Here is a 54,193-nt window from a genome sequence, read left to right on the forward strand (position 1 = left end):
TTGAGGACGAGCATGAACTAAGCTTGGGGATGCTGATACGTCTCCAACATATCTATAATTTTATTATTATTCCATGTTGTTATGTTATCATTCTTGCATGTTTTATAATCATTTTATAGCAATTTTATATTACTTTTTGGGACTAACCTAATGACATAGTGCCTATGCCAGTTGCTGTTTTTTCCTTCATAGAAAATCCTTATCAACTGAGGTCCAATTGCCACGAAACTTTACGTAGATTTTTTTGGACCAGAAGGAAACTTGGGGGCCAAGAATGAGCAGCAGCCAAGGCCCACGGGGGCCACTAGACACCATGGCGCGCCAGAGGCCCCTCGCACGGCCTCGTGTCAAGTGGGGCCCTCGGGAACCTTCTCCACCGCCTCTGAGCTCTATAAATACTCCAATATTTAGAAAACCCTAGTGGAGTCAACGAAAAATCATTTCAGCCGCTCCAAGTTCTAGAGCCGCGAAATCCAATCTAGAGCCCGTTCCACAGAGGAACACAATCACAAAGGGGTTCACCATCCTCATTAGTGCTCCTCTAATGATGTGTGATTAGTTCATACAAGACCTACGGGTCTGTAGGCAGTAGCTAGATGGCTTTATCTCTCGTTTTGTTTCTCAATACAATGGTCTCTTGGAGATCCATATGATGTAACTCTTTCTTTTGTTGTGTGTTTGTTTCGATCCAATGAATTTTGAGTTTATGATCAGATCTATGAAAACATATTCGTGCTAGATTATTATAGCCTCGTATTTCTTCTGTGATATTTGGTTTTTGTCTGGCCAACTTGATCTTTTATCTTGCAATGGGAAGAGGTGCTTTGTGATGGGTTCGATCTTGCGGTGCTCAATCTCAGTGACAGAAATAGACATGACACGCATGTATCATTGCTATCAAGGATAAAACGATGGGGTCTATTCTTACATGAATAGATCTTGTCTACATCATGTCATCGTTCTTAAGGCATTACTCCGTTTCTCCATGAACTCAATACACTAGATGCATGTTGGTTAGCGGTCGATGTGTGGAGCAATAGACGTAGATGCAGGTAGAAGTGCTCTACTTATCTTGGACGTGATTTCTATATACATGATCATTGTCTTGAATATCGTCATAATTATTTGCTTTTCTATCAACTGCCCAACAGTAATTTGTCTACCCACCGCTTGCTATTTTCTCAAGAGAATCCACTAGTGAAACCTACAACCCCCGGGTCTACTTCACATCATCTATTTGCAATATCTACTTTGCTATTTGCATTTCTATTTTATTTGCTCTTTTGTTTTCAGATCTATATTGTCAAAAAACCCAAAAATACCTTGTTGTGTTCTACTTGCTATCACTCTTATTTGCATCTATCAATCTATCCTTACTTTACCCACGAGGGATTGACAACCCCTCTACGCGTTGGGTTGCGAGGAGTTGCTATATGTGTGCAGGTGATGCTTACATAGTCTTGTGGATCTTCCTACTGGATTGATACCTTGGTTTCTTAACTAAGGGAAATACTTGTTTTCGCTATGCTACATCACCATTTAAGCTTGGAGGGAGACCAACGCACCTACGAGGAGTCACTCACCATGCCATCGTGCTGCCGAAGGACTCGGGCTACTACTTCGCCATCACTCGATGGATCGAGGATGTGAAGGTGTCATCAAGACGTACGCGTGTTGAACGTGAAGGTGTCGTCCGTTTGGCACTTGATCGGGAGTTCACGGGACGGATCATGATTGGATCGCGCAGATGTTCGACTACATCATCCCCATTTATTAACGCTTCCGCTTAGCGATCTACAAGGGTATGTAGATGCAATCTCTCCTCTCGTAGATGTTCATCTCCTAGATTGATCTTGGTAAGCGTAGGAATTTTTTTGTTTCCCATGCAACATTTCCCAATAGTGGCATCATGAGCTAGGTCTTTGCGTACATGACATCACGAGTAGAACACAAAGGAGTTTGTGGGCGTTGATATTCAGATTGCTTTCTTTCTTAGTCTTTTCTTGATTCGGCGGTATTGTGGGATAAATCAGCCCGGACCAACCTTACATGTCCATGTACATGAGACCGGTTCCATCGATTGGCATGTGACTTTGTTGCAAAAGATGGCTAATCGTGTCTCTCCCACCTTAGTTGAATCGGATTCAACGAAGGCGGTCCTTGTAGAAGGTTAAACAACAACTTGTATATCACCATAGTGGTTTTGCGTAGGTAAGAATCGTTCTTGCTAGATACCCATAGCAGTCACGTAAAACATGCAACGACAAATTAGAGGACGTCTAACTTGTTTTTGCAGGGTATGTTGTGATATGATATGGCCAAATACATGATGAAACATATTTGATATATGAGATGATCATATTTTGTAATAGTTTTATTGACTTGCATGTCAATGCATACGAAAACCGGCAGGAGCCGTAGTTGTCTTTAATTATCGTATGACATGCGTGTCAATCATTAAGCACTATGTAATGCTTTACTTTATCGCTAAATGGTAGCAATAGTAGTAGAAGCATGGTTGGTGCGACAACCCTGACAGCAACACGGTGATGGATATCATGATGACAAAGATCATGGTGTCATGCCGGTGACGATGGAGATCATGTCGGTGCTTTGGAGATGGAGATAAAGAGAACAAGTTCATGGTCATATCATGTTACTTTATGATTTGCATGTGATGTTAATCCTTTTATGCATCTTATTTTGCTTAGGATGGCGGTAGCATTATAAGGTGATCCATCAGTAAACTTTTAAGATAAAATGGTGTTCTGCCCGAGTGTGCACCGTTTCGGAAGTTCGTCGTTTCGAAGCACCACGTGATGATTGGGTGTGATAGACTCTACGTTCGCATACAACACGTGCAAGCCAGCTTTGCACATGCGGAACACTTGGGTTTAACTTGACGAGCCTAGCATGTATAGACATGGCCTCGGAAAACAGGAGACCGAAAGGTCGAACATGAGTCATATAGTAGATATGATCAACATGGAGATGTTCACTATTGAAACCACCTCATCTCACGTGATGATTGGACTTGGGTTGGTGAATTTGGATCGTGTAGCACTCGGATGACCGGAGGGATGTCAATTTGAGTGGGAGTTTTAAACAATATGATTAACTAAACCCATTATCTTGAACAATAGTCTAAGTAATCTTTGCAAAATTATGTTGTGGATCAATGGCTCGTGCACTAACACCCCTGAATTTCAACGCGTTCCTAGAGAAAGCCAAGCTGAAAGATGATGGAAGTAACTTTGTAGACTGGGCGTGTAATATGAGGATTGTCCTCACGGTTTCCCAAAAGGCTTATGTCCTTGATGCACCTCACGGTGTGGCACCCCCTCCAGAATCGTTTGCAGGCGTTATGAACGCCTGGTAGGCGTGTTCTGATGACTACTCAATAGTTCAGTGTTTTGTGTTGTATGGCTTAGAATCGGGACTTCAAAGACGTTTTGAATGTCATGGAGCATATGAGATGTTCCAGGAGTTGAATTTTATTTTTGAAAAGAATGGCCGGATCGATAGGTATGAGACCTTCAATAAGTTATATGCTTGCAAGATGGAGGAGAACGGGTCTATGAGTGAGCACATACTCGGATGACTGGGTTGGGAATTTCTCTCCCGCTAGAGGCGATCACTGACAGAGTTTTTCAATCACTGCCACATAGCTACAAAAGCTTCGTGGTGAACTATAACATGCAAGGGTGAACAAATCAGTCGCCGAGCTGCTTGTGATGCTTAAGTCACTAAGTCAGAAACCCGTAAGGACCATCAAGTGTTGATGTGCAATAAAACCACTAGTTTCAAGAAGAATGGTAAGGGCAAGAAGGGTAAATCCAAGCAGAGTGGCAAAACAGTTGCTCCTCCCATGAAGAAACCCAAGGCTGGACCCAAGCCAGAAACTGAGTGCTTTTATTGCAAGGGAACTGGCCACTGGAAGCGGAACCGCCCTAAGTATCTGGCCGACAAGAAGGCGGCTAACACCAAACAAGGTATATATGATATACATGTTATTGATGTGTACCTTACTAACTCTCGTTGTAGTGCCTCGGTATTTGATACCGATTTGGTTGCTCACATTTTAAACTCAAAGCAGGAACTACAGATTAGACGGATGATGCCGAATAATTGGGATTAGTGATGAACCTAAATAATTGTTATTTAGTGCCTACGTTGAGCATGAACACTATATCTGGATCTTGTTTGATGCGAGATGGTTACTCATTTAAATCAGAGAATAATGATTGTTCTATTTATATGGGTATATATTTTATGGTCACGCACCCAATGTGAGGGATTTATTCTTATTGAATCTCTATAGTGATGATACACATGTTCATAACATTGATGCCAAAAGATGTAGAGTTGATAATGATAGTACTACTTTCTGGTGGCACTGCCGCTTAGGTCACATCGGTGTAAAGCGCATGAAGAAACTTCATGCTGATGGACTTTTGGAGTCACTTGATTTTAAATCACTTGACACATGTGAACCATGCCTCATCGACAAGATGGCTAAGACCCCGTTATCCGTAACAATGGAACGGTCAAGTGTGTGAGATTGATAGAAGAGGTGTCTAGACGGGGGAGTGAATAGACTACTTGCATACATTAAAATCCTAGCCCTTTCCCAATTTAATGTTTGGCAGATTTTAGCGATTCTAACAAGTCTAGTGCACCCTACCCATGCTAGTCAACAAGTATGGCAGCGAAAATTAAAGACTTTGCACATGTACTAAGGAGTAGAGTTTAGGAAGATCAAACGCGAAGAAATTGACACGGTAATTTTTGGCATGGTTCCGATAGGTGGTGCTATCATACGTCCATGTTAGTGGAGACTTCAACCCACGAAGGGTAACGGCTGCGAGATTCCACGAAGGGCTCCACCCATAAGGGGTCCACGAAGAAGCGACATTGTCTATTCCACCACGACTTCCGTCCACACAGGACTAACCTCACTCACGGTAGATCTTCACGAAGTAGGCGATCTCCTTGCCCTTACAAACATCTTGGTTCAACTCCACAACACAATGTAGGAGGCTCCCAAGAGACACCTAACCAATCTAGGAGGCACCACCCTCCAAAATGTAATAGATGTGGTAGAATGATGAACTCTTTGCTCTTGTGCGTCAAACGATAGTCTCCTCAACACTCAATCACCATCTCTCCGATTTGGCAGGGGTAGGAGAGATTGATCTTGTGGAAAGCAACTTGGGGAGGCTAGAAATCAAGGTTCACATGGTTGGAGTGGAATCTCTTGATCTCAACACATGAGTAGGTGGCTCTCTCTCAGAAAAATGGATTTGGCAAGTGTAAGTGTGTTCCGAGTGCTTCCTCTACAAAAGAGAGGTAGGTAGAGGGGCATATATAGGCATCCCCCAAAATCCAACCGCTACAACATTATTGCCCAACTCGATGACACTGAAATGAATCTCGATGGTATCGAGTTGCACTAAATGTGGCAACTTTTGAATTCCCGGTGAGACCGATATAGGAATCTCGGTGGTACCGATACGATGACCTAGACTAGTTTCCAAATCTCGGTGAGACCGATTTCAAACTCAGAAATTCCGACTTGTGAAATCTTGTCAACAGAAAGTTGGTAACACAATCTCGGTGGCACCGATAGGAATGTTGGTTGTACCGAGATAGTAGGGTTTGGCATAGGTTGTGTCAAGTGTAAAATAGGTAGGGCCGAATGGAAATTGTTGGTGGCACCGATTTTGCTGGTTTGGGTTTGGACCCAGATATTTTGTGGGAGAATGGCTGAGTATTTGTGGTAGCTATCTCTAAGAACTTGAGCAACCAATTCATCATAATACCTCATCCCCATTTAGTAGTATTGGCTTTCCTATGGACTTAAAGTGATTTCTACAAAGTATGAAATGAAGAGTCTTCTTGCATGAAGCTTGAGCCAATCATATTCCTTCCTTGCATCAAGGGGCATCTCCTCATAATCCTATATCCAAAGCATCTTTGAACTTTTCTGAAATATACTTGACTGAACTCATTAGTCCAATGATGCATATGTTGTGATTAATTACCAAAACTACCTTAGGGAGCAATTGTTCTTTCAAAGCGACTTATTGGAAATCATACATACTCATGTGTGTGGTCCGATGAGCATTGAGGCTTGCGGTTGAAAGGATCGAGATGGACCTAGAGGGGGGGGTGAATAGGTACAATTACAAATTTTTATTGTTACTTAGCAATTTTAGGCAATATTGCGGAATATGAAAGTGGGCCTAACAATTGCAAAGATGGTAGTCGTGCTATGTGTGCTGAGCAAGACAACAAATAAGTAGAGAGTTAAGCACATGTAATACAAGTAATATAAGAAATACCACAAAGACAAATAACCACAAGTAGATAGTTAGGGTTAGGGATAACCACAACTCCGAGAGACGAGGATGTATGCCGATGTTCACTTCCTTGGAGGGAAACTACAACACCGTTTAGAGAGGTGGATGTTACCACGAAGGCACAACAACGACACGAAGGCTCACCCTATTCTCTCCTTGAGACAACACCACGAAGGCGATTCTCAACCACTAGTGGTAGACCTTGGGGTGGTCTCCAAACCCTCACAAACTTTCTGGGGGGTAATAAAAATGAACGATTCCTCGCCGGAGTACTCCTACCGCCCAGGAGTCTCCAACCTCCAAGAATAACAAGATGCACCGCGAAAACAAGGGGGAATCAACTTTTGCTTTGGTGGATGTGTAGATCAGGCACTTCTCCTTCACTCCTCAAAAGATCAAGAGCTTTGGTTGAATAAGGAGGGAGAACTCCAAGAAATAGAGGTCTGAAAATGGTGGAGAGAGAAATGGAGTCGTCGCCTTCTTCGTGGGGAATAAGAAGACTATTTATAGGTGGGGATGAAATTCAGCCATTGGGGCAAGATTCCTGCCAAGCCCGGAAGTTCCAGGGAAGCCCGGATGTTCCGCACCCCGAAAGTTCCGGGCTACACACAGTGTTTGCATCCTCTCTGGAGTACCCCGGAAGCTGCCAGAAGCGGGACGGAAGTTCTGACCATTTCAGCCTACATAGAGATATGCACGAAAGGGCAGTTTCTGTGGGTGGCCCGGAAGCCGTCCGTTCGGCACTTGATTGGGAGTTCGCGGGACGGTTCATGATTGGACCGGGAAGACGTACCACTAGATCAACCGCGTTCTTGAACGCTTTCTCTTAGCGATCTACAAGGGTATGTAGATTCAATCTCTCCTCTCGTAGATGTGCATCTCCTAGATTGATCTTGGTGAGCGTAGGAAGTTTTTTTTGTTTCCCATGCAACATTCTCCGACAGCAACACGGAAAGCAGATCGGCTTCTAGGATCAATACCATGTCCTCAGCATGCTCGAGAGGTGCCCATAACATCAACGTGCGGAACAAGGAGTCGATTTGCTTCAGCAGCATGATCCTCAACTCCCGTGTGAACTGTGCTAGCTTCAGCAAGACGCGACGTCGGCTGAAGGTATCCCATTGTGTTGGGTTAAGGTATTCCTTCCATGGAGAGGCGATGTCATAGCCGCCATTGTTTATCTTGCCTTCGACGATGTCATAGAGACTCTTCGATAAGTGGCTAATGAGAGGAATCAACGGGTGAAGCCAGTGGTGATAGTCCGGATCCCACGACGGCATCCACTCTCACGCATCCGCGGACATCATCGACATGATCACCTTCTCGATGATGTACCGCAAGGTGGAGGATGGCAGTGTGGCCTTCCACACTCCTAGCGTGTGGTTCCCCCCGATCACCTTCTTGGACTCAACGATCGCCGCCGATGTGTCCGCCGTCTCCATGCTATCGGCCCCTTGAAGCGTCATGTCACGTAGCAGGGTGAGGATCTTCTCATAGCACTCTACTTCAAGGCACAGGGCGCGTGAAAGATCCTTCCACTTATGCCACTCCTCTTTCATATGTGACAACGACAACACGTATAGGCTGTTGTCGCATGGTTTCTTACAGTGATTGATGCCACCTTTTGGATACCGCAAGGTGATTTGTATAGGCGCGATGATCCCTTGCCCATGTGCACGAAGACCCCCGAGCCTTCTCGATAGTTCCAACACCGCGTCATCTTCTCCACCGCCAGACGAGGTTGCCTGAGGTATCATGTTCCAGTAGCGCCACACCGAGTGGGCAAATGGACGACTTGCCAAATATGAGGGTTTCTTATTGTGAGACAAGGCTTTAAATTTGGAGTGATATTTCACACTTTGTTCTTTTGTGTTAATTAATTACAAGAGTGTTTTGTCTCAAAAACACACAAGAACTTTGCGCATTATTTCAATAAGAGAACTAGAGTTTTGTTACAACATCACATCGACACCGGCCAAACAGAACCATGCGCTACCCCGCTCCCAAAAACTAGACAAGTGTTGATAGTGTTGATTCCTTAAGAGTAGGAATGAATTTATCTATTTATGCCTTTTGCAAGGACTGGTCCAACAATTGTATGTGAATTGCTTATTTAAATCATTTATAACTTTTTAGTCTTGCATATGCTAAATGTAAAGAAAATCGAAGGAAGGGTGAATCATTACCAAACCCATACCCTTTATATTATCGAAGTATAGTAACAAAGATATTATCTGATTGATCAATTGAGGAAAACAACGTGAGTACACTAGACACGGGACATCTGTCCCACACGCATATAAACCTGAGAATGGTTATTAAAAAACCGGGTGTAACGGTTCGGTTTTTACTTTGGGTTTGACTGGTTCAGATTTTATTGGGTTGAGTTTTTTTTTAGTTTGGTTTTGGTTTGGGTATGTGAAGAAACCAGTTTGAGTATAGTTGGTTATGGGTTTAAACAATTTGATTATTAACGGTTATAAACTATGGGTCCAAACCGATTTCTAGGCGTTGGTTATGTGCAATAACCAACGACGACCGAGAACGAGTATTTTTGATCCGCGTGCATGATGTAATGCACTATGTAATTATGTAGGAAGCCACTACATAGCAGCGTCGCATGGGCGCCTTCCCGTGCGGCGGTTTACCTTATGCATGCAAGTTAATCCATCAACGTGATATTAACATAGATTTTTTAATGTTTAATTTTCAAAAAGTTTTATCTCTTGAATTATAAATCCAATTGACAATCCGTTTTCACCGTTAGCTTCCTCGCAACGAGATCTTCAAAACTAGATCCCATGTCGACATGTTTCGATAACTTTTTTTTTCATCGATAGTTGCCAGATTATTATTATTTAGTTGTTAGATTATGAGACACTTAGTAGCCACATTTAATTAACTTAGTTGTCAACTTGGTAATTGTGTGTATAGATTTTTGTCAACTACGGTTGCTTAAACCCGACGACCGTGTTTGACAAATGATTGTTGTCTTGTAGCAATTTTCATTATACATGATATAAACGCATGTCATAGGTTTGGTTTGCCAATTTAAATATGTCAATTTGTCATATTTACATACAACTTTGCCAGATTTTTTTTCGTGTGTTTGCTAGTTTAATTATGTCGACTTGTCATATTTACTAACAATTACCAAAAAAAGATTTTTCTGGTCGTCGATTTTAAATATGCTGAGTTGTCATATTTTTACAAGTTATTGTCCTAAAAATGTTGTTTGTGCTTGCTCGTTTGATTATGTCGAGATGTCATATTTATACGCAATTTCCAAATAATATGACGATTAAGTTATTTTTATCAGACAAGTAAGTACTTACTAATATGACAAGTACGTACAACAAATGTGGTAAGTACGAGAAACAAAAAAGTTGTCGAAACATGTCGACATGGGATCTAGTTTTAAAGATTTCGTCGAAACAAAGTCAACGGCGAAAACGGATCATCGATCGAATTAACGGTTTTAAAGATAAAACTTTTTAAATTTTGGTCATTCAAAACAAATCTGCATGCATGCATGCATGACGAAGAGTGTGCAAGCCGCCGCACGCTAATAACAATATGCAGCGCAGTTAGTTAGATTTTCCCAATTATGTATTATGGAGAAACATCAAATGAAAATCGAAAGTGTTTGCTTATGCTTTGACTAAGCAATTTGGTTTTAATACACTTGTCAGTGAGCTTTTCAACCGTGGACATTTTCTTTTTGCCTCTTGTTGTGTGCTGACTGTATCTCAAGGATAACTTTGTTTTCAAACTGTTCTAGATGCACTTATGCCTTTTCTATCTCATTTGCTTCTTAACATGTCAATTTGTGCAATCATATGTACATTGAAAACAAACTCATAGTTATGTACTGCATTTAAACCCATGGTTATGTATTGGGTTTAAATTGGTTTGGGTGAAAAAAATAGTGGGTTCAGTTTTGGTTAGACTAAAAATTGATATTAAATGGGTATGGTTCAAGTATGGTTTTGAGAGATAAAAGTACGGGTATGGTTCAAATATGAAACCATTCTCAGGTTTGCACGCATAAGCGGAAAGCGGGAAAAAAAATATCTTTAAGAACTAAAAATCTGAGAATCTGAATTCACGGCAGCACGTCTCCTGGACTCTCCTAAGTGCTTAGTTAGAGTTGTCTACTTCTCTGTACCAAAATGTAAGTTGAACTGCAAAAACGCCTTACATTTAGACGTTTTTTGTAGTTCAAATTGAACTGCAAAAACGTCATCTTACATTTTGGTAGAGCTAGTACCTGGGAGTTTCTTACAGGAAAAACATTTTCCAAATCACCGCATCCACAAATTCATATATCCATCAGCAGTGTGTCGCCTGACAAGCCTACGCATGGCATCATCTGATGCTCCAAATTGGAACAACAGAGGGAGTTTACAGCAGCTGGTATAAACAAATTACCGAAGACCCTGGTAAATCCATGCTAACTTGAGTATTATTACTGTCACTTGCCAGCACAAGCAGAGGGCAAACCCACACGCCCACCTGTACTGGAGCACCCTACTTGGCGCCCATTTGACGACGACACAGCGAGACGAGATGTTCTCAAATGGTTTCAACATGAGGTCAGGGCCTTTGGGCGCAGACACAACTCTCTCTGTAAATAACAGGGCAGGCGTGGAAACAACCTGCCGCCGCTCTGTGTTCTTCCTGTGCAGTTTCCCCGATCTCCGAGAGCAGGCGCGAGAAGCGATCAGCCCCAATGATCATTCCATCTGGGAGAGGTTAATTTTTCAATCTTCGACTACTGGATCTGTGGCGGTGTTTGTGTGTATTCTTCTTTCTAGCTGCTCAGCTGCTCAGGCTCGATGATCGTATCATTACTCTTCCGACTCGCTGTCCATGTCGTGCATCGCTTTCAATCCCCTGGGGCGCTGCGAAATCGAGCAAGAAGAACGTCGGTCAGGCGGTTGGTTTCTACCTAGTGCGTGAGCAATGCAGGAGTTACAGGGCTGGAGATGATAGCATGTTATGCTAGTCTTTGCTCACCTTCTTAGAAACCTTCTTCTCTCGTACTTCGTATCTTTCCAGAGTCAGGTCGCATAGCCATGTTCCAGGGCATACAAACTGCCAAAGATGAACAAACAAACCTCAGGTGAGAACTGAAGAAACCATGAGAGCGTGACACGGGTTCAACAAAAAACATATGAACAAAGCTGTAGACATTAACAATATCCTAAAGAATTGGCACCAACTGCTTTCTTAAGCTTAACTCCCAGTATCTTTCCTTCTACAAAAACCCCAAGTATCTAAAAAGAGCCTTAACTCCAAAGCATGCTTCAACCACAAGCACAAGGACTAATTATTGCTCCACTATAGAATTCAGAATTGGAGTTCAACAGAGATGGACACATAACACTACCACTCTGTAATGCTGTCCTGAGATAAGATAAAATGGTAGTTACTTTGGCTGTTCCAAAGAAAGAAGGTGATTAAGGATAAACAGTAGGATGCCCGCAAAAAAAAAAGGATAAACAGTAGGAACAACACGCCACATGGAGCACTGAATGCTTCCAAACAGTCTTATATTTGCTTCAGACAGAAGCATGCTGTGGTATTATGGACGCCTCTTGGTAATCAAGTTAATTCTCAGGTATAATAAAGGAAGCGCAGACGGAATCTTGCTATTTTATTTGCACGTCTCCTTTGGCCAAGGGACAAGGTAGGCATCGTGCCCAGAGATGGCCATATGGCCCATGTGATCTCATGTCCTGTCTCTATTAAAACAGCATATTCAAATGTATTAACTCTGGTAAGCTCTTGGTTTTCTGATCTATAGCATTTAAGTTTGTGATCCAGATTTACTGTCTATTAGTATCGTTGTGCCATTTTTTAGACTAGATTCTCTGTGCAACAAGGAAACTAATTTATTTACTGTCTGCAAGAAGAAGATAAGAATCCTATGCTGCGTGAAAGGAAGACGAGAGAAGAATCCTATGTGAAATGATAAGGGAGCCAAGGAGAAAGTTTCATACATTGACAGTCCTCTGGATGGCTTTCACTCGCTTCTTGGGCCTTTGAGGCAACTTGGATCCCTTGAACACCAAGAAATCTTCTTCCTTCTCTTTGTTTGTCAGGGAGACTGCAAAGTTGGGCCAAATTGACCCTTCACTTCCGGACGACGAGCCCTTCTTGTCATCTCCAGAGGTCGGAGGCACCCCGTTGTTGTCGTTGTTTCCCTTTGCAGAGCGCTCCCTGACTGGGGATGTAACCGTGCGGATCGTGTTGTTCTGCTGCTGCTGTGATGGCGGCCTCATTATTCCAGACTCCTCAGGATTCCTGCCAATTCATTAGCAGCAAGAATTAATAAAAATAATAAAGAAAATTGCAATGTTATAATGACAACAAAAAGAGGAAAAGAAATTGTAATGTCTAGACTGGTGGGTTCTTTAGATGTTCTTTTCGTGAATTTGGAAAGGTCTTGTCTACAACAATTTGAATATAATATATTCCTTTTAACTGCACTATAATTAGGCCCTGAAAAGAGGGGGAATCCATTGAACAAAATTGTTAGCTCGTTTTTCCTGATGGGAAAAGTGTGTACACCTAACAACATGGACAAGGTATACTTTCTGAAAATTATAGCTACTCGCTGAGCAAGTTGTAATCATATATAAAATATCATGTTTCAAGCCTTATAACTCAGCGATGTAAGTAGGCAAAAGGTATTGTGATTATCTACTGACAGAAACAAATATATTCAATGGTGGTGTCTGATTTCATGATGAAAATTGGGTACATAAACATATACTTAAATATATAACTTACGACTGAAAATCATGCATAAATGCTGAAATACGGGGAGAACGAGGGCAGCAAAATTTCATGATTCACACACATTTAGGGAAATGGATAGCAAGCGAACAATAACTTCGACTTCAATCCAGCAATTACAAGAAAAAAATTGAAAAGAGAAGAACAATGAATGAACAAGATGTCACCATCACCATCCACTATACGTGTGGTGGTGACTGATTTGAGATAAATATGGTGTTTTCTTCTCAGGCTAAAATTAGTCGGCAGTAAAATAGCGGATGGTCAGATACAAAGTATGTGGCCATCCAAACACATACGCTGACAAGCTATTGCCATCAACAACTTATAAATGAGAACCTCATCTCTCACAGCTTTCACATACAATCCCAATAAAACAGGTCAAATCGAAGATTCAAGAACCAGGTCCATTTGAGAAGACAACTAGCAGAGCTTGAATTGAGCCAAGCCAGCTCACTTGACACCTGGAGCTGGATTGACCAAACAAGTACCAGTCTGCTGGCACTCCTAATATTAGCCTGGCAAAAATCGTTTTAGCCTAGCAAAACTCTAATTCTCCTGTAGTTTATAGCATTTCAAGGGGCTAAGTTGAGCCACAAGAATCCACTGCAAATACACAAAATTAGTAATACTAGTCCAAGGATATCAATCGAGGTTCAAATGGACAAAACCTCAAGAACAAGCAGAGCTTCACATCCTCTTGGACAATCCAGCAGTACTTGACCAGGATAATTCGAAAAAGAAAAACAGGATCACTCCATCTTTTGGAAGAAGAGAAGGTTGGCCCAATGATAACAACATCAGCCAACCACCATCAATCATGTTGCCCCAAAACCAAAACCAAAAACCAATCACCAATCACCACATTGCCTACCATGACTGATTCCATTCCGAATCACCGACTCGGAATCACTGATATCGGATACTCGGGTAAAGAACAAACCCAACACTTGAATGGATTTAAAAGTAGTAAATCAGATCAAACGCGACCAAAACGTTCTGACGCTCCATGTCACGTGCCCCAGAGACGGACATCACGTGATGGCCAGCTGCTCTTGCAACCCCATGGGGATTCTGAATGTCATCGCTAACCAACACGCGCGGTTCAGAAAGTACAGTCAGAGAGGGAGAGGGAGAAAATGCTGAAGAAGAGCAGCAGCAGGGGAGAGACGGACCTGAGGGCGCGGTGGTGGGCATGGCCGGGCGGGTGGTGCTGAGCGGCCGCCGTGGCTGCAGCGGCGGCGGCGGCGGCGGCGGCGCGGCGCTGTCCTACGGCGGCCTTCTCGGCGGCCGCCGTGGCTGCTGCCTCGACGTCGCGGCGCTGCACCTTGACGCAGCGCAGGCGCTTCCGGTTTCCCCACTGCAGCAGCAGGTCGCGCTCCGCCGCCGTACCGCCAGCGGCCCCACCGCCGCCGCCGCCGCGCGCCGAGCCTCGCGTCTGGTAGTTCTTCCTCGACTCCCTCTCCATCGCCGTGCTGCACGAAAGAAGAAACGAAGAAAATTTCGGTCAAATTGAGGGTGAGCTGGGGAATTTGTCTGCTGGAAGACCCAAAAACATCATACAAGATGGGATGAACATCTAAAGATTCAGCTCAATTATTTTGTGATGGCCGAACAAACCAACAAAATAAAGTTGAAGGACACTAAATGCAGAGGGTAAAAAAATGAAGAATTCATCCCGGGGCAGGAGTTAAAAGTAAATTCAGTCGAATCGAAATGAACACGAGGAGTTGGGGAATTTCGTCTACTTGATCCAACCAGAAGACCAAAAAAAAAAAAAAACCGAGAGGACAGTTCGATTCAACTCAATTCACTGGATTTTAGTGGCCGATTGAATTAACCAAACACGGCTACAGATTTTTCGAGTTCTGGTGAGGGAGGGAAGGGGGAAGCTGGTTGCTTTCAGATCGAACAGGCGTAAAACCAGGGAAGTTACCAGATCAAATCCTATAAAGCTCAATTTAACTCACTTAACAGCACCAAATCGAATTACTCAAAGCAGAGAAGAACAAAACCAATCGAATGGGCGGTTCTAAAGTGAAAATCGAGGTCCTGCAAATTCTAGATATGTTGAAATGCAAAAGAAAATCGAACACAAGACACCATCCGGAAGCGGAGGAAAAATTTAAGGCTAAAAAAATGTGCCGGCTTGATGATAGTACAGTATAGGCAAGAAAGAGGGGGAACTGAAGGAGATGATCCAAATTCCAAGCCACCACCAGCACGCTACCTAAAGGACGCTCGATTTGAGCTCGCTCTCCCCGATCGAACTGCTGCGAGGAGCAGGCAGTGGGAAATTTGCTGGCGAAATCGCCCGATCCTAATCACCGACTACCTCCCCACCAATCGCGCGAATCCAAGTCAAGGAAGTCGGATTGTGCTCAATCGCAGGCGCGCGACTCGACGCAGCCCATGCCGTAATGCGGCTCCGCGGATTCGATCCAGACAAACCGATTGCTACTTCACCCGGGACCGGCGAACTCGATTCAAACCATCCAGTGCAGATTACCCCTCACTTCATCCGGAACAGGAAGCGCAAGGGGAACCGGACGAATCACAGCACAGAGGACAGGACACCCAACGAAAGTAGAATTTAGGAAATCCCGGGAGAAGAGAGAGAGAGAGAGAGAGAGCTGGATCTTCCAGATCAACCCACCGAACCAGAGAAACCGGGAATCCAACCAAAATCACGAGCTGGAACAACCCAGAAAGAACAGCCACAGAAGGAAAATCCAACCGGAAACTTGGCCGGAGCGCAAGCCTTCCATTCCAAGTCCACTTTCCCCGCCAAAACCGGCACGGGGGACGCGAATGAGCGAGGAGCGAACCGCGGACGATCATACGGGGTAGAACAGTACCTGGCACAGGTTGCCGCCGCGCTCCAATCCAATCCGCAGCCGAATTCCGTGGCTCCCCTTCTCCCCCTCGATCGAGACGCCGAACCGGAAGTGCGGATTTCTCGCCGGCCGGCCGGGACGAGGAGCGGAGCAGGATCGGTGGGAATTGGGAGCAGCTCTCGTGTGCCTCCGGGCCGGTTCTTCCCCTCGGCAAGGCAGAGGCAGAGGGCAGAGGGCAGAGGCAAAGCGAGAGGAGGAAGAAGAAGGCTCCCTCTGTTTTATATGCGCTCCCTCTACCCCACCCACTCCTGGATCCCTCGGGCACACCAAAACCGGATCCGGGACGCCCTCCGCCGTCGGTGCCTGGATGGAGGGTGGGGATCGGCCCGGCTCGTCGCCGTCCCGCTCCCCCGCACCGCTGGCTGGTCTGCAGTGTTTTTTGCTCCGCTCCACCACACACGCGCTTGATGCCGCGAACCAGCCGTGGGCCTCGTTGGGCTGCGGTTTGGGCCTGGGTCTGCCAAAAGGCTGCATGCTCTTCTCTTTCGTTTTTTTTTCTCTTCTAGGAAAAACTATTTCTTTCCCTAAAAAAAAAAGGAAAAACTATTTCTTCCCCTAGAAAAATGAAAAAAAAATCTTATTCCGGAAAAAATAAAAAACTACTTTTTGTCGATAAGAATCTGTATATATGTATACATATATTAGATTAGACTTACTATTACAAATGCTCGTGCGTTGCAACGGGCTAAAAGTATCATGAAATCTGCTCCGTGTGAGAGTACACGTCATTTCTTATATCCAATTCCGGTAAACATCGATAATAAGTTTATAACGTTACTGCTTTTCGTAGTATGATGCGTATGTAAAGAAGCCACCCTAACATCTTTCATCTCATTAATGAGTAGTGGTTCATCAAATAGTCTAGTATTGGATTTTATTTTGTACTTTGCGGAATACACAAATACTTCTCTGTTTAAAAATTATTAAAGAATTTTGAATTTTTTTAATCTTTTATTATAAAAACATGTTTTCGAGATCAACATTTTTTCAACACATCAAATAGTTGTGCATTGTCTAATCATGATGTTTGTTTCCTTTTAGTTTTCACGTCCTAAAAGCCAATTAGTACAAGTTTGTGATGGACGCAAATAAAGTTAAATTTGACCTTTACAAAAATACGTAGCACTAATCAGGCAAGTGTGCATAGTTATGACTTTTTACCGATCCTCGAAGATCAACTAACAAGTGTGCAAGATGGAGAATTTTACCGATCCATGAAGATCCAAATGGCACCTTTTACTAATTATAAAAAAATAAAACACTTACCATTCAAGGTGGATGCTAGCTAATCGACCAGCCCTCATTTCTTCGTTTATTGTGAAACAGGGGTCCTTCTATATCTTGTATATTTCATAATTGGGGTCTTGATATCGACGTATCTGCATCCTCGTGAACACATTGAACTGATATAATCATTCCCTTCTAGGTCCTAATTACACACATGCACATTATTGCCAGAAATGTTCTAACAAAAAAGCATGTGCGTTGCGACTGTGTAAAATAAATTTCAAAGTTCGTGTGATATTGGAAGCTTTATCTATGGTGAAATACTAAGATGTATCTCTTAGTCCGCTAAATATTCCTCGTCTTAATGTGAATTCATATTTTATACTTGACCAATCGAAAGATAAGATAGCTAGTTAGACAATAGAGAGTTTATAATGTTTGGTGCTCTCTTGTTCATGTTTTACCGTCATCAGTAGGAGCACACCACCGCGCCAACGCAACCACTTTCTTTGACACCATCATCACAGCCTCAAGGAGGACCGGTTTTGAGGCACGTAGAACTGGTGGGAGATGGTACAACAAAGGGGAGTGGCCACATGAAGGTGGGGTATGGAAGGACCAAGGACTTGATCATCCTAGCCATGACCACATGCTTCTCTCTTTCCATAGCCGACGTGTGGGGAAAACACGACAAGACCCCTTCTTCACCCACTTCGAGCAAGATCCACCGTTCTCGTACTCTTTTGACTATCTATCCCTCCATCTCTCCAATGTATCTCACATCAACAACACTTGTAACATATAGAGTGAAGGGATATATTGATGGTAACCTAGTCCACAAGAGAGCCCCGAATTTCATTTCCTTCAAGATATTTTTTTTAATGTTTTAGTTACATGTATTTTAATTATTGTAACAACTATTAAACCATGGTTGTACAAACAAAATAGCGGCCACGTAATTGTACTCGGTCATAAAAACGTAATTGTACTCGGTCATAAAAAAAGCGGATTTTTTCACTGTTTTGATCTTCAAGGCGTAAGTTCATCACAAAACGAACTCGGTTCGAAAGTATTTCACGTTTTGACCCTTTTGGAAACGCCAGAGACCGTGACGTTGCAGGCCTTAGCAGAAACACCAGTCTACTGGACGTTGCAGGCCTCATGTGCAACGCGAGTCTACTGGACATTGCAGACCAAAGCAGAAACGCCAAAGGGGCTGGCGTTGCAGACCAAAGCAGAAACGCCAAGCTCCCTGGCGTTGCAGACCCGAGCCATGGACTGATGAAACTAGGAAGGATCCTAGGCCAGGACCCCAGCACTGCGGTACTGGACTAAGGAAACGCGTGAGATCCTTCCTAGTTTCATCAGTCCATGGCTCGGGTTCAACACCAACCAATGCTGCAACCCGTTGTCGCCACCCGGCGGCCCTAACCTTCCCTGTAAGAGCCCTGCCCTCGATAGGAAGCCCGGAGACCATAGCAATATCCTTCAAGGTTATGCTCATCTCACCAAGAGGAAGGTGATAAGAGTGCGTCTCCGGCCTCCATCGATCCATAAGTGTTGTTAGGCCAGTGGCGTTCAACCATGGTGGTGTGCTTTTAAAGTTGAGCACAAATTGAAGAAGATCCATTCTTCTAAAATATGGCTCGTAACAAGGGTCATATACAAGAGTTTCATTGGGGTTGTGCCCCCTCAAACGAAGTAGTGGAGGAACCTAAACAAAAAAAGGCATAATTTGTTAATGGACTCAACTTGTGAAAATATACAAATAATGGAGTATATAAAAATAATCATCAACAAAATCATAATTACCTCTCCTCTTTCAACTAGCACCGCACAATGCTTCTGCTCATAGTAGTCATCAAGACCCGGATATTGATCGGGACGAAACATCCTACATAATATGAAGAAAATTATTACCGGCCTCTTCGAATAATATGAACTAAACCTAGGCATAAACCTAATGCGGATAATATGAACAAAACCTAGGTTATACATATAGCCATAAAAAACTACACCTAGACACACCATAAACTACACCTATTAACAATCACAAAATAAATTTTACTTCAAAACATACGTACACCTAGTGCAAAAGAAATCTACACAAATACAAAATCATTGCAAAAACTAATTGGAGGGATTGGAGGAGCTTACCGGCCTCTTCGATTTGCCCCAAAGAACCAACAAAACGGTTGGGGGAGGAGGGAGATCGAAGGGGGGGATCTGGAGGAGGAGGGAGAGCTTTTTCGTGGAAGAGGAGGAAGAGAGAAGTGGAGGTGGAGGAAGGGGCCGCGGGCCAGTTACTTATGAGCCCCGCAACGCCAGGGAGCTTGGCGTTTCTGCTTTGGTCTGCAACGCCAGCCCTCTTGGCGTTTCTGCTTTGGTCTGCAACGTCCAGTAGACTGGCGTTGCACATGAGGCCTGCAACGTCGAGTAGACTGACGTTTCTGCTAAGGCCTGCAACGCCACGGTCTCTGGCGTTTTCAAAAGGGTCAAAACGTGAAATACTTTCAAACCGAGTTCGTTTTGTGATGAACTTACGTTTTAAGGATTGAAACAGTGAAAAAATCCAAAAAAAAGCAGTAGCCAACATTGCCTTATCTTATCCACAAGCTCGTCATTGCTCTACCTCCATTGTTCCTCCTCCTGCAACCTCATGCCACCACCACCTGACCATCGCAAATGTCCCAACCGCACCAGCGAATCCGTTCCTCTCGATCTTCTCCTCGTCCTTCTGCATCGACCCGATGCCACCTCATCCTCCTCCACGCCTACCTCCTGCTGCTCCTCCTCTCGCCCTGCTCGAGCGCTGCTTGCACGCTCATGTAGCTGGCCGCCTCACACGGAACCGTGCCGCCACGTGCATCCTCCTCCGGCGAGCCTCCTCTCTCCCGCTCGCCTGCCTGCGGACGTTGTGGTCGTGCGGCCCACCATGCCCTTCCTCCCCGAGCTCTCCCGCCCGATTGCATGTTGCCGCCATTGTGGTCCCGACGCCTACCATGCCCTTCCTCCCTGAGCTCCCTTGTTGGTCGGCTCTCTCTAGCCAGCCGCAGTGCCTTCAACTCTGGCGCCTCCATTTCCTCCACTCGTCAACGACCAGCTCCTCCACCTCTGCTTCGAAGAGCTCCCTCGCTAGCCTATCCCACTCGGCGTGATGGTCACCTCCCTCACTATTGCAATTAGCATTTTCCCTTTCTCTTCCTTCTTGGAAGGTAAACGTTTGTGGCCGGTGCGCCGGTGACACGCTATCACACGCTCCTGGTTCTCCTATTTCCAACACTGTGGCGGTGAGCAGTAACGGTGCGTGGCCCCGGCGAGGCCGTCTACTACCCTTGCATCGATGGGGAGCTGCGAGAGTGAGCAGCCTCGGTGGCGACGGCGACGGCGCGCAGCCCCCGCGAGCGGTGGCGGCAACCGGCCCCGGCGAGATTGTCGTCTCCCCTGTTAGACCTTTTAGGCTGAGCATTGATAGTTGTGGATGACACTAGGAGAGTTGGGACAATTTTCGTTGGTTTATTTCTCACACAATGCCATGCCAATCTGAGGGGTTGGGGATACATATTTATAGGCTGCTAGCCAGCCAAGCATATGCTAAGATGCTAGTCTAAGATGCTAGTCTAAGATGCTGCTAAGATGCTAGTCCAAGATGCTATCCTAACTGCCAGTCCTTGATGGTCAAGGATTCTATCCTAACAGTCACAAGGACCATGTGCTGCAGCCCCACAAAGGACTATATGTTGCAGCCCCACAAAGACCATAGTACATAGACTTATTTATCATTCTCCCCCTAAGTCTTGTACGGAGAGTCGAATCATCCCAATCCTGGAGCAGAGTTCGAGGAACTTGATCCTCCCAAGAGGCTTGGTGAGCAGGTCTGCGGGCTGGTCCGTGGTGTTGATGTAGCTCGCCTCGATGCTCCCTTCTTCCAAGCAGCTGCGGATGAAGTGATACCTCAATCGGATGTGCTTGCTCCGTTCGTGAAAAACGGGGTTCTTTGCCAGAGCCAGGGCGGACTTGCTGTCCACCAGGAGCTGCACCGTTCTGGTGTCTCGGACGAGGAGATCACCAAGCAGTCGAGCGAGCCAGAGCGCCTGAGTGCAGGCGGTGGAGGCCGCTATGTACTCGGCCTCATAGCTGGACAGGGCCACCACCTGCTGCTTGACCGATTGCCAGCTCACGAGACACTTGCCGAGGAAGAAGAGGATCCCGCTCGTGCTCTTGCTGGTGTCGATGTCGCCGGCGTGGTCGCTGTCGCTGTACCCGACGAAGTGTGCCGCCCCCGGACACATAGGGTAGTGGAGGCCGTGGTCGAGGGTCCCTGTCACGTAGCGGACGATCCTCTTCACTGCCTGCTGGTGCTCCGACGTCGGTCGCTCCATGAACCGACTGACATAGCCGACAGAGAATGCCAAGTCCGGCCGTGTGTGGGCGAGGTAGCGAAGGCTCCCCACAAGGCGTCGGTACTGCGTAGCGTCTACTTCCTCCGTCGTGCTGTCGCGGCTCAGTTTCAGCCTCTCCTCCATCGGAGTGAGAGCTGGGTGGCAGTCGGTGAGCCCAGCTAGCTCAACGATGCGCTTGGCGTAGGCGGACTCTCGAAGCGCGATCCCGGAGTGATCCTGGTGCACCTCGATCCCTAGATAGAAGGAGAGGAGCCCCAAATCACTCATCTGGAAGGTGGCCTTCATGTCTTCCTTGAACGCCGCCACCTCTGCATCTTTGATGCCGGTGATCACCAAGTCGTCAACATAGACGCCCACCAGCAGGGCATTTCCTCCACTGCTCCGTCGGTAGACGGCCGCCTCATGCGGGCTTTGCTCGAAGCCCATCTTCTTTAGCGTGGAGTCCAGCTTGGCGTTCCACGCCCTAGGTGCCTGCCGTAGGCCGTAGAGAGCCTTACGCAGGCGGAGTACCTTGCCCTCCTGGCCAGGGATCGCAAATCCCGGTGATTGATGCACATAGACTTCCTCCTTCAAGTCGCCGTTGAGGAATGCCGACTTGACATCCATGTGATGGACACGCCAGGCCTCCTGGGCAGCTAGCGCAAGGAGAAGTCGCACGGACTCCATCCGTGCCACGGGAGCGAAAGCGTCGTCGAAGTCGACTCCTTCCGGCCTCTGCAAAAGACCGAGGTTCGCCGTCCTCACGCGCGAGTTGTAGCTGCGCCTCCAGGTCGCGTGGCACCAGTCCCGGCACCGGCTGGTCGCCGAGTAGATTATCCATCGTACGATACCGTAGCGGTTCGCTGCTATGATACACGTCGATGAGCTCCTCGTCGTGAGTGAGCGGGGAAGCGAACTTCATCGGGTTGTGCTCTGCATGAGCTGGTGCTGATGAAGACGAGCCCGGAGTGGTGACTGTCGGGGCTGGAGTATGCGGCGTTGCCGGTTGTGGTGCCGTCGGCGTAGCAGGCACCGGAGTCGATGTAGTTTTGGGGGCTGGGGTAGACGTGCTCGGCGAAGAGGAGCTGCTTGCTCCCCCAGCTTCCTTGAAGTGGACGTACTCGACAATGAAGTCGTCATACGTCGGCGTCGAGCCGTCGTCCACCGCCTTGTCCCATTTCCACCCTCGCCTTCGTTGAACAAGACGTCTCGCGCCGTGCGCACACGCTGTGTCTCTGGGTCGAGGATGCGGTAGGCCTTTGAGCCCTCCGCATAGCCGATGAAGACTCCCGGAGTACTCCTGTCGTCGAGCTTGCCGATGTGGCCGAGCTCTTTGGCGAACGCAAGGCAGCCAAAGACCCGCAAGTGAGAGACCGCCGGCTTCCGCCCATGCCAGGCCTCGTACGGCGTCCTGCCGTCGAGTGCCTTAGTAGGCGAGCGGTTGAGGATGTAGACGGCTGTTAGCACCGCCTCTCCCCAGAAAACAGCCGGCATCCCTCTCTGCTTGAGGAGAGCCCGAGCCATCCCCACAACCGTCTGGTTGCGCCGCTCGATGACGCCGTTTTGCTGCGGGCTGTACGGCGCGGAGTAGTGGTGCTGGATGCCCTCATCAGCGCAGTACGACGCGAATTCAGCCGCCGTGAATTCGCCACCGTTGTCAGTGCGTAACACGTGTAGTTTGCGGCCGCTCTCCGCCTCCACAGCAACCTGCGCACGCCTGATGGCGTCCGGTGCCTCTCCCTTACTGCCGAGGACCATCACCCGCATGTAGCAGAGAGGTCGTCGACGAGAAGCAGGAAGTAGCGTCGACCTCCTGGTGTGGCTGGCGTCACCGGGCTGCACAGATCTCCGTGCATGAGCTCCAGCCTCTCCTTGGCCCGAAAACTCGCCTACTGGGGAAAGGGGAGTCGTCTCTGCTTCGTCAGCACACAGATGTCGCAGAACTGCTCCACATGGTCGAGGCATGGCAGGCCTCGCACCATCTCCTTGGCACTTAGACGCTTCAGGGCCTCAAAATGAAGGTGCCCAAAGCGCTCATGCCATTGCCACGCCTCGTCGTCCCGACAGACAGCGAGACAGACCGGTTGTGCCACCTGCACATCAAGGACGTAGAGTCGATTTTCGCCTCTGGGTACCTTGGCGAGAAGGCGACGCTGGCGATCCCACATGCGTAGGACCCCATGCTCAATCAGCACGCGTGAGCCGTTCTCATCCAGCTGTCCCAAGCTGATGATGGAGTTCCTTAGCGCGGGGATGTAGTAGACATCGGTGAGCAGCCGGTGCTCTCCCGTCTTGGTGGTGAAGATGACAGAGCCGACGCCCTTAATTTCCACAGCTGAGGCATCCCCAAACTTGACGGAGCCTCGCGCGTCGGAGTCGAGCTCGGCGAAGAATTCCCTTCGACCGGTCATGTGGTAGGTGGCGCCGGTATCGAGGCACCACCCCGCAGTCTTGTCCTTCCCGGAGCCATCGCTAAGAAGAGCGTGTGATTTTGGCTCGTCGAGGTGGAGGGGAGCCTTTGCGACTGGTGTCGCTGAAGGTAGCTCGATGCTTGCATGCGCCATGAACACAGCCGTCTCCTCCTCCGCCGCCTGTGCGACGTGAGCATGGCCTTGTCGTGGTTGGCGACACTCATTGGCCCAATGGCCAAGCCGGCCACAGTTGTGGCAGCTGTTGTCCTGTGCCGTCTTGGGCTTGCCAGCGACGCCGTCCTTGGCGCCTCTGCGGGCGTCACCTTCGGCACGTCCTTGTGCCTTGCCGCCCCTTCGCGCCTTGCGCTGCTTGCCGCGCTTGCGGCCGTCCGTCGTGGAAGAAGGCCCCCCCTTCTTCTTGTCACCAAGGCTGGCATCCCACTGCTCCCGAGTTAGGAGCAGCTTCCCGCCAGTGGTGATGGGCCCCGAGGGAGGCTGTGGCTCGTCGGTGTCGATGACCTTGAGGCGACCTATCGCCTCCTCGATCGTCATCGTGGAGAGGTCCAGCGAAGACTCGATCGAGCGAGCCATCTGCTTGTACTTCTCGGGAATGCACCGGAAAAGCTTCTCGACAGCTCTCTCCTCGATGTAGGTGGCATCGCCGAACTTCACCATCTTCTGCAGTAGAGTGCTGAGACGGAGAGCAAAGTCATCAACGTCCTCACCTGGCTTGAAAGCCAGGCTCTCCCACTCCTTACGAAGTGCCTGCAGTGTGGACTTGCGAGCACGGTCGCTGCCGATGCGTGCCGCGACAATGGCGTCCCAAGCCTCCTTGGCAGTCCGCTTGTTGGAAAGCTAGAACTGCATCTCGGGCGGGACTGCGGCGATGAGGGCGTCCAGCGCCAGTCGATCTTCTTGGTGGTCGAGGTTGCTGTCCTGGACTGCCTCCCACAGCCGCCGCACCTGGAGCCTGATCTTCATGATCGCGGCCCACTCGACGTAGTTGGTTTTAGTGAGGGTAGGCCACCCAACACTGGGACCAACATCCCTGACCACAGTCCGGACCTCGTAGAGGCCGCGGTCCTGGTCGTTGCAGCCGCCGTCGCCGTGCGCACCTCCACCTGGAGCGCGGGCGTGCTCGACTGCCCACTGCGCTGTCCGCTCTTGCGCCACTTTGGCACGGTCTGCGTCGGCACCGTCGTCCACAGGCGCGGAACCGTTGGAGCTGCCAGAGCCGACGCGGAGTGCCTTGGCACCCGCTGTAGCCTCACGTGCTGCCTCCGCTGCTGCTGCTGCTTCTACCTCCGCCCTGGCTGCTTCTACCTCCGCTCTGGCTGTTGCCAGCTCCGCTGCAGCCAGCCTTAACACCCTTGCTGCCGCAGCAGCTGCTGCTACAGCTGCTCGCTCACGCTCCTCTGCCACGGCGCGCTCAGCCTCCTGCCGACGCCATATGCTCGATGTAGCCGTGTGCTGAGAGCAACCTGCAGACATGGCTCGCTGCAGGGGGCTGTTGCGTGAAGAGGAGGCTGTTGCTGACGACCTACTGCTCGACAGTCCAGACGGAGGGAGGTAACTAGGGGCAGTCGGAGCAGCTGCTGCTACCGGCTTAGGCTGCTCAGCTCCCGGTGAGAGAGGTGAGCAGGAAATGCTCAGGGTACAAGATACGAGGCTCTGATACCACTTGTTAGACCTTTCAGCCTGAGCATTGATAGTTGTGGATGACACTAGGAGAGTTGGGACAATTTTCATTGGTTTATTTCCCACACAATGCCATGCCAACCTGAGGGGTTGGGAATACGTATTTATAGGCTGCTAGCCAGCCAAGCATATGCTAAGATGCTAGTCTAAGATGCTGCTAAGATGCTAGTCCAAGATGCTATCCTAATTGTCAGTCCTTGATGGTCAAGGATTCTATACTAACAGCCACAAGGACCATGTGCTGCAGCCCCACAAAGGACCATGTGCTGCAGCCCCACAAAGACCATAGTACATAGACTTATCTATCATCCCCCATCCCCGTGCGCACGACCACCTCTTTTCCCATCTTCGGCGGACGAGCTACATAACTGCGACGGCGAGGCACACCCACGACACAGGGATGCTGGAACCAACATCGATTTTTGCTACATGTTTCAACCGCCATCACAATTGGCTACAACCAGCATCCCTATCTGCTATCATTGGTGTTGCATTTTGCTACATCGCACATGGCTTCACGATTTTTGCTACAACCGAAAACGAAAAAAGCTACATCCGGCGACATGATTTGTTGCAACGGCCACGATGAAGTTTGTGGTGGACACGGCGGTGCTGCAAATTTTGCTCCAACCGGCAGCAGAAAAAGCTACCACCGGCGGTCAATCTTGCTACAACCATGTCTGTGGATGCGTAGTGGTCGTCAGTCGTGGACGAGCACCATGTCATTTTGCTACATCGCACTTGGCTTCACGATTTTTGGTACGACCGGCAACATGATTTGTTGCAACGACCACGAAGAAGTTTGTGGTGACAATGGCGGTGCTGCGATTTTTGCTGCAACCGGCAACAGAAAAAGCTAACATCGGTGGTCAATTTGGCTACAACCATGCCTGTGGATGTGCAGCGGTCGTAAGTTGCGGACGAGCGCCAGGTGGCGGCACGGGATGCGGAGGCGGCCACAAAACTGAATCTCCTTGTCGATTATGTATAACTCATTGACCTATATAAATTGGTAGAATTTAATTCATAGAGGTTAGGTGGGACTAATTAGTTGGCAACAAATCATGTTTCATACACGATCATAAGCCAGATCTGCCGGAACGGCCAAGGCTTGAAGATAATAATGTTCAAATATGTTAACCTTGTCCAACAAACATGAAATACCTGCTAGCTTAGTTCACTAGCAACTCTCGCATGTTTCTATGTGACCACGGTTCGAATCCTCTTGTTTGCAATATTTTTTGGCAATGCAAACGACCAATATATGAGAAATGGACTGCAGGGACTATCTGTCCATGCAGGCATGACAAAAAAACACGGAGTAGTAATACTATTTATATGGTGAATCCATTTCATTATCAAGCACACCAGCTAGCTTAGCTGGTCACATCAAAGGATACAATGGAAGATGGTGAGTTCGAACTCCATTGCCTCCCTGAATTGTTTTTTAAGAAAAAATGCAGCATGGACTAAGAATACCCATTTCTTTTAATAGTAGGTATAGATAACATGACAATAAATCATGTAGAACACGGGATTTTAACCAAGTCCTCAAAGAGCCAAACAAAGTCAATTGTTGCTCCTGAATGGCATGGCATAGTACTCCCTCCGTCCGGAATCACTTTTGGCAAAAATGGATGTATCTAAAACTAAAATATATCTAGTTACATCCATTCCTCGGACAAGGATTTCCGGACGAAGGAAGTATTTTATAATTGTGAAGTCATTGTGATAAGGCCACCTTGACCAATGCCCTACAGAAGAAGCCAACCGTCATAGAAGCCTTTGTGTGGATCATGGAAATCCCAGAGTTCAATTGTCTCCCAAACAAAGCTTTTGTTAGCTTCACAACGTTGGTAGAGAGAAACTCATTGTGATAGAGAGGGGGTACGAATCTGTTGACAAAAAAACCTATCAACATAGTGCTCACAAGATTGTTTTAGCTTGACTCCCTACTATTTGGTTGGGATGAGGAGGAAGTGGAGGGAATGGAACAAAAAAGGCAGAGAGGTAAGAGGAAAAAAGAGTAATGACGGGTGATACTTGTGACATGCGTTGGGTTCTTTCATGAAAAGGAATGGGTGATGCGGCACAATATAGGTAGTATTTCCCTCAGTCGAGAACCAAGGTTTATCGAACCAATAGGAGTAACAACCAAACCCCGTCTTCAGCGACTGCACACAAGAGAAACAAACACTTGCACCCAACGTGAGCAAGAGGGTTTTCAATCCCCTTGTCTCGTTATTTGCAAGCAAATAAGTAGTGTGGTTGGAAGTTGCAAAGTGAAAAATAAATAAAGGCAACGAGGAATTGTAGCATTCGTAAACTTATAAGTGAATAGACCCGAGGGCAATAGTTCTTCCTAGTGGCATCTCTCATGAAAGCAACCATACAATGGGTAAACAAATTATTGTTGGGCAATTAATATAAAAACTAATAGTTATGTGATATTAACGGTAATGATCATATGTATATAGGCATCACGTCCATAAGCAAATATGCCGACTCCTGCCTGCAACCATTACTATTACTCCACCCATCGATCGTTATCCAACATGCATCTAGAGTATTAAGTAAAAACAGAGTAATGTTGGAGAGCATTGACATGATGTAGACAAAGAGAATTCAATTAATATGAACTCACCTCATCGTTTTATCCTTAGTGGCAAGAATACAAAGACGTATCTTGTCCCCTTTATGTCACTTGGATATAGAAATCTTTCAGATTGAACCCACTACAACGCACTCCTCTTAGTGAACAAAGATCAATCTACTTGGCCAAAGAAAATCAAAAGATTAACGAATCTATAATGATCATGCGCACATAAGAATCGTATTTAGAATTCAGAGAAGACTCAAATATTTATCATGAATAATCTGAACATAAGCCCACAATTCATTGGATCCCAACAGATGCACCGCACATAAGAATTACATCGGATAGATCAAAGCAAAGATACGATGATCATTGTATTAAAGATCAAGAGAGAGAGAGATAGCCATCTAGGTACTAACTATGAACTCGTAGGTCTATGGTGAACTACTCACACGTCACCATGGGAGCAGCAAGGATGATGTAGTGGCCCTCTGTGATTGACCCCCCCCCCCCCCCCCGTCCGACAAGGCACCAGAAAAGGGCTCCAGATGGGCATACGGCGGAACGTAGACTTGCCGCGGCGGGGAAAATTGTTTCGGGAGGCTCTCTAGGCTTTTTGGGATATATGTGAATTTATAGGACGAAGACGTACACGAGGAGGCAACCGAGGAGAGCACAATGCAACACGACACGCCCTGTTGAGGCAACCGAGGAGAGCATAATGCAACACGACGCACCCTGTTGGGTCGTGCTTCCCTCGTTAGGCTTTTGGCCTCCTCCCAAGGCTTCCATGTCTTCTTTTGATCTAGGAAAAATCATCAAAAAGTTTTGTGGCAATTGTACTTCATTTGGTACTGTAAACGTGAAAAGTAAAAAACACGCAGAAAACATAAACTAGCACTAGGCACTAGGTCAATAGGTTAGTGCTAAAAAAATAATATTAATTGGTATATAAACTCCCCAAAAATATCCTAAAATGATAATATAATAGCATGGAACAATCAAAAATTATAGATATGTTGGAGACGTATCAGCATCCCCAAGCTTAATTCCTGCTCACCCTCGAGTAGGTAAATGATAAAAACAAATTTTTGATGTGATATGCTACGCAAGATGTAATCTATTGCAGGTTTGATCATTGAGAAAGATGAATTAATAAGCATCAACATAGTAATGCTTTTAAACATAAGCAACATAATCATCAAGTTTCGAAGCATACAATCCTTAAAGAATGTTCACCCATTATTCATTTTATCATATAAATATAGCATGGCTCCGTCCTCACCACATAAATACAAATGTTAAGCACCATGGTGTCAAGTCGCGCAATTGGATCTTACTTTTTAACATGCTAAAGATTTTTTATTAGTTGCACAATATATGAGCGTGAACCATCGATATAGCATAAAGGTGGAATAGAATATGGTGGTAGGTTTCAAAGGGGTGAAAGTGGAGAAGAAAGTCTTGCATCAACTAGGCGTATCAACGGGCTATGGAGATGTCCATCAATAGATACCAATGCGAGGAGTAGGGATTGCAATGCAACGGATGCATTAGAGCTATAAGTATACGAAAGCTCAACTAAAGCTAAGTGGGTGTGCATGTAACTTGTTTGCTCATGAAGACCTCGGGCATTTGAGGAAGCCCGTGATACGTGTCCAACGTATCTATAATTTTGTATTGTCCCAGCTGATATATTATCATTCTAAAATACTTTTGGGGTATTTATTTACCAATTTATATTAATTTTGAGCGGTAACCTGTTGACCCAATGCCTAGTGCGAGTTGTTATTTTTTGGGTGTTTTTCACTTTTTGGGTTTTCCATACCCAACGAAGTCCAATTGCCCTAAAACTTTTTGGTGATTTTTTCTAGACCAAAAGAAGACCAACGAGCATCGAAAGAAGGATGGAGGCCTCACAAGGGGTCCACAAGCCAACAGGGCGCGACCTGGGACCGCCTTGATGGCTTGTGCCTCCCTCGTGGCGCTTCTGACTCCGTTCTATGGCTTATAAATTCTCATCTACCCAAAAAATACCAAAGGGAGTCCCCAAACACTTTTTACACCGTTGCAAGTCTCTGTTTTGATGGGATTCCATCTGGAGCTCCGTTTCGGCACCATGTCAGAGGGGGGATCGATCATGGAGGGCCTCTTCATCAACCTTGTTTCCCTTACGATGATGTGTGAGTAGTTCACCACAGACCTACGGGTCCATAGTCAGTACCTAGATGGCAATCTCCATCTCTTTGATCTTCAATACAGTGATCATTGCATCTTCTCTTTGATCCATATGATGTAATTCCTTTTATGCAGTGCGTTTGTTGGGATCCGATGAAGTATGGGTCTATGTTCAGATTATTCATGATAAATATTTGAGTCTCCTGTGAATACTTATATGATTCTTATGTGCATGATTATGATAGCTTCATAATTCTATCTGATCTATTGAAATAGTTTAGCCAACTAGATCGATATTTCTTCCGTGAGAGAGGTGTGTTGTGGTAGGCTCAACCTCGCGAGTTTCTATATCCCATAGACAGAAGGGGACAAGATGCGTCTTTGTGTTGCTGCTACTAAGGATAAAATGATGGGGTTTATTCATATTGCTTGAGTTTACTTTGTCTACATCATGTAATTGTTCTCCATGCATTACTTTGTTTTACTTAACACTCTAGATGCATGTTGGATAGCGGTCGATGAGTGGAGTAATAGTAATTGGTGCAGGCAGGAGTCAGCCTATTTGTTTATGGACGTGATGTCTATATACACATGATCATTGTCATGAATATCGCATAACCATCCGCTTTTCTACCAATTGCCCAACGGTAATTTGTTTACCCACCGTATGCTATTTTTCATGAGAGATGCCATTAGGGAAAGCTATGCCCCCCGGGCCTATTCACAACGTGTTCATAAAACATTCAATACCTTGATGTTATTTACTTGTTTTTATTTCATTTTCCTATCTATAATTATCTACACACCTCACTTGCTTGCAAATAACAATACACGAGGATTGGCAATCCTATTGCCCGCGTTGGGTGCAAGTTGTTTGTTCTTTTGTGTGGAACCGCTGAAGATGGTTGTGGTTGATATTCCTATTGGTTCGATAAACCTTAGTTTCATAACTAAGGGAAATACTTACCCACATTGTGCTGCGATAACCCGCTCCACTTCACGGAAAAACCAACGCAGATCACAGGTATCAGCCCGTCATTGGATTATACAATCCAAGTTTTGTAATGAAAAATTCCCACTAGCATATGGAAGTGACAAAAGAAGAGACTCTCTATATGAAGAACATGGTGCCACTTTGAGGTACAAGTGTGGAATAAGAGGTAGTAGTATTGTCCCTTCTCTCTTTTCTCTCATTTATTTATTCATTTATTATTTTTTTCTCTTTTTATTTTTTCCTTTTTTTCTATTTATCCACTTTCTTTTTATTTTCATCCGGAGTATCTTCCCAACTTGGGGGGATCATTGAATCCATCATCCTTTCCTCACTGAGACAGTGACCTAAATAATGATGATCATCACCCTTTTATGTACTTACAACTCGATATGAAAACGCCTTTGGCAGTGTACCAGGATGTGCAATGATCTAGCATAGCAAAAGATATCAAACAACGCACAAGACATGTAAATATCATGCTAGCTATCTTACAATCATGCAAAGCAATATGACAATGGAAGTATAGGTCATATGTAGTGACGGTGGAAGTTTGCATGGAATTATATCTCGGAATGTCTATAAATGCCATGATAGGTAGGTACGGTGGCTGTTTTGAGGAAGATATAATGAGGCTTATGTGCAACAGAGCGTATCATGTCACAGGGTTTGAATGCACTCGTGAAAGTTGCACCGATCCTCGAGGTGAGAATGGGAAATGCACGGAACCGAAGAGGCTAGCAAACATGTGGAGGTGAGAGTACGTATATCCATGGATTCACATTAGTCATTAAGAACTCACATACTAATTGCAAGATTTTTATTAGCTCTCTCGAAGCAAAGCACTACTCGCATGCCCCTAGGGAGGAGGTTGGTAGGAGTTCACCATCGCGTGCCCCCGACTTAAACAACACTATTATTTCAACGAGGAATAAGTATGTTCACACATCATCACTGAGGGAGTCCAGGAAGGCGTCCTCGGGCCGCCGGCCTATCTCTATGGGTTGGACAGGTGTGTCGCTCTATGACCGTCGTGGAGGGACCGAAGATTGTGATGGCACCGTGTCCAAGATGGAGACCTTCTAAGCCGTGGCGTGCACTCCAAGTCATGATGGAATATTTTGCATGGCCACTCCTTGACGTAACCGACATTGTGTAAACCTAGGTACCCCTGGTATCTATATAGACCAGAGGGTTTTTAGTCCGTAGGGTAGATTAAGATCATTATTCCTAGGGTTTTGACCACAACATACGATCTCAAGGTAGATTAGCTCTGTATTCAACACTCCATCATCAATATAAACAAGAGCAGGACATAGGGTTTTACATCCAACAAGAGGGCCCGGACCTGGGTAAAAATCGTCTCCCTTGTCTCATGTTACCCATCGATCCAATATCCATAGTTCAGGACCCCCTACCCGAGATTCGCCAGTTTTGACATCGACATTGGTGCTTTCATTGAGACTTCTATTGTGGGATCGTGGAGGTATCGATGGCTCGCATAATCATCAGCAACGAAATCTGCAAGAGGGACGTTTTCGTCCCCACAGAGATCTTCGTGTTCGGTAGCGTCATGTTGCATACTGATATGACCATCACCTTGGCCGGATCGGAACCCCCCCCCTTCTCGATCAGGAGATCAGGTTTGGGAATCTATAGCTCGTCGCCGACTCCTGGGGGTCTTATTCTGACAAAACTTTCAACTCACCTTGAACAACTATTAAGCATCGACACGCTGACGTCGGGAGAGGTGGACCATGCCCTCAAGGCGTCCTCCACCCTGGGTCCGACCCTAGATTCCGAACGAGTCGACATATCCAAATCATCATTGGATGAACACTGTCGTGACACAACTTTAAGAACCCTTGGAACGACGACATTGCAGGTTGACCCCATGTACTCTAAAAACATGGACTCCGCATAAATCGCGACGCTAAATGAGTTGCTCGGCCGGATCCAGGCCATGGGGATAGTGAACAATCAACCCTCGGTCTATGATTAGATCGGGGTTAAGCCCGACGACAGGGAAATCTACGTCCCACCTATCATGCATTTGGTTGCCACCCTCGAGGACCCGGCTGCAAGTTTGCCTACCCAGCCACCAGAGCTTAGGATGGTCTATGTTCAGATCCCCGACAATCCGGATGGCCCCTCTAATACAGAATCCAAGATCTACCCCCAACTTGATTCGAAGTGAGACTTAGATTCCGTGCGGCAATGTCCAGCTGAGAATCCGGATCCCGAACCCAGCAAAATGCACTCCCCGGCGGTATTAAACACAACCAACAAAACTGGGGGTTCACATTCTAGCAGGATGCAAAAAAAATCCCCACCCACCTCCCATGCTAGACACTCTCTCAGTAATTCGGAGAGGTCTGATATATGGGACCTATGTCGCGTCAAGCAACAACAAGGGGAGGCAGTCCAACACTTCTAGGCTAGATTCCTCCTGGCCAAAAATCAGATACCGGACCATAGTGGCAAGGAAATCATAGAAACCTTCTGGCATAACTTCCATGATAAAGGAATCCTCAACAGCCTCGCCCACCGTCACATCAACAACTTCGTCGAGATTTCTACATTGCTACGCAAGTATTGTGAAATGGAAAGCACCTAGCATACTCAAGAAATGTGAATGGAGTCAATCTACGCAGAGCAACCCACATGAGCTTGGAGGAAGCGCACACCCCAATGTCGGTCGGCCAAACACGGGCCCACTAAGAAAAAGAATAAACTCCTTGATGGATCCAGAACTGTCCTTGATGAACAATTGGACAGTCCATGCCCCATACACTCCACATTGCCGAACACAAGCTCGACCCATAGCCTTCCAACTTGCTGGGTTGTTAGGCAAGTAGCAAAAATTGGAGAGGCTATCCTCGGGGTCTCATCCTCCAAGAATCATTTAGCAACATCGCCGGATAACAACGTCGAAGTCTTAACAACCTATGAGACGTTCTCCTCAAACAATCAGAGAAAGAGAGATCTTTGATAACTCAACCAAGTGTTTCAGGTGGCAGCGACAAACTCATGGACAAACACACCCATAACTTTCGGCGAGAAAGACCAGCCGAGAATCTGTTGGGGAACGTCGCATGGGAAACAAAAATTTTCCTACGCACGAAGACCCATCATGGTGATGTCCATCTACGAGAGGGGATGAGTGATCTACGTACCCTTGTAGACCGTACAGTAGAAGCGTTAGTGAACGCGGTTGATGTAGTGGAACGTCCTCACGTCCCTCGATCCGCCCCGCGAACAATCCCGTGATCAGTCCCACGATCTAGTACCGAACGGACGGCACCTCCGCGTTCAGCACACGTACAGCTCGACGATGATCTCGGCCTTCTTGATCCAGCAAGAGAGACAGAGAGGTAGAAGAGTTCTCCGGCAGCGTGAGGGCGCTCCGGAGGTTGGTGATGATCTCGTCTCAGCAGGGCTCCGCCCGAGCACCGCAGAAACGCGATCTAGAGGAAAAACCGTGGAGGTATGTGGTCGGGCTGCCGTGGAAAAGCCGTCTCAAATCAGCCCTAAAACCTCCGTATATATAGGTGGGAGGGAGGGGACCTTGCCTTGGGGCTCAAGGAGCCCCAAGGGGGTCGGCCGAGCCAAGGGGGGAAGGCTCCACCCCCCCAAACCGAGTTGGACTTGGTTTGGTGGGTGGGAGTCCTTCCTTCCCTTCCCACCTCCTTTTTTTTTTCTTTCTCTTTGATTTTTCTTTCTTAGGCGCATAGGGCCCCTTTGGGATGTCCCACCAGCCCACTAAGGGCTGGTGTGCCACCCTCATGGCCTATGGGCTTCTCCGTGGTGGGTTGCCCCCCCCCTACCCGGTGAACTCCCGGAACCCATTCGTCATTCCCGGTACATTCCCGGTAACTCCGAAAACCTTCCGGTAATCAAATGAGGTCATCCTATATATCAATCTTCGTTTCCGGACCATTCCGGAAACCCTCGTGACGTCCGTGATCTCATCCGGGACTCCGAACAACATTCGGTAACCAACCATACAACTCAAATACGCATAAAACAACGCTGAACCTTAAGTGTGCAGACCCTGCGGGTTCGAGAACTATGTAGACATGACCCGTGAGACTTCTCGGTCAATATCCAATAGCGGGACCTGGATGCCCATATTGGATCCTACATATTCTACGAAGATCTTATCGTTTGAACCTCAGTGCCAAGGATTCATATAATCCCGTATGTCATTCCCTTTGTCCTTCGGTATGTTACTTGCCCGAGATTCGATCGTCAGTATCCGCATACCTATTTCAATCTCGTTTACCGGCAAGTCTCTTTACTCGTTCCGTAATACAATATCCCGCAACTTACACTAAGTTACATTGCTTGCAAGGCTTGTGTGTGATGTTGTATTACTGAGTGGGCCCCGAGATACCTCTCCGTCACACGGAGTGACAAATCCCAGTCTTGATCCATACTAACTCAACTAACACCTTCGGAGATACCTGTAGAGCATCTTTATAGTCACCCAGTTACGTTGCGACGTTTGATACACACAAAGTATTCCTCCAGTGTCAGTGAGTTATATGATCTCATGGTGATAGGAACAAATACTTGACACGCAGAAAACAGTAGGAACAAAATGACACGATCAACATGCTACGTCTATTAGTTTGGGTCTAGTCCATCACGTGATTCTCCTAATGACGTGATCCAGTTATCAGGCAACAACACCTTGTTCATAATCAGAAGACACTGACCATCTTTGATCAACTGGCTAGCCAACTAGAGGCTTGCTAGGGACAGTGTTTTGTCTATGTATCCACACATGTAAATGAGTCTTCATTCAATACAATTATAGCATGGATAATAAACGATTATCTTGATACAGGAATTATAATAATAACTATATTTATTATTGCCTCTAGGGCATAATTCCAACAGTCTCCCACTTGCACTAGAGTCAATAATCTAGCCCTCACATCATCATGCGAATTACATTGTAATAAATCAAGCACCCATACAGTTCTGGTGTTGATCATGCTTTGGACGTGGAAGAGGTTTAGTCAGCGGGTCTGCTACATTCAGATCCGTGTGCACCTTGCATATATTTACGTCCTCCCCTTCGACGTAGTCGCGGATGAGGTTTAAGCGTCGTTTGATGTGTCTGGACTTCTTGGGAAACCGTGGTTCCTTTGCTAAGGCAATGGCACCCGTGTTGTCACAGAACAAGGTTATTGGATTCAGTGCGCTTGGCACCACTCCAAGATCCGTCATGAATTGCTTCATCCAGACACCCTCCTTAGCTGCCTCCGAGGCAGCCATGTACTCCGCTTCATATGTAGAATCTGCTACGACGCTCTGCTTGGAACTGCACCAGCTTACCGCACCCCCATTAAGAATAAATACGTATCCGGTTTGCGACTTAGAGTCGTCCGGATCCGTGTCAAAGCTTGCATCGACGTAACCTTTTACAGCGAGCTCTTCGTCACCTCCATATACGAGAAACATCTCCTTAGTCCTTTTCAGGCACTTCAGGATATTCTTGACCGCTGTCCAGTGATCCACTCCTGGATTACTCTGGAACCTACCTGCCATACTTATGGCCAGGCTAACATCCGGTCTAGTGCACAACATTGCATACATGATAGAACCTATGGCTGAAGCATAGGGGATGGAGCGCATATGCTCCCTATCTTCATCAGTTGCTGGGCATTGAGTCTTACTCAATCTCGTACCTTGTAAAACTGGCAAGAACCCTTTCTTGGACTGTTCCATTTTGAACCTCTTCAAAACTTTATCAAGGTATGTGCTTTGTGAAAGTCCTATCAGGCGTTTTGATCTATCCCTGTAGATCTTAATGCCTAGAATGTAAGCAGCTTCTCCTAGGTCCTTCATAGAGAAACTTTTATTCAAGTAATCCTTTATGCTCTCCAAAAACTCTACGTTGTTTCCAATCAGCAATATGTCATCCACATATAATATTAGAAACGCCACAGAGCTCCCACTCACTTTCTTGTAAATACAAGATTCTCCAACCACTTGTGTAAACCCAAATGCTTTGATCACCTCATCAAAGCGTTTGTTCCCACTCCGAGATGCTTGCACCAGTCCATAAATGGATCGCTGGAGCTTGCACACCTTGTTAGCATTCTTAGGATCGAAAAAACCTTCGGGTTGCATCATATACAACTCTTCCTTAAGGAAACCGTTAAGGAACGTCGTTTTGACATCCATCTGCCAGATTTCATAATCGAAAAATGCAGCTATTGCTAACATGATTCTGACGGACTTAAGCATTGCTACGGGTGAGAATGTCTAATCGTAGTCAACTCCTTGAACTTGTGAAAAACCCTTTGCCACAAGTCGAGCTTTATAAACGGTTACATTTCCGTCAGCGTCCGTCTTCCTCTTAAAGATTCATTTGTTCTGAATAGCCTTGCGGCCCTCAGGCAGTACTTCCAAAGTCCACACTTTGTTCTCATACATGGATCCTATCTCGGACTTCATGGCTTCTAGCCATTTGTTGGAATCTGGGCCCACCATTGCTTCTTCATAATTTGCAGGTTCATTGTTGTCTAACAACATGATCGATAAGACAGGATTGTTGTACCACTCTGGAGCAGCACGTGGTCTCGTCGACCTACGTGGTTCGACAAAAACTTGAACCGGAGTTTCATGATCATCATCATTAACTTCCTCCTCAACTGGCGTCGCAACGACAGAGGTTTCCCCTTGTCCTGCCCCACCATCCATAGGGATGAGAGGTTCGACAACCTCGTCAAGTTCTATCTTCCTCCCACTCAATTCTCTCGAGAGAAACTCCTTCTCGAGAAAAGCTTCGTTTTTAGCAACAAACACTCTGCCCTCGGATTTGAGATAGAAGGTGTACCCAACTGTCTCTTTTGGGTAACCTATGAAGACGCACTTTTCCGCTTTGGGTTCCAGCTTTTCAGGCTGAAGCTTTTTGACATAAGCATCACATCCCCAAACTTTAAGAAACGACAACTTTGGCCTTTTGCCATACCACAGTTCGTATGGTGTCGTCTCAACGGATTTTGATGGTGCCCTATTTAAAGTGAATGCAGCTGTTTCTAATGCATAACCCCAAAATGATAACGACAAATCGGTAAGAGACATCATAGATCGCACCATCTCTAATAAAGTACGATTACGACGTTCGGACACACCATTACGCTGTGGTGTTTCAGGCGGTGTCAACTGTGAAACAATTCCACATTGTTTTAAGTGAGCACCAAACTCGAAACTCAGGTATTCACCCCCACGATCAGACCGTAGGAACTTGATCTTCTTGTTACGATGATTTTCCACTTCACTCTGAAATTGCTTGAACTTTTCAAATGTTTCAGACTTGTGCTTCATCAAGTAGACATAACCATATCTACTCAAATCGTCAGTGAAGGTGAGAAAATAACGATATCCACCGCGTGCCTCTACGCTCATCGGACCACACACATCGGTGTGTATGATTTCCAACAAGTCACTTGCACGTTCCATTGTTCCGGAGAACGGAGTCTTAGTCATCTTGCCCATGAGGCATGGTTCGCACGTGTCAAGTGAATCAAAGTCAAGTGACTCCAAAAGTCCATCAGCATGGAGTTTCTTCATGCGCTTTACACCAATATGACCTAAGCGGCAGTGCCACAAAAATATGGCGCTATCATTGTTAACTCTAACCCTTTTGGTCTCAATGTTATGTATGTGTGTATCGCTATCAAGATTCAATATGAACAATCCTCTCACATTGGGTGCATGACCATAAAAGATGTTACTCATAGAAATAGAACAACCATTATTCTCTGACTTAAAAGAGTAACCGTCTCGCAATAAACAAGATCCAGATATAATGTTCATGCTCAACGCAGGCACTAAATAACAATGTTTTAAGTTCATCACTAATCTTGATGGTAACTGAAGTGACACTGTGCCGACGGCGATTGCATCAACCTTGGAACCATTTCCTACGCGCATCGTCACTTCATCTTTCGCCAGCCTTCGTCTATTCCGCAGTTCCTGTTTCGAGTTGCAAATATGAGCAACAGAACCGGTATCGAATACCCAGGCACTACTACGAGAGCCGGTTAAGTACACATCAATAACATGTATATCAAATATACCTGATTTTTCTTTGGCCACCTTCTTATCTGCCAGATACTTGGGGCAATTGCGCTTCCAGTGACCCATACCCTTGCAATAGTAACACTCCGTTTCAGGCTTAGGTCCAGCTTTGGGCTTCTTTGTCGGATTGGCAACAGGCTTGCCGCTCTTCTTTGAATTACCCTTCTTTCCTTTGCCGTTTCTCTTGAAACTAGTGGTCTTATTCACCATCAACACTTGATGCTCTTTACGGAGTTCTGACTCTGCGACTTTCAGCATCGCAAACAACTCGCCGGGTGACTTGTTCATCCCTTGCATGTTGTAGTTCAACACAAAGCCTTTATAGCTTGGCGGCAGTGATTGAAGGATTCTGTCAGTGATAGCTTCTTGCGGGAGTTCAATCCCCAGCTCAACTAGACGGTTTGAGTACCCAGACATTTTTGAGCACATGTTCACTGACAGACGAGTTCTCCTCCATCTTGCAAGCATAGAATTTATCGGAGGTCTCATACCTCTCGATCCGGGCGTTCTTCTGAAAGATAAACTTCAACTCCTGGAACATCTCAAATGCTCCATGACGCTCAAAGCGACGTTGAAGTCCCGGTTCTAAGCCATACAAGACTGCACATTGAACTACTGAGTAGTCCTCCTTACGTGCTAACCAAGCGTTTTTAACATCCTGATCAGCCGTAGCGGGTGGTTCATCTCCTAGCGCAGCATTAAGGACATAATCCTTCTTCCCAGCTTGTAAGATTAGCTTAAGATTACGAGCCCAGTCTACAAAGTTGCTTCCATCATCTTTCAACTTAGCTTTCTCTAGGAACGTATTAAAATTCAGGGTGACTGTCGCGTGAGCCATGATCTACAACACAAATATATTCAAAGTGGACTTAGACTATGTTAAAGATAATTAGAGTTTAACTTAATCAAATTATTTGCTAAACTCCCACTCAAAAAGTACATCTCTCTTAGTCATTTGAGTGGTTCATGATCCACTTACACTAGCTCAAGTCCGATCATCACGTGAGTTGAGTATAGTTTCAGTGGTAAGCATCCCTATGCTAATCATATCATCTATATGATTCATGATCGACCTTTCGGTCTCATGTGTTCCGAGGCCATGTCTGCACATGCTAGGCTCGTCAAGCTTAACCCGAGTGTTCCGCGTGCGCAACTGTTTTGCACCCGTTGTATGTGAACGTTGAGTCTATCACACCCGATGATCACGTGGTGTCTCGAAACGACGAACTGTAGCAACGGTGCACAGTCGGGGAGAACACAATTTTGTCTTGAAATTTTAGTGAGAGATCACCTCATAATGCTACCCTCGTTCTAAGCAAAATAAGGTGCATAAAAGGATTAACATCACATGCAATTCATAAGTGACATGATATGGCCATCATCACGTGCTTCTTGATCTCCATCACCAAAGCACCGACACGATCTTGTTGTCACCGGCGCCACACCATGATCTCCATCAACGTGTTGCCATCGGGGTTGTTGTGCTACTCATGCTATTACTACTAAAGCTACATCCTAGCAAAATAGTAAACGCATCTGCAAGCACAAACGTTAGTATAAAGACAACCCTATGGCTCCTGCCGGTTGCCGTACCATCGACGTGCAAGTCGATATTATCTATTACAACATGATCATCTCATACATCCAATATATCACATCACATCGTTGGCCATATCACATCACAAGCATACCCTGCAAAAACAAGTTAGACGTCCTCTAATTTTGTTGTTGCATGTTTTACGTGGTGACCACGGGTATCTAGTAGGATCGCATCTTACTTACGCGAACACCACAACGGAGATATATGAGTTGCTATTTAACCTCATCCAAGGACCTCCTTGGTCAAATCCGATTCAACTAAAGTTGGAGAAACCGACACTTGCCAGTCATCTTTGAGCAACGGGGTTACTCGTAGCGATGAAACCAGTCTCTCGTAAGCGTACGAGTAATGTCGGTCCAAGCCACTTCAATCCAACAATACCGCGGAATCAAGAAAAGACTAAGGAGGGCAGCAAAACGCACATCACCGCCCACAAAAACTTTTGTGTTCTACTCGAGAAGACATCTACGCATGAACCTAGCTCATGATGCCACTGTTGGGGAACGTCGCATGGGAAACAAAAATTTTCCTACGCGCACGAAGACCTATCATGGTGATGTCCATCTATGAGAGGGGATGAGTGATCTACGTACCCTTGTAGACCGTACAGCAGAAGCGTTAGTGAACGCGGTTGATGTAGTGGAACTTCCTCACGTCCCTCGATCTGCCCCGCGAACAATCCCGGGATAAGTCCCACGATCTAGTACCGAACGGAAGGCACCTCCGCGTTCAGCACACGTACAGCTCGACGATGATCTCGGCCTTCTTGATCCAGCAAGAGAGACAGAGAGGTAGAAGAGTTCTCCGGCAGCGTGACGGCGCTCTGGAGGTTGGTGATGATCTCGTCTCAGCAGGGCTCCGCCCGAGCTCCGCAGAAACGCGATCTAGAGGAAAAACCGTGGAGGTATGTGGTCGGGCTGCCGTGGAAAAGTCATCTCAAATCAGCCCTAAAACCTCCGTATATATAGGTGGGAGGGAGGGGACCTTGCCTTGGGGCTCAAGGAGCCCCAAGGGGGTCGGCCGAGCCAAGGGGGGAGTCCTTCCTTCCCTTCCCACCTCCTTTTTTTTCTTTCTCTTTGATTTTTCTTTCTTAGGCGCATAGGGCCCCTTTGGGCTGTCCCACCAGCCCACTAAGGGCTGGTGTGCCACCCTCATGGCCTATGGGCTTCTCCGGGGTGGGTTCCCCCTCCCCCCCGGTGAACTCCCGGAACCCATTCGTCATTCCCGGTACATTCCCGGTAACTCCGAAAACCTTCCGGTAATCAAATGAGGTCATCCTATATATCAATCTTCGTTTCCGGACCATTCCGGAAACCCTCGTGACGTCCGTGATCTCATCCGGGACTCCGAACAACATTCGGTAACCAACCATACAACTCAAATACGCATAAAACAACGCCGAACCTTAAGTGTGCAGACCCTGCGGGTTCGAGAACTATGTAGACATGACCCGAGAGACTTCTCGGTCAATATCGAATAGCGGGACCTGGATGCCCATATTGGATCCTTCATATTCTACGAAGATCTTATCGTTTGAACCTCAGTGCCAAGGATTCATATAATCCCGTATGTCATTCCCTTTGTCCTTCGGTATGTTACTTGCCCGAGATTCGATCGTCAGTATCCGCATACCTATTTCAATCTCGTTTACCGGCAAGTGTCTTTACTCGTTCCATAATACAAGATCCCGCAACTTACACTAAGTTACATTGCTTGCAAGGCTTGTGTGTGATGTTGTATTACCGAGTGGGCCCCGAGATACCTCTCCGTCACACGGAGTGACAAATCCCAGTCTTGATCCATACTAACTCAACTAACACCTTCGGAGATACCTGTAGAGCATCTTTATAGTCACCCAGTTACGTTGCGACGTTTGATACACACAAAGTATTCCTCCGGTGTCAGTGAGTTATATGATCTCATGGTCATAGGAACAAATACTTAACACGCAGAAAACAGTAGCAACAAAATGACACGATCAACATGCTACGTATATTAGTTTGGGTCTAGTCCATCACGTGATTCTCCTAATGACGTGATCCAGTTATCAAGCAACAACACCTTGTTCATAATCAGAAGACACTGACCATCTTTGATCAACTGGCTAGCCAACTAGAGGCTTGCTAGGGACAGTGTTTTGTCTATGTATCCACACATGTAAATGAGTCTTCATTCAATACAATTATAGCATGGATAATAAACGATTATCTTGATACAGGAATTATAATAATAACTATATTTATTATTGCCTCTAGGGCATAATTCCAACAGAATCCTCTCCAGCCGAACACCTGCCGCTTTGATCCTCAACCCCATTATAGACGACTTTAGGTTCCGCAAGGTAGTAATGGATGGCGGCAGCGGCTTAAAGCTCATTTATGATGAAACTTTGGATAAAATGCAGTTTGACGGAGCTCGCGTCGAACAAAGCAACACAACCTTTCAAGGGATTATCCCAAGAAGAAAGGCACGATGCACAAGACGATCTTCTCTCGACGTGGTATTCGGTACCCCTCGGAACTACAGGTCCTAAGAACTTTTCTTCCATATTGTACCCTTTCGCAACGGTTATCACACTCTTTTGGGGCGTGAGGCCTTCAAAAGATTTCAGGTCATACCGCATTACGGGTACATGAAGCTCAAGATGCGAGGGCCTAATGGTGGAATTACACTTTCAAGTGACCTGGATAGAGCTCTTCGGGCCGAAAACAAAATGGCATTGCTTGCCCTTTGATACGTCTCCGTCGTATCTACTTTTCCGAACTCTTTTTCCGTTGTTTTGGACTCTAATTTGCATGATTTGAATGGAACTAACCCGGACTAACGCTGTTTTCAGCACAATTGCCATGGTGTTGTTTTTGCGTAGAAATAAAAGTTCTCGGAATGACCTGAAAATTTACGGAGAATTTTTGTGGAATACATAAAAAATACTGGCGCAAGAATCAGTGGAGGAAGTGGAGCGTGGAGCCCACAAGCCCACCACGCTCCACCGCCTCCAATCTCAGCTCTATTTAGTCCGTCTCGCCCATAAAAAAATCAAGGAGAAGAGTTCATCGCGTTTTACGATACGGAGGCACCGCCACCTCTTGTTCTTCATCTGGAGGGCAGATCTGGAGTCTGTTTTGGGCTCCGGAGAGGGGAAATCGTCGCCATCATCATCACCAACCTTCCTTCATGGCCAATTCCATGATGCTCTTCACCGTTCGTGAGTAATCTCATCGTAGGCTTGCTGGACGGTGATGGGTTGGATGCGATCTATTATGTAATCGAGTTAGTTTTGACGGCCATTAATCCCTAGTATCCACTATGTTCTGAGATTGATGTTGCTACTACTTTGCCATGCTTAATGCTTGTCACTAGGGCCCGAGTGCCATGATTTCAGATCTGAACCTATTATGTTGTCACCAGTATATGTGTGTTCTTGATCCTATCTTGAAAGTTGTAGTAACCTACTATGTGTTATGACCCGGCAACCCCGGAGTGACAATAGCCGGAACCACTCCAGGAGATGACCATAGTATGAGGAGTTCATGTATTCACCAAGTGTTAATGCTTTGGTTCGGTTCTTTATTAAAAGGAGAACCTTAATATCCCGTAGTTTCCATTAGGACCCCGCTGCCACGGGAGGGATGGACAATAGATGTCATGCAAGTTCTTTTCCCTAAGCACGTATGACTACATACGGAATACATGCCTACATTAGATTGACGAACTGGAGCTAGTTACATATCTCTCCGTGTTATAATTGTTGCATGATGAATAGCATCTGGCATAGTCATCCATCACCGATCCAATGCCTACGAGTCGTTTCCTACTGGTCCTTGCTATGTTACTTTGTTGCTACTGCTGTCACTGCTGCTAATCTTACTCTGTTGCTACTGTTGTTACTCTGCTGCTACTGCTGTCACTATTGCTACTGGTCATTGTTGCTACTGCTGCTATCATACTACCTTGCTACTGATACTTTGCTGCAGATACTAAATCTTTTAGGTGTGGTTGAATTGACAACTCAACTGCTAATACTTGAGAATATTCTTTGGCTTCCCCTTGAGTCGAATCAATAAATTTGGGTTGAATACTCTACCCTCGAAAACTGTTGCGATCCCCTATACTTGTGGGTTATCAAGACCTTTTTCTGGTGCTGTTCCGGGGAGGCATAGCTATATTCTCTGAGTCACTTGGGATTTACGTCTGCTGGTCACTATGAGGAATCCGAAAGATCCAAGAACTAAAGTCTGGCCCTCAACTACGAGGACAGGTAAGGAACTGCCATCTAGCTCTGCACTTGAGTCACCTTCAGTTATGAGTAAGTTTGCGACACCACCTCCTGCTAGAAATCTTGATATGTCGCCTGTGCTTGATGATGCTATGCTTGATACTACTTTGCATGATGATGCTATGCTTGATACTGCTTTGCCTGATGATGCTATGCTTGATACTGCTTTGCCACTAGGTGCATTCCTTGATGCACAAATTGCTAGAGTTGCTGCTAGATGTGATGATACTTCTGAAACTGTTGATACTATTGAAGTAGAACCTGCTATTTTGCCTGCTAGAACTAGCTCTCCTAGATATGAATTTCCTGATATGCCTGAGTGTTATGTTATGGAGGGAGAGATAGCTGAGGATTTTCTTGCGTGTAAGGATAGCTATGATGTTGAGAATTTACTGCGCAAGTGGAAAGAAAAATCTCTGAACGCTAGGATGAAATACGACCCGAAGTTTGCTACTTCGCCTATCTTTGTGACCGATAAGGATTATGAATTCTCTGTCGACCCTGAGTTAATCACTCTGGTCGAATCTGATCCTTTTCACGGTTATGAGTCTGAAACGGTTGTAGCCCATCTTACCAAACTACACGATATAGCCACCCTATTCACTAGTGAGGAAAAGATCCGCCACTACTATATCCTCAAGTTGTTTCCTTTCTCGCTAAAGGATGATGCTAAGACCTGGTTCACTTCTCTTGCTCCTGGTTGTGTGCGTAGCCCCTAGGATATGGTCTACTACTTCTCTGAAAAATATTTCCCTGCCCATAAGAAGCAAGCTGCCTGCTACGTCGACAGAAACCTTCTGTCGTCTCTTGAGCTTGCGTTGGTTTTCCCTTGAAGAAAAAAGGGTGATGCAGCATAGGAGCAGTAAGTATTTCCCTCAGTTTGAGAACCAAGGTATCAATCCAGTAGGAGAATCTCGTCAAGTCCAGAGTACTTGCACAAACACAAAGAGCTTGCACCCAACGCTATAAAGGGGTTGTCAATCCCTTCAAGATTGATTGCAAAGTGAGATCTGAAGGCGGAAAGTGCAACGAAGAAAAAGTGTAAGGCTGAAAATATGGTGTGGAGTAGACCGGGGGCCATAGTGTTCACTAGAGGCTTCTCTCAAAATAGCAAATATTACGGTGGGTGAACAAATTACTGTCGAGCAATTGATAGAATTCGTGCAAAGTCATGATGATATCTAAGGCAATGATCATACATATAGGCATCACGTCCGAGACAAGTAGACCGATACTTTCAGCATCTACTACTATTAGTCCACACATCGACCGCTATCCAGCATGCATCTAGTGTATTGAGTTCATGACGAACAGACTAACGCCTTAAGCAAGATGACATGATGTAGAGGGATAAACTCAAACCAATGATGAAAACCCCATCTTTTTACCCTTGATGGCAACAACATGATGTGTGCCTCGCTACCCCTTCTGTCACTGGGTGAGGTCACCACACGGTATGAACCCAAAACCAAGCACTTCTCCCATTGCAAGAATCATAGATCTAGTTGGCCAAACAAAACCAACAACTCGAAGAGAATTACAAGGATATGAAATCATGCATAAGAGAGATCAGAACAAACTCAAATAAGATTCATAGATAATCTGATCATAAATCCACAATTCATCGGATCTTGACAAATACACCGCAAAAGAAGATTACATCGGATAGATCTCCATGGAGATCATGGAGAACTTAGTATTATAGATCCAAGAGTGAGAAGAAGCCATCTAGCTACTAGCTATGGACCCGTAGGTCTGTGGTGAACTACTCATGCATCATCGGAAAGGTCATGGTGTTGATGAAGAAGCCCTCCGTATCCGAATCCCCCCTCCGGCAGGGCACCAGAACGTGCCCCACATGGGATCTTGCGGAGACAGAAGCTTACGGCGGCGGAAAAGTACTTTCGATGATCTCCTGATTTTTTCTGGGATTTTAGGGAATTTATAGGCGAAAGACCTAGAGCAGAGGAGGCCCAGGGAGCCCACAAGCCTGGGAGGCGCGGGCCCCCCTGGCCGCGGCTAGGGGGCTTGTGGGGTCCCTGGTGGCCCCCTGCCCTGATTCTCAGGCTTCCCGATCTTTTTCTATTTCGGAAAAAATCTTTTTGCAGTTTCGTTCCGTTTGGACTCCGTTTAAAATCCTCCTCTGAAAGCGGTCAAAAACATGGAAAAAATAGGAACTGGCACTTGGCACTGAGTTAATAAGTTAGTCTCAAAAAATATATAAAAGGCATACAAAACATCCAAAGTTTGACAAGATAATAACATGAAACCATCAAAAATTATAGATACGTTGGAGACGTGTCAAGTATCCTCAAGCTTAACTCTTGCTCGTCCTCGGGTAGGGAAGTGATAAAGACTGGATTTTTGATGTAGAATGCTACCTAGCATAGTTGTCCTTTGTAACTTATTTCATGTGACATGAATGTTCAGATCCGTAAGATTCAAAAAACTAGTTTGCTATTGACATGAAAACAATAATACTTCAAGCAAACTAGCAAGGTAATCATGAACTATCAAAATAACAAGGCCAAGGAAAGTTATCCCTACAAAATCATATAGTCTGGCTATGCTCCGTCATCCTCACACAACTAATGTAAATCATGCACAACCCCGGTATTGGCCAAGTAATTGTTTTCGCACTCTTACTTTCCCAAACTTTTTATAACTATCATGCAATACATGAATGTGAGCCATGGATATAGCACTATAGGTGGAATAGAGTGTGGTGGTGGTTGTGAGACAAAAAGGAGGAGATGGTCACATTGACTCGGCGTATCAAAGGGCTATGGAGATGCCCATTAATAGATATCAATGTGAATGAGTAGGGATTGCCATACAAAGGATGCACTAGAGCTATAAGTATGTGAAAGCTCAAAAAGGAGAACTAGTGGGTGTGCATCCAACTTGCTTGCTCACGAAGACCTAGGGCAATTTTGAGGAAGCCCATCATTGGAGTATACAAGCCAAGTTATATAATGAAGATTCCCACTAGTATATGGTGGTGACGAAACGAGAGGCCCTCAATCATGAAATGATGCTATTATGAAGCACAAGTGTGGAAACAAATAGTAGCATTGTCCCTTCTCTCTTTTTCTCTCTTTATTTTTATTTTTATTTTATTTGGGCTCTTGGGCCTCTTTTTTTCTCTTTTTTTATTTGGGCTCTTTGGCCTCTTTTTTCCTCACATGGGACAATGCTCTAATAATGATGATCATCACACTTTTATTTACTCACAGCTCAAAGCTTAGAACGATGATGACTCTATAGGAAATGCCTCCGGCAGTGTACCGGGATGTGCAACGATCTAGCTTGGCGTATGACGTTGAAACATCTCGCTAGCTATCTTACGATCATGCAATGGCAATATGAGAGTGACGATGACGTCAGTTGTGCTTCCCCAGCAATAGTGCCAGAAAAGTGTTGATCCTGCAATCTCTAGTGTTAGCTAGACGAATGCTTATGACAACGAACCTTCTCCTGCAGCGGCACCAGAAGAATGCTGAAAGCACTCCCCGGCAATGAAACTGGAAGAATGTTGTTGATGGCCCACCAGCACGTGGGTTCGCAGCAGTTTTCGAGGGTAGAGTATTCGACCCAAATTTGTTGATTCGCACGACGGGAGGTGAGAGAATACTCTCAAGTATTAGCAGTTGAATGTGTCAGATTCAACCACACCTGAAAGATTAGTATCTGCAAGCACAGTAGTACCAGCAAAGTAATGAGTAATGGCAGTGTAACGAGCAATAGCAGTGGCAAGGAACAGCAGTAGTGACAGCAGTAGCAAGTAGCAACAGTAGCAAGCGACAGTAGTAGCAACAGTAGTAGCAGAGCAAAACAAGTAAGAGCAGTAGCAACAGTAGTAGCAGCAGCAGAGCAAGACAAGTAATAGCTCTAGGACAAACTCGTAGGCAATGGGTCGGTGATTTGTTTGGATGATATTCATCATGCAACAGCTATAACACGGAGAGGTATGTGGCTAGCTCACGTTCATCAATGTGTTGTAGGCATGCATTCCGTGTGTCGTCATACGTGCTTAGGGAAAAGAACTTGCATAACATCTATTGTCCATCCCTCCCGTGGCAGCGGGGTCCAAAAGGAAACTATGGGATATTAAGGTTCTCCTTTTAATAAAGAACCGGACCAACGCATTAGCACTTGGCGAACACATGAACTCCTCAAACTATGATCATCACCGGGAGTGGTTTCGGTTATTGTCACTCCGGGGTTGCCGGATCATAACACATAGTAGGTAACTACAACTTGCAAGATCGGATCTAAAACACACATATATTGGTGACAACATAATAATTTCAGATCTAAAATCATGGCACTTGGGCCCTAGTGACAAGCATTAAGCATGGCAAAGTAGTAGCAACATCAAACCTCAGAACATAGTGGATACTAGGGATCAATCCCCATCAAAACTAACTCGATTACATGATAGATCTCATCCTACTCATCACCGCTATCGTGGGTATAAGTCTGACAGTAGATGTGTAGGGTACGAAAGGATGGGCAGAGCCTTAGCTACGGCGAGGTTGTATGAGTTCAGGCCCCTCTACGGTGTAGGTAAAAGCCCTACGTCTCAGTGCTCTTGGGAGCTTGATGTCGAGTGGAATATGGGTTATCGTGAAAATCCAACCCCTGCACGAGTGGGGAAGGGCGGCTTATATAGAGTGTGCTGCCCTTCACAACAGTTTGGTGCACAGGGGTGGAGTAGTGGCGAATAAATGCCTACGTTACAGGTAACGTATGTCTTAAATGCTAATAACGGCACATGAAAACGTATGACCGTTGCCCTCCAGGGGGGGTTACGATATACAGAGTGGAATCCAGTTGGTAAGTTTGATACGCTCCGAATGCTCATTTCTGACTGGATGATGGAGGAATCGTCACCGACTGGATGATGGGAAGTCCTTAATTCAGTCGGAACTGACTAAGGGCCTTGTCCCTTATGAAGGGCAGTCCTTGGGTAGGACCTATAGGGTAGGCCTATGACCCTACCCTGGGACTATAACCCCATCATTAGTCCCCGAATGGATCGGGGTTGGAACGACGAAGCGATGCTTGGAGTACGGATCCGACTGGTATGGATGCGACTTTGGCGTTGTTTGCCTCGATCCATTTTATCCTCTTGACCAGTGATCCGAGTGGATATATCTGTGAAACGGACCGTCAGAGACCGAGTGCTTCCGCGGAATCTTTTGACGTGACCGGTCAACTGACAGCGGCAGATTTTCTAGGATCCTCAAATTTCGGTTGCCGCGCGCTCAGCGGGGATGACGACATCGTCATCGAGTAGTTTCTGCCGCCTCGATTACCGAGCCTTCATCTCCTCCACTAATATTGCAGCAACCGGTCGGGGGATAAGATTTTGGGGCCACCTGCTAGTGACCCAGTCGGAACCTTATTTAAACCTCCCCAGCGAGGGTTTCTCGTTGTGCTCTCCTGATTATTCGCACTCGCCCCGCTTCTCTCGTAGCTCCCTGTGCACTCCACGCCTCCTCCTTCCTCTCCTCCCCTGCGGATCTGCAGCCTCCACCATGGCGAAGGGGCAGACGAGCAAGCTCGAGTCGCAGAAGAAGAAGAAGAAGGCGGCTCCTGCTCAGCGGCGACAGCGTGCTCTGCCGGCGGGTTGGATCCAGGGGGATTTCCTCCCTTCCACGGTGACGAAGGATGACCTGCTGGAGCTGGTGGAGCAAGGTTTGATCAAAAACAAGTCGTGGAGGCTGCCGGCGGAGGGCGAGACGGAGCCGGCATCCCAGGAGAGGGAGCACGTCTTGCTGCTCAGTCACGTGTACCGAGGCTTCTCTCTGCCTCCTCATCCCTTCTTCAGAGGTATCATGAATCACTTCGGGGCGCAGCTCCACCATTTTCCCCCGAACGCAATAGCTCATCTCTGTGCATTCGTAGTGCTTTGCGAGTGCTTTATTGGTTGTCCTCCCCATTGGGGGATCTTTAAGTACATCTTCTCCGCTAGATCCCAGACTGTCAAAAAGCTTAGCCAATCGGATGATAAAACCCATCTCCTCCAGCTCTGCGGGGGCTTAGGCTTCCAAAATAAAACGAAGAGTAGCTACCCCCCTCTCCAGTTGTCCGAGTCAGTTAGGAACTGGCAGTCGACCTGGTTCTACTGCTAGGACATAGCTTGTCCGAATGTTGCGACTGGATTGCCGCCCTTTAGTCTAGACCGACCGGCTCCGCTCAGGCAGCTTGCGCTCACGAAGATGGAAAAGATCCAGATCCAACCTCTGGTCGAAGCGCTGATAGATGTCGTCCGCAAGGCAGTCACTGGCATGGATCTGCTGGAGACTTTTCTGGGTCGGTGCATCTAGCCTCTGCAAGCTCGACACCACGCCATGTGGTACTACGCGGGGCCTGGGGACTCCACTAAGACTCATCCCGAATGTGTGACCGGGGAGGTTGTGACGGCGTGGGTCCGCGGCATCACAGGCGCCTGCGATAACCCCATAGGAGCCCGGCGAGTGAAGCCCTTCCGCGCAGACAACCCTCCTCCGAATGAGGTGAGCATATCTTGCCGAGTGTTTACAATTCCCTTAGATTTGCCGCTTTTTCTTGCATCACCGTTTGACGTATGATGTTGTCGACTGTATCTCATGCAGGCGTGGACCAACTGATATTCTCCCGTCTCGAACGGGAATCCGGCTGAGGAAGAGGAAGGCAGCCAGGAGGGCAGCATGGACAACGTCGAGTACGTCTCCGACAGTGGGGAGACGGAGGAGGAGTCCGAAGAGGGGGAGGGGGAAGATGGGGAGCGGAGCTCGCCACCCCCACCACCAGAGCCTCGAACTAAGCGCCGTCACGAACCCGTGACTCCGTCGACTCCTCCAGCGGCCCCGAGTGCCCCGCCAGCTCCTCCCGTGGTTCCGAGTGCCTTGCCAGCTACTCCCATGGCTCCGAGTGCTCGAGCACAAAGAGGACCAGGGACGCTGCCGCTGAGCCCGCAGGCCAACCTCCCAAGGTGGCTAAACCGAGTGGATCCAAGCCTCGGAAGGCTTTGCCTCGTATCAGGATCACCGTTCCCGTTGCCTCAGCGTAAGTGTATTGTTCTCCTATCTTCTTTCAATATTTGATTGAACTCATGCTTATTGGTCGAGTGGATTTTACTCGACAGAGCTGCTACCTCCGCGACTTCTCCGCCACGCCAGGAAGACGATCCCATGGATACGGACAACGTTGCCACATCCCAGCAAGGTACGTCATGAAGACTCTGAGAGCTTACATTATTGTTTTGCGAATTCAATCTTTGATATTGCCCTTTTTCTGTGGTCTCAAGTCATTCAGTCGGGCTTCCTTCAGAGATGATTCATCTGGAGGAGGACGACCAGAAGAGGTCCGAGCAAGCTTCGGTGCTTGTCCTTGAGGTTGTTCCATCTGCTACCGCTCCCGCCATGGACGTGCCGCCAACCGAGACGATGCCGTCGACTGAAACGGTGCTCATCGCGGCTGAACCGACTGGAGCAGTACTTGGGATGCCCGAGGAGTCTCTTGTCGCGCCAGGTCCGTCGAACGTCCAGTACGACGCCCAACGCCTCCCGGAAGATCAAGTGGGAGCTGCCAAGGAGGCTATGGTGCAGGTGGAGTTGATGGCGGGTGATGCCAAGAGCGCGTACGACTCCATCGCATCTTTGTACAAGCGAAGCATGGAACTCCGGGACGATATCCGAGTAAGTGCGCTAGTAAGTATTTGCTTTCCTCTTGTAACCCAGTGGGTGTTTAAGCGATATACTCGGATACAGTAGGATTATTTTGCAGTGGGTTCACTCTGAGTGAACCCAGTGGGTGTAGTCCCTGAGACTTCTGTCGAGTGCTTGCACCGACAGTTGTCTTCATATACATTTTCTTTAACTTGATCGGATCAAAACTAATCTGTCCGAATGGTACCGGTGGGAGTACTCCGAGTGCACCTTTTAGAAGTAGTCCCCGAGAGTAATTTTACTCAGGTCGGGTAGTAGTAGCCTCGTAGGCTTGTTTTTGTTATGTAGCTCAATAGGGCGGACCTGTTCGAGCTTCATGCCAGTGGGGTCACTCTTAGTGAACCCACTGGGTGTAGTCCCCGAGACCGCTGTCGACTGCTTGCGTCGGCAGGGGTCTGAAGAACTTTGAGCTTTTATTGTTTTCCTTGTTGAATGTGTCTGATCTTCTCTTCGCGCTGATTTGCAGAAGACTTGCGAGATGGGATCAGCGTACAATGCTCTGAAGGCTGAAAAGGTTCAGCTTGCTGCGGAACTGGAGGCAGTTGTACATGACTTAACTGGTGTGAAGGGTGCTCTTGCTGAACGAGAGAAGTCCTTGGAGGAGTCCCGTGAGGCAAACAAGGCATTGATGGCCGAAATTGAGAAAATGGGGAAACAAAGAACTGAGCTGATGGGTCAGATGAAGGTGATGAACAGTCGATGCATATCGCAGGAGAAGTACGTCATTGACTGGGCTAGGAAGATGATTGCGCTGCTCCGTGGTAAGTTTATTCCGAGTGCTTGTTGACTTTGTATTTCATTCTGCGCTTACTTTCTGCTCGTCTTGTCTTTGCAGATTTTTGTATGGACGCTGAGGCTGAAGCAGCTGACGTTGAGCAGTCGGTTATTCCGAACGTTCCACTCGGCGATGTCGCCAATCGAGACATGCTCCGAGCGCACATTCACCTTGGCAA

General features: G+C 46.6%; 1 protein-coding gene and 1 pseudogene across 1 annotated transcript; both read right to left on the reverse strand.

The window, feature by feature from the left end:
- Nucleotides 1-6,885: 6,885 nt before the first annotated feature.
- LOC123401466 lies at nt 6,886-11,102 on the reverse strand (annotated as a pseudogene).
- Nucleotides 10,658-16,267, reverse strand: LOC123448146. Its single transcript, XM_045124939.1, has 5 exons — nt 16,025-16,267; nt 14,342-14,641; nt 12,368-12,671; nt 11,382-11,459; nt 10,658-11,266 (listed from the first exon to the last, which is right to left on the reverse strand). Exons 2-5 carry the CDS (start codon nt 14,632-14,634, stop codon nt 11,213-11,215), a joined length of 729 nt encoding a protein of 242 aa, XP_044980874.1. The 5' UTR covers nt 14,635-14,641; nt 16,025-16,267; the 3' UTR covers nt 10,658-11,212.
- Nucleotides 16,268-54,193: the final 37,926 nt, after the last annotated feature.

Source organism: Hordeum vulgare, chromosome 1H, assembly GCF_904849725.1.
Source record: "Hordeum vulgare subsp. vulgare chromosome 1H, MorexV3_pseudomolecules_assembly, whole genome shotgun sequence".
Classification (NCBI taxonomy): Eukaryota; Viridiplantae; Streptophyta; class Magnoliopsida; order Poales; family Poaceae; genus Hordeum; species Hordeum vulgare.

What these genes read in the sequence shown, in the direction of transcription:
- LOC123448146 (XM_045124939.1), bottom strand. Translation starts at nt 14,634, where the DNA reads ATGGAGAGGGAGTCGAGGAAGAACTACCAGACGCGAGGCTCGGCGCGC. An exon ending in GCCCACCACCGCGCCCTCAG is followed by an intron (nt 12,672 to 14,341) that starts GTCCGTCTCTCC and finishes ATGAATTGGCAG; the next exon opens with GAATCCTGAGGAGTCTGGAA. An exon ending in CCATCCAGAGGACTGTCAAT is followed by an intron (nt 11,460 to 12,367) that starts GTATGAAACTTT and finishes CATCTTTGGCAG; the next exon opens with TTTGTATGCCCTGGAACATG.